The following is a 72,089-nucleotide window of genomic DNA, read 5'->3' as shown; positions in this document are numbered from 1 at the left end:
TATAATCACCCAAGTGTTCAAGCATATTTGAATTGTATTTCAATTGTCTACCAAAATAAGCATTAAAATCTTCTTGCTTAGCCATAAATTTATCAAACTCGTCTAAGCATGGGCTAGCAAACTTAGTAAATGGGATTTCAGCTTTATCATATCTATAGAGAGAATTCACCTTTACTACCTGTGTCGGGTTATCAAGACCATGAGTTTCTTCAATAGGTAAAGGATTAAGATCATATGTTTCTTCAACAGGCGGTAAATTAAGACCATGTATTTCTTCAATAGGAGGTAAATTCTTAACATCTTCAGCTTTAATACCTTTTTCTTTCATAGATTTCTTTGCCTCTTGCATATCTTCAGGACTGAGAAATAGAATACCCCTCTTCTTCGGAGTTGGTTTAGGAATAGGCTCAGGAACTGGCTCAGGAGGTGTCCAATTATTTTCATTTGTCAGCAGATTATTCAATAGAATTTTAGCTTCATCCGGTGTTCTTTCCCTGAAAACAGAACCAGCACAACTATCCAGGTAATCTCTGGAGGCATCTGTTAGTCCATTATAAAAGATATCAAGTATTTCATTTTTCTTAAGAGGATGATCAGGCAAAGCATTAAGTAACTTGAGAAGCCTCCCCCAAGCTTGTGGGAGACTCTCTTCTTTAATTTGCACAAAATTATATATGTCCCTGAAAGCAGCTTGTTTCTTATGAGCAGAGAAATATTTAGCAGAGAAGTAATAACTCATATCCTGGGGACTACACACACAACCAAGATCAAGAGAATTAAACCATAACTTAGCATCACCCTTTAATGAGAATGAAAATATTTTAAGGATATAAAAGTAACGAGTTCTCTCATCAGTAGTAAATAGGTTGGCTATATCATTTAATTTAGTAAGATGTGCCACAACAGTTTCAGATTCATAGCCATGAAAAGGATCAGATTCAACCAAAGTAATTATATCAGGATCAACAGAGAATTCATAATCCTTATCAGTAACATAGATAGGTGAAGTAGCAAAAGTAGGGTCAGGTTTCATTCTAGCATTTAGAGGGTGTTTATTCCATTTAGCTAATAACCTCTTAAGTTCGTATCTATCTTTGCAAGCTAAAATAGCTAAAGAAGCTTCATTATCAAAAACATAACCCTTAGGAATAACAAGTGATTCTTCATCATCACTTTCATCAGTATTATCAGATTCAATACTTTCATTCTCTCTGGCCCTAGCAAGTTGTTCATCAAGAAATTCGCCAAGTGGCACAGTAGTATCAAGCATAGAAGTAGTTTCATCATAAGTATAATGCATAGCAGAAGTGGCATCATCAATAACATGCGACATATCAGAACGAATAGCAGAAGCAGGTTTAGGTGTCGCAAGCTTACTCAAAAAAGAAGGTGAATCAAGTGCAGAGCTAGATGGCAGTTCCTTACCTTCCCTCGTAGTTGAGGGATAAATCTTGGTTTTTGGATCTCTCAAGTTTTTCATAATGATAAGCAGATATATATATCCCAAGTGACCCAAAGAATAGAGCTATGGTCCCAGGCAACGGCGCCAGACAATAGTCTTGATAACCCGCAAATATTGGGGATCGCAACCGTTTTCGAGAGTAGAGTATTCAACCCAAATTTATTAATTCGACACAAGGGGAGCCAAAGAATATTCTCAAGTATTAGCAGTTGGGTTGTCAATTCAACCACACCTGGAAACTTAATATCTGTAGCAAAGTATTTAGTAGCAAAGTAATATGATAGTAGTGGTAACAGTTGGGGATCGTAGCAGAAATTTAAAATTTTCTACGCATCACCAAGATCAATCTATGGAGTAATCTAGCAACGAGGGGGAGGGGAGTGCATCTACATACCCTTGTAGATCGCTAAGCGAAAGCGTTGCAAGAACGCGGATGAAGGAGTCGTACTCGCAGCGATTTAGATCGCGGTTGATTCCGATCTAAGCGCCGAACAACGGCGCCTCCGCGTTCAACACACGTACAGCCTGGTGACGTCTCCCATGCCTTGATCCAGCAAGGGGAGAAGGAGAGGTTGGGGAAGACTCCGTCCAGCAGCAGCATGACGGCGTGGTGGTGAAGGAGGAGCGTGGAACTCCAGCAGGGCTTCGCCAAGCACTACGAGAGACGAGGAGGGAGAGAGGTAGAGCTGCGCCAAGAGGGAGATAATCTCGTGTGTCTTGCAGCCCCAATACCTCAAATATATATAGGGGAAGGGGAGGGGCTACGCCCCCATCTAGGGTTCCCTCCCTAGGGGTGGCGGCAGCCCCAAAACCCATCTAGGGTGGCGGCCAAGGGGGGAGAGAGGAGGGCGCACCTAGGGTGGGCCTTAAGGCCCATCTGGACCTAGGGTTTGCCCCCTCCCACTCTCCCTTGCGCCTTGGGCCTTGGTGGGGGGTGCACCAGCCCACCTGGGGCTGGTACCCTCCCACACTTGGCCCACGCAGCCTTCTAGGGCTGGTGGCCCCACCTGGTGGACCCCCGGGACCCTCCCGGTGGTCCCGGTACGTTACCGATAGCACCCGAAACTTTTCTGGTGACCAAAATGGGACTTCCCATATATAAATCTTTACCTCCAGACCATTCCGGAACTCCTCATGACGTCCGGGATCTCATCCGGGACTCCGAACAACATTCAGTAACCACGCACATACTTTCCCTATAACTCTAGCGTCATCGAACCTTAAGTGTGTAGACCCTACGGGCTCGGGAGTCATGCAGACATGGCCGAGACAACTCTCCGGTCAATAACCAACAGCGGGATCTAGATACCCATGTTGGCTCCCACATGCTCCACGATGATCTCATCGGATGAACCACGATGTCAAGGATTCAATCAATCCCGTATACAATTCCCTTTGTCTATCGGTACGATACTGGCCCGAGATTCGATCGTCGGTATCCCGATACCTTGTTCAATATCGTTACCGGCAAGTCTCTTTACTCGTTCCATAACACATAATCCCGTGATCAACTCCTTGGTCACATTGTGCACATTATGATGATGTCCTACCGAGTGGGCCCAGAGATACCTCTCCGTTACACTGAGTGACAAATCCCAGTCTCGATTCGTGCCAACCCAACAGACACTTTCGGAGATACCTGTAGTGCACCTTTATAGCCACCCAGTTACGTTGTGACATTTGGCACACCCAAAGCACTCCTACGGTATCCGGGAGTTGCACAATCTCATGGTCTAAGGAAATGATACTTGACATTAGAAAAGCTTTAGCATACGAACTACACAGTCTTGTGCTAGGCTTAGGATTGGGTCTTGTCCATCACATCATTCTCCTAATGATGTGATCCCGTTATCAACAACATCCAATGTCCATGGTCAAGAAACCGTAACCATCTATTGATCAACGAGCTTAGTCAACTAGAGGCTTACTAGGGACATGGTGTTGTCTATGTATCCACACATGTATCTGAGTTTCCTATCAATACAATTCTAGCATGGATAATAAATGATTATCATGAACAATGAAATATAATAATAACCAATTTATTATTGCCTCTAGGGCATATTTCCAACAGTCTCCCACTTGCACTAGAGTCAATAATCTAGTTCACATCGCCATGTGATTAACACTCACAGGTCACATCGCCATGTGACCAACATCCAAAGAGTTTACTAGACTCAATAATCTAGTTCACATCACTATGTGATTAACACTCAATGAGTTCTGGGTTTGACAATGTTATGCTTGTGAGAGAGGTTGTAGTCAACGGGTCTGCAATATTCAGATCCCTATGTATTTCGCAAAACTTTATTTCATATCATAGATGCTGCTACCATGTTCCACTTGGAGCTATTCCAAATTATTGCTCCATTATGCGTATCCGGTATCTCTACTTAGAGCTATCCGGATAGGTGTTAAGCTTGCATCGACGTAACTCTTTACGTCGAACTCTTTATCACCTCCATAACCGAGAAACATTTCCTTATTCCTCTAAGGATAATTTTGACCGCTATCTGGTGATCCACTCCTAGATCACCTTTGTACCCTCTTGCCAGACATGTGGCAAGGCACACATCAGGTGCGGTACTCAGCATGGCATACCGTATAGAGCCTATGACAAAAGCATAGGGGACGACCTTCGTCCTTACTCTTTCTTCTACCGTGGTCAAGCTTTGAGTCTTACTCAACTTCACACCTTACAACTCAGGTAAAAATCCCTTCTTTGACTGATCTATTTTGAACTCCTTCAAAATCATGTCAAGGTGTGCATTCTTTGAAAGTATCATCAGGCGTCTTGATTTATCTCTATAGATCTTGATGCCCAATATGTAAGCAGCTTTATCCAGGTCTTCCATTGAAAATCACTCTTCAAACAACCGTTTATGCTTTCTAGAAATTCTACATTATTTCGGATCAACAATATGTCATCCACATATACTTATCAGAAATGTTGTAGTGCTCCCACTCACTTTCTTGTAAATACAAGTTTCTAGCAAACATTGTATAAACCTAAAAGCTTTGATCACTCCATCAAAGCATATATTCTGACTCCGAGATGCTTGCTCTAGTCCATAGAAGGATCGCTGGAGCTAGCATACCTTTTAGCATCCTTAGGATCGACAAAACTTTGATTGTATGACATACAACTCTTTCTTACGAAAACTGGTAAGAAAACTTGTTTTTGACATCCATCTGTCAGATTTCATAATCGAAAAATACAGCTAATGCTAACATGATTCTGACGGACTTAAGCATCACTACGGGTGAGAAATTCTCATCGTAGTCAACTCCTTGAACTTGTGAAAAGACCCTTTCCCACAAGTTGAGCTTCATAGACGGTAACATTACCGCCCACGTCCGTCTTCTTCTTAAAGATCCATTTATCTCAATGGCTTGCCGATCATCCGGCAAGTCCACCAAAGTCCATACTTTGTTCTGATACATGGATCCTATCTCGGATTTCATGGCTTCTAACCATTTGTCGGAATACGGGCCCACCATCGCTTCTCCATAGCTCGTAGGTTCATTGTTGTCTAACCTCATGATATCTAAGGCAGGATTACCATACCACTCAGGAGTAGTACATATCCTTGTCGACCTATGAGGTTCGATAGCAACTTGATCCGAAGCTTCATGATCACTATCATTAACTTCCTCTTCAACAGACGTAGGCGACATAGAAAGCATCTTTTTGTGTTGCATCACTCTCTGGTTGAAATAAAGGTTCGACAACCTCATCAAGTTCTATCTTCCTCCCACTCAATTCTTTCGAGAGAAACTCCTTCCCGAGAAAGGACCCATTCTTAGCGACACACAATTTGCACTCGGATCTGAGATAGAAGGTGTACCCAACTGTCACCTTTGGGTATCCTATGAAGATGTGTTTGTCCGCTTTGGATTCGAGCTTCTCCGGCTAAAGCCTTAAGCATCGCAGCCCCAAACATTAAGAAATGACAACTTTGGTTTCTTGCCAAAGCAATGTTCACACGATGTTGTCTCAACGGACTTAGATGGTGTCCTATCTAAAGTGAATGCAGCCGTCTCTAACGCATAACCTCAAAATGAAAACGGTAGATCGGTAAGAGACATCATAGATCGCACCATATCTCATAAGGTTCGATTACGACGTCCGGACACACCATTACCCTGTGGTGTTCCAGGTGGCTTCAACTGTGAAACAATTCCACAATGTCTTAAGTGATTGCCAAACTCATAACTCAGAAATTCTCATCGATCAGATCGTAGGAATTTGATCTTCTTGTTATGATGGTTCTTAACTTCACTCTGAAATCGCTTGAACTTTTCAAACGTTTCAGACTTGTGCTTCATTAAGTAAGTATACCTATATCTACTCAAATCGTCAGTGAAGATGAGAAAATAGCGATATCCACCGCACGCTTCAATTCTCATTGGATCACACGCATCAGCATGTATGATTTCCAACAAGTCACTTGCCCGTTTCATTGTACCTGAAAATGGGGTCTTAGTCATCCTGCCCATGAGGCATGGCTCGCATGCGTCAAGCGATTCAAAATCAAGTGACTCCAAACATCCATCGACATGGAGTTTCTTCATGCATCTTATGCCAATATGACCTAAGCGGTAGTGCCATAAGAAAGTGGTACTATCTACATCTTTTGGCGTGAACAGGTGTATTACCACGACCGAGATTTACTGAACCATTCACATAGGGTGCATGACCATGAAAGGTATTATTCATGTAAACAGAATAACCATTATTCTCTAACTTAAATGAATAACCGTATTGCAATGAACATGATCTAATCATATTCATGCTCAACGTAGACACCTGATAACATTTATCTAGGTTCAATACTAATCCCGAAGGCAGATGGAGCGTGCGATGGTGATCTCATCAATTTTGGAAACACTTCCAACACACATCGTCACGTCGCCCTTAGCCAGTCTCCGTTTAGTCCGTAGCTTTTGCTTCAAGTCACCAATAATAGCAACTGAACCGGTATCCAATACCCAGGTGCTACCAGGAGTACTAGTGAGGTACACATTAATAACATGTATATACTTTGTTGAAGTTGCCAGCCTTCTTATCTACCATGTATTTGGGGTAGTTCCGCTACCGGCGATCGTTCCCCTTACAATAGAAGCACTTAGTCTCGGGTTTGGGTTCAACCTTGGGTTCCTTCACTTGATTGGTAACTGGTTTGCCATTCATGAAGTTTCCCTTCTAGCCCTTGCCCTTCTTGGAACTAGTGGTCTTGTTAAACCATCAACACTTGATGCTCCTTCTTGATTTCTACCTTTTGCGGTCTTAAGTATCGCGAACAGCTCCGGGATCAACTCCATCCCTTGCATGTCATAGTTCATCACCAAGATCTAGTAGCTTAGTGATAGTGGCTAGAGAACTCTATCAATCACTATCTTATCTGGAAGTTTAACTCCCACTTGATTCAAGTGATTGTAGCACCCAGACATTCTGAGCACATGCTCACTAGCTGAGCTATCCTCCTCCATCTTGTAGGCAAAGAACTTGTCAGAGGTCTCATACCTCTCAATACGGGCATGAGCCTGAAATCTCAATTTCAGCTCTTGGAACATCTCATATGTTCTATGGCGTTCAAAACGTCATTGGAATCCCGATTCTAAGCCGTAAAGTATGGTGCACTTAACTATCAAGTAGTCATCAGGACGTATCTGTCAGATGTTCATAACATCCACAGACGATGCTGGAGGGGTTGGCACACCGAGCGGTGCATCAAAGACATAAGCCTTCTGTGTAGCAGTGAGGACACTCCTCAGGCAACGGACCTAGTCTGCGTCAATGCTTACAATATCTTTCAACTTAGTCTTTTCTCTAGGAACGTATTAAAACAGGGAGCTAAAGCGTGAGCTATTTATCCACAACATATTTGCAAAGACAATTTAGACTATGTTCATGATAATTAAGTTCATCTAATCAAATTATTTAATGAACTCCCACTCAGATAGACATCCCTCTAGTCATCTAAGTGAAACATGATCTGAGTCAACTAGGCCGTGTCTGATCATCACGTGAGACAGACTAGTCAACATCGGTGAACATCTTCATGTTGATCGTATCTTCTATACGACTCATGCTCGACCTTTCGGTCTTCCGTGTTCCGAGGCCATGTCTGTACATGCTAGGCTCGTCAAGTCAACCTAAGTGTATTGCGTGTGTAAATCTGGCTTACACCCGTTGTATTCGAACGTTAGAATCTATCACACCCGATCATCACGTGGTGCTTCGAAATAACGAACCTTCGCAATGGTGCACAGTTAGGGGGAACACTTTCTTGAAATTATTGCGAGGGATCATCTTATTTAAGCTACCGTCGTTCTAAGCAAATAAGATGTAAAACATGATAAACATCACATGCAATCAAATAGTGACATGATATGGCCAATATCATTTTGCTCCTTATGATCTCCATCTTTGGGGCTCCATGATCATCATTGTCACCGGCATGACACCATGATCTCCATCATCATGATCTCCATCATCGTGTCTTCTTGAAGTTGTCTCGTCATCTATTACTTCTACTACTATGGATAACGCTTTAGCAATAAAGTAAAGTAATTACATGACATTTATGTTGACACGCATGTCATAAATAAATTAAGACAACTCCTATGGCTCCTGCCGGTTGTCATACTCATCGACATGCAAGTCGTGATTCCTATTACAAGAACATGATTAATCTCATACATCACATATATCATTCATCACATCCTTTTGGCCATATCACATCACACGACACATGCTGCAAAAACAAGTTAGACGTCCTCTAATTGTTGTTGCAAGATTTTACGTGGCTGCTATAGGTTTCTAGCAAGAACGTTTCTTACCTACGCCAAAACCACAACGTGATATGCCAATTTCTATTTACCCTTCATAAGGACCATTTTCATCGAATCCGATCCGACTAAAGTGGGAGAGACAGACACCCGCTAGCCACCTTATGCAACTAGTGCATGTCAGTCGGTGGAGCCAGTCTCACGTAAGCGTACGTGTAAGGTCGGTCCGGGCCGCTTCATCCCACGATGCCGCCGAATCAAGATAAGACTAGTAACGGCAAGTAAATTGACAATATCAATGCCCACAACTGCTTTGTGTTCTACTCGTGCATAGAAACTACGCATAGACCTAGCTCATGATGCCACTGTTGGGATCGTAGCAGAAATTTAAAATTTTCTACACATCACCAAGATCAATCTATGGAGTAATCTAGTAATGAGGGGAAGGGGAGTGCATCTACATACCCTTGTAGATTGCTAAGCGGAGGCGTTGCAAGAACGCGGATGAAGGAGTCGTGCTCGCAGCGATTCAGATCATGGTTGATTCCGATCTAAGCGCCGAGCAACGGTGCCTCCGCGTTCAACACACGTATAGCCCGGTGACGTCTCCCACGCCTTGACCCAGCAAGGGGAGAAGGAGAGGTTGTGGAAGACTCCATCCAGCAGCAGCACGACGGCGTGGTGGTGAAGGAGGAGCGCGAAACTCCAGCAGGGCTTCGCCAAGCACTACGAGAGACGAGGAGGAAGAGAGGTAGAGCTGCGCCAAGAGGGAGATAATCTTGTGTGTCTTGCAGCCCCAATACCTCAAATATATATAGGGGAAGGGGAAGGGCTGCGCCCCCATCTAGGGTTCCCTCCCTAGGGGTGGCGGCAGCCCCAAAATCCATCTAGGGTGGCGGCCAAGGAGGGAGAGAGGGGGCGCACCTAGGGTGGGCCTTAAGGCCCATCTGGACCTAGGGTTTGCCCCCTCCCACTCTTCCTTGCGCCTTGGGCCTTGGTGTGGGGGGGGGGGGCGCACCAGCCCACCTGGGGCTGGTCCCCTCCCACACTTGGCCCATGCAGCCTTCTAGGGCTGGTGGCCCCACCTGGTGGACCCCCGGGACCCTCCCGGTGGTCCCGGTACGTTACCGATAGCACCCAAAACTTTTCCGCTGACCAAAACGGGACTTATCATATATAAATCTTTACCTCCGGACCATTCCGGAACTCCTCATGATGTCCGGGATCTCATCCGGGACTCCGAACAACATTCGGTAACCGCATACATACTTTCCCTATAACCCTAGCGTCCTCGAACCTTAAGTGTGTAGACCCTACGGGCTCGGGAGTCATGCAGACATGGCCGAGACAACTCTCCGATCAATAACCAACAACGGGATCTGGATATCCATGTTGGCTCCCACATGCTCCATGATGATCTCATTGGATGAACCACGATGTCAAGGATTCAATCAATCCCGTATACAATTCCCTTTGTCTATCGGTGCGATACTTGCCCGAGATTCGATCGTCGGTATCCCGATACCTTGTTCAATCTCGTTACCGGCAAGTCTCTTTACTTGTTGCGTAACACATCATCCCGTGATCAACTCCTTGATCACATTGTGCACATTATGATGATGTCCTACCGAGTGGGCCCAGAGATACCTCTCTGTTACACGGAGTGACAAATCCCAGTCTTGATTCGTGCCAACCCAACGGACACTTTCGGAGATACCCGTAGTGCACCTTTATAGCCACCTAGTTACTTTGTGACGTTTGGCACACCCAAAGCACTCCTACGGTATCCGGGAGTTGCACAATCTCATGGTCTAAGGAAATGATACTTGACATTAGAAAAGCTTTAGCATACGAACTACACGATCTTGTGCTAGGCTTAGGATTGGGTCTTGTCCATCACATCATTCTCCTAATGATGTGATCTCATTATCAACGACATCCAATGTCCATGGTCAGGAAACCGTAACCATCTATTGATCAACGAGCTTAGTCAACTAGAGGCTTACTAGGGACATGGTGTTGTCTATGTATCCACACATGTATCTGAGTTTCCTATCAATACAATTCTAGCATGGATAATAAACGATTATCATGAACAATTAAATATAATAATAACCAATTTATTATTGCCTCTAGGGCATATTTCCAACAGTAACGGTAGCAAAAGGTAAGAGTAGTAAAAGTAGTGTTTTTGGTATTTTGTAGTGATGATAGCAATAGCAATGGAAAAGTAAATAAGCGAAGAACAATATATGGAAAGCTCGTAGGCAATGGATCGGTGATGGATAATTATGCCGGATGCGGTTCATCATGTAACAGTCATAACCTAGGGTGACACAGAACTAGCTCCAGTTCATCAATGTAATGTAGGCATGTATTCCGAATATAGTCATACGTGCTTATGGAAAAGAACTTGCATGCCATCTTTTGTCCTACCCTCCCGTGGTAGCGGGGTCCTAATGGAAACTAAGGAATATTAAGGCCTCCTTTTAATAGAGTACCGGAACAAAGCATTAGCACATAGTGAATACATGAACTCCTCAAACTATGGTCATCACCGGTAAGTATCCCGATTATTGTCACTTCGGGGTTAACGGATCATAACACAGAGTAGGTGACTATAGACTTGCAAGATAGGATCAAGAACTCTCATATATTGATGAAAACATAATAGGTTCAGATCTGAAATCATGGCACTCGGGCCCTAGTGACAAGCATTAAGCATAGCAAAGTCATAGCAACATCAATCTCAGAACATAGTGGATACTAGGGATCAAACCCTAACAAAACTAACTCGATTACATGATAAATCTCATCCAACCCATCACTGTCCAGTAAGCCTATGATGGAATTACTCACGCACGGCGGTGAGCATCATGAAATTGGTGATGGAGGATGGTTGATGATGACGATGGCGATGGATTCCCCTCTCCGGAGCCCCGAACGGACTCCAGATCAGCCCTCCCGAGAGGTTTTAGGGCTTGGCGGTGGCTCCATATCGTAAAACGCGATGAATCCTTCTCTCTGATTTTTTCTCCCTGAAACCAAATATATAAAGTTGGAATTGAGGTCGGAGGAGCTCCAGGGGGCCCACGAGGTAGGGGGCGCGCCCTAGGGGGGCAGGCGCTCCCCCACCCTTGTGGACAGGTGGTGGGCCCCCCGGCCTTCATCTTTTGCGAGGATTTTTTATTATTTCTGAAAAGTTGCTCCATGAAGTTTCAGGTCATTTCGAGAACGTTTGTTTCTGCACATAAATAACACCATAGCAATTTTGCTGAAAACAACGTCAGTCCGGGTTAGTTCCATTCAAATCATGCAAGTTAGAGTCCAAAACAAGGGCAAAAGTGTTTGGAAAAGTAGATACGACAGAGACGTATCAGCAGGGAGCTTTTGCTGTTACAGGAAAACTCTGAAAGGAAATAATGGACCTCAAGCAGCAAGTCAATAAGCTCGAGGAGGAGAATCGTATCTTGAGGGGAATCATCGCCAAGAACATCACATCACCATCCCCGAAAAGAGAGACATAATCACATGGGTATGTGCACTCCCCTTGGCAACTACCAAGCTTGGGGGAGTGCCCCGGTATCATATCACCATCACCTTTATCTTTACTGATTTTCTTAGTTCGATCCTTTTGGTAATATCTTGATCTAGTAGTTTATGGCATAATCTAGTTTTGAGTTTTGCTTTATGATCCTTCTATGTAATCGAGTCCGTGAGCTATATATAATAAATATTAGTGTTGAGTCAAGGGCCTGATTATTTTGCCATGATCCTAAGTGAATAAAAGAAAAGAGAAAGAATAAAAAGAAATAAAAGAGATCATATGGATCACATGGAGAGTAATGAGCTCACATAGAAAATGTATGATGAATAAAAGTTGTTGAGAGTTGACAAACATAGTTTTGGTCATCCTCCAAATTCATCGCACCAAGTAGAGATACTATTTGTGCTTCCAAATACCCTTAAACCAGTTTTGTCATGAGAGTCCACCATACCTACCTATGGATCGAGTAAGATCCTCCAAGTAAGTTGTCATCGGTGCAAGCAATAAAAATTGCTCTCTAAATATGTATGACTTATTAGTGTGGGAGAAAATAAGCTTTATACGATCGTGTAATATGGAAGAAATAAAAGCGACAGACTGCATAATAAAAGTTCATATCACAAGTGGCAATATAAAGTGACGTTCTTCCGCATTAAGATTTTGTGCATCCAACCATAAAAGCGCATGACAACCTTTGCTTCCCTCTGCGAAGGGTCTATCGTTTATTTTTGTCTCGTACCTTGCATAAGAGTCATGGTAATCTTCACCCTTCCTTTTTACATTTTATTCTTTGGCAAACACAGTATGTTGGAAAGATCCTGATTAAAACTCTATACCCATAAGTATTGCGTGAGTGTCAGTAATTGTGAAAGACTATATGATAGTTGAGTATGTGGACTTGCTGAAAAACTCTTATATTGACTCTTTTCTATGTTATGATAAATTGCAATTGCTTCAACGACTGAGATTATAATTTGTTGGTTTTCAATGAAGTTTACGATTCATACTTGAAATTGTGATTGAATTATTACTCTAGCATAAGAGATCATATGACAAGAATTATATAAGTTTCTGTTCTAAGAATGATCATAATGTCCTCATGTCCGTATTTTATTTTTATCGACACCTCTATCTCTAAACATGTGGACATATTTTTCGATTTCGCCTTTCGCTTGAGGACAAGCAAGGTCTAACCTCGAGACTCCTCGTCTGCGCTTGTCTCTTTAGCACCAAAAAAGAAACGAGTACACTGCGCGCGCTGGCGTCCGCCTAGCCTTGGTCGTCATGGCTTGCGTCATAGGGACCTCGCGAGGTGCCCTTCGCCTTGATCTCTTCGCCCCTCACGAGCCAGCCTGGTGAGGCCGTCCCCGAGGAGATCTTGCGTCATCCGCCTCGCGAAGGTCTTGAGTGTTTGCTGATGAAGATAAGCCGTACAGGGTCGCTGGTGGAGCTACGCCGTGGGCCGCAGACAGTCAAGTCTGGGGACCCCGTTCCCAGAACGCTGACATACTCCCTTCGTTTCTTTTTAGTCTGCATATAAGATTTGGTCAAAGTCAAACTTTGTTAATTTTGACTAAGTTTATAAAAAAAATATATCAAGATTCACAATATGAAATCAATATCGTAGATGCATCATGAAATTAATTTTCATACCATATAGCTTTAGTATTGTAGATGTTGATATTTTTTTTCTATAAAGTTAGTCAAACTTTAGAAAGTTTGACTTTGACTAGATCTTATATGCAGACTAAAAAACGGAAGGAATATCTACTCTCACAAACTTTTCACTACAATCGAAGAGACTTTATTTCAAAATCCAACACGCCATCGTTGTCGCCACCTCACCGATGCCACTAGAAAATACTCCCTCCGTTCCTAAATATTTGTCTTTCTAAACGTTTTAAATGACTATCACATACGGATATATGTAGACATATTTTAAAGTATAGATTCACTAATTTTGTTCGGTATGTAGTCACTTGTTGAAATGCCTAAAAAGACAAATATTTAGAAACGGAGGAAGTAGAACGTAAAAAAGAAACCTATTAAGACTGAAATTAAGGAAGGATTCCTTTAGCCAGCGAATGTTTGCTGGGGACGGCATTTGCACAAGTTTTTTATGGCAATTTCTTTGAGGGCAAGTCTAGCGAGCGGCCGGCTGCTCGGTAGCCGTCCCGAGCGGCCGGCCTAAATTCTAAAGGACGTGTCTAGGGAGCGGCTGTTGGTTGGTTAGTCTTCCGAGCGGCCGACGAAAAAGGAAACTTTTGGTCCCTCCACTCCAGAAAAGGAAACACCAGCTCACCCACGCCAGAAAAGGCATCCCGACTTCCAGCCGATCCCCACCCACTTCCAGCACGTGAGCCCCGACCACGTGCACAGCAAAAGACACGCCCAAGGCCCTCCCAGTCCATCAAATGTACCATGTAAACAAGTGTGAACGTATTTAATTTGGGTTTTGGAATTTTTAAAAAGTCATAACTTTTGAACCAAACATCAAAATTAAGATCCGTTTTCATCGTGAAAATCCTCGCGACGTGCTCTTCGAAACTAGATCCCACATGAGTATGTTTTGACAAAAAAAATTATGTGCAACTTATGCCCCATTTTGTGCAACTGTCTAGCAGTCGATGTGCAACTAAATGATAGTCGATTTACTCACAGACGTGTAGTTTTCACTTCGACAGTAATCTGATGTCTGTGTAATTAAACACCACTCTGTGCAACTAGACCTAGTAGCAAAAACCAACTTCGATCTGGATGTGCGCAAATGGACACAAGAGAGTAGTCCTGCAAAAAAGTGTGCAACAAACATCCCATACTAGAAACATGTGATGGATGTATTGTTTGTGCAAAAGGAGTACATATTTGTGCAACTAAATCATGGATCCAAGCCAAAGGTGATTAGTTAACACTGCATACAAAATATTTGTCGTTCTTCAGAAAAACTAGATAAAAAAGGACGATGCCAACTTGATATTATGTTAGTTGTCCAGCTACAAAATGCAGAGGATGCCAACTAAAATAGTTACTCTTGTGCAACTAGAAAAACTGAGGATGTCAACTAGTTAGATATTATTGTGTAACTAGAAAATGCTCAGGATGCCAACTAATTAAATACTCCTGTGCAACTAGAAAGGCTGAGGGTGCCAATCATTAGATACTCTTGGGCAACCCTCAAAAATTTGAAGATGGGACTAAAAAATAGTTACTCTTGTGCCTGAGGATGTCAATTAGTTGGATACTGTTTGTGCAAGTAGAAATGCTGAAGATGCCAACTAATTGAATACTCGTGTGCAACTATAAATCTTGAGGATGCCAATTAATTAGATACTCTTGGGAAAAGAAAATATTCAGCACTTGCATGACCAATCAAAAAATTGCACATTCAGGTTTCAGGCTTCTAGAAGAAAATGCTGAGGGTGTCAACGCAGCTACCAAAATACTGAGGATGTCAACTGGTTGGATGGTATTGTGCAACTAGAAATGCTGAGGATGCCAACTAATCAGATACTCTTGTGCAATTAGAAAAGCCTGAGGATGCCAGCTCATTTATATACTCTCTAGGATACATCATCATTCTCTCCATCCCCGTCATTATCAGCGCCACGTGGTTGCCGCTTAGCCGTCCGTTTTGAGTTCCGCCGAGAGGTCCTATTTGGAGAACCCTACAATGAACAAAAAATATTGAACTACACAGAGGGTAAAAGAAAAGAGCATAAATAAATGGCCATATATGATAAAAGAAAAAGAAAATATGAACCTCTGCTTCACTACCAGGCACATTTCCTCTGGTTGCACAGTAATGTATCCCTAGTTGCACAGAACTAAAAAAATTATTTGCCTAGTTTGCTTACAAATTTGGCTAGAAGATATGATAGATTGCACAAGAAGGCTCCCCAGGTTGCACAAAACCGACACCAAAAACTGATATACAAAGAACGAAAATTATTTGCCTAGTTTGCTTACAAATTGGGATACAAAGATTTGATAGATTGCTAAGGAACCCCTAGTTGCACAGAACTAACACCAAAAAACTGATATACAGAGAACAAAATTTATGTTGCCTAGTTTGCTTATAAAATTTGGCTATCAGATGTAATAGATTGCATAGGAAAGCACCCTAGTTGCACAGGGAGGCGTCCCTACTTGCACAGAACTAACATCAAAAACTGACTTACAAATTTGGCTAGTGGCTATGATAAATTGCACAGGAACGGGGCCTAGTTGCACAAAAAAATAGACTGACTACACATAGCAATTCCCCCTCTCAAAATCAGTAAAAATCATGTGAAAAGCCATTGGGGCTAGTGCCCTACCTTCCCCTAACAGATCAACTACAGATCCATAGATGTTAATTCATGGAAGGATATAGCCGACTCCTTCATGACCAATCCGCCACCATAGCGAAGCCTGCACGCTGCATCCCTGTAGTCCGACCCTAGCCACCATGGATCCGACCACCACGCCCTTCTACTACAACAAGGCCGGCAGCGGAAACCCCTGCTACTGACTTCTCCATCCCGTCCACGCTCCTTTTCCCCATCCATGACCACGATGCTTGCACGCCACCGCCCCGTCATCCACGCGTGACCACGACGGATCCTGTCACCGCGCTCTTTCCCCCATCCCAACCTTTTGGATCGATGGATCCAGAGAGAGGTGATGTCCTACCTGTATGTCCCCTCCCAAGAGCTCTGACGGCGCCCCTTAGGAAAGTGGAGGAGGAGACGTCGGCGATGCTTCTCCGGCTCCACGGCCTCGATCTGCTCGGCCTGCACCGCCGGATCCGCCGCATCTTCCTTGACCTCCGGGGGCGTCGATGCCGGGAGGAGGATCGGGACGGTAGCCACATCGCCGGGAGGAGGAGCTCGGCGGAGGGGCACGTGGCCTGGAGAAGGAGCGGGAGGCGGTCGCGTCGGAGGAAGGTGAGCAGCAGTGCGAGGCGGCAGGTAGTGGGAGGTGGGACAAATGGATAAGATGCAAAAAGTGGACGAGCGCGTATGCTGATATGTCGATAGCGAGGCCGCTCGGGGCAACGAAACAGTCTCCCGACAAAATAGCACCTGACTCTCCTGGGCCACACGATCCACACGGAACGGAACGAGCGGTCGAGGCGCGGCCGCTCAGTTTGACGGAATAGTGCGCGTGCACTTTTAAGATTTCAGGTTTCTTCGAAAACATATGACATATCCTGGCAAACAATGGATTTACTATGAAAATTGGCGTATTCGCTTGAAGGAATTGCTATACTCCCAACACATAAATCGCCGCAAAGAACGTTCGTTTTAATATGCCCCCCAGCGAAGGTTCGCTGAATAACATTGTCGTTAACGAAAAGGATGGATCCCACTCATCTGTCTGCTGACGCAGAGAGAGGGGGAGAGAAGGAGGCGGCGGTGTGGAGGAGACACTGGGTGGCGGCTAGAGCTGGGGAAGGAAACGCTCATCCGAACCGAAGTTGGTCGCAAGGTCTCGCCGCCTCTGCGCTGACTGGATCGAGATAACAGTCTGGACCCCGGTCACGACGCACGCAGCCCCTTCCACTCCATTCCACGTCAAAACCTCCTCCCGGACTCGAGTCAGAGAAACCCCAGCACACAGATCCCCTCCCTCACCCGGAACATCCAATCCGATCATCCCCGTCTCCCCACGGGACCAAATCGCCGCCGCCGCACCCCCTCTGGTCCGGCGCTGCCTCCGACGCGGCCGCGCGCGCTCCGCTCCGATGGGGCATAGCGCGAGGAAGAAGAAGAAGAAGGGCGGCGCCGGGCGCAAGGCGGCCAAGGACCACGCCGCGCAGCTCGAGGGCGACCAGACCGCGCTCACGGACGAGCTCACGGCGCTGTAAGGCCCCATTGCACCAGCCCCAACCCCACCGATTTCGTGCTGCGCCCCTGTTCGGTTTTTCAAGTTCTCAGCAATCTGCGAACCCAGTGTTGTTCAGCTGTCTCTGCTTGAATACTAGTTCGATAGCATTTGTTACACATATCGAGTTAACCCCCGGTTGTATCCCCTAAGAGATGTTGGAGGTAGCATCACCTTTTGGTTTTGGAACTGGATTGCTGTACTGACAGTCACAGATGGTTTTTACTCTCTGATGATGTTACACTGTCTAATATGTCAGTGTTTTGGAGACTACAAAGCTTGGGTTCCTGTAGAATATTTGCTCGTTGTATATGTTTATCTTCCAAGTAGATTGTAAAGTATGGTTTTATTGCTCTGTTCCTGATAACTCCATGGTGGGTGGTCCTGAGTCTGTAGCTGCCTAATATTTTGTCTATTGCCAGCTATGTTTGTTATGGCGTACTTTTGGTACTTGTTCTAGCCTTTTTGTTCTCTGGTTGCTTTGTGATCGTTAAGTTTGAATTATGGAATGTGGAGTACATATTATCCAACTGTTCGATACAGAATTTCAGGGTGGACTGAATACTGACAAGTTATAATTGACTCACTCTGCAAACTGTCAACCAGGGCACTAAAATAATTTAGTCTCCCTGATTCTTATGTGTTTTGGTTATCTGATCTTAATGCCACCTTTTGGTATATCAATCAGGGCTGCAATTTTTCTCGAGGACTTCAAAATAACTTCACAATCACCTCACACCCGATTTAGCATATGTATCAGGTATTGTCTTATGTGAACCCAAACATACTTCTAAATGTATCACTAATTCACTATGTATTTGACCATCTAAAGTTTCTACATCAATGAATAACATACAGGCCTTACTCTGATGGCATGGGCTTTGGAGATTTAAATGTTTCGGCTATTCTTGACGTAATGTAAGTCTTTTTGTTTAAGAGATGTTTCGTTTGTTTTGCACTTGATGACATCCATCTTTTGATTACAATACAGTTGCTTTGCTGGTTACCCCCACAAGTGCCCAAAGTTGCGAATCATACCTGAGAAAAACTTGTGTAAAGAAGATGCTGATCGGCTACTTTCCCTTCTTTCTGACCAGGTATTTTGACTTCATCTGACTTTATTACCTATCACTTTTGGTTGAATCCTTTGACAGAGGACTGTTGAGTGCCCACGCATTGCAACAGATCAAAATATATCATGACCAATTTAAAAGTCGGAATTAGTTTTACAGCGAGGACCAGCTCAGGAGATAAGGTCTCATTAAAAGAAAGATGGATAGGGTATGCTTATAGTTTGCTTAGGATTTTTGGTGGAGGTGATTTATGTGGTGTGCTCATTCCTTGTGTGGTTTCTTAGCTGAAGGTGGACAAACAGACCACTCATCACCAATTGTCCCTTTAACTTCTGGGGGCGACAACTTAACTTGATGCGGTACAATTGACACATGACTCAACGGCAACTAAATAACACAGCTAATCGAGCACACACTTACTAGCGGTATGAGCTGTGACAGTAAAAAAATAGAGACCGTAACAGCGCCATGACCCTTAACAGTAATTAAGTATAAGAAGCCTCATTCAAGTTTTGTAGCTTTATGGGCTTAAGCTTGTATGGTTATTCGGTTTGCCTCTAAATATCATTTTCATTGAACCATTGATAGTCCTGGAACTTCGGTACTGCAAAATAATAAGAGAGCGCAGGCTTTGCATGAGCATCCTGTTGTTAGATGCTTGTGTTCAAACGGTAAAGCAGTTTATGTGCGTTCCTGGCAAGTACTAGAGTAGCATCCGAAAGCTGAGTACCTTAGTAAGTTAGTAGTATCCCAGTCAAGAAAACCACTTTAATCTAGTTGCAAAGATAAAATTTCTGTTTCACTATTTTCTTATTAAGCCCAAGTTTTTCTAATCAGACAACGATGCGAAATGTGATAATTGCTTTTCGTTGGTATGTGCATATACTAAGCATCTTCGACTCGTCTGTTGGTGTTTGTTTTCAGGCAAACATTTATTCCCGAGAAGGGCGTGTTATGATTTTTGATTTGGTAGAGGCTGCTCAAGAATTCCTGTCAGCAATTGCTCCAGCTACTGATTCAACGACTACTGTAAGTCGGTTTCATGGCATTCATTATAATACATAACATTGAGTTTGACATCCTTTTCATTGTTCTTGTATGCGGTGCATTGTCTATTTTTCATTATGACATTAATTTGCTTTCATATAAGATGATCAAGATTGCCCCTTAAAAAAAGATAATCAAGATTCATCCGTTTCCTGACCATTTGTGTTGACCTAAATTTCCATTGATATCTTCTCTTCTCATGCTCCTTGCGTGCTTGAGAAAGTAGACCAGTTGGCTTTTCTTGTTTAGTTCGGTCAGGTTTGCTGAAGTTGCATTTAGCTTGGGATTATAGGTTATCTATCACCTTCACTGGTTGATGCTATACTACAAATTTTTGATATGCTACCCTTCTGCTTTTGACTCATTTGGTCAGCTAATTTCATCATGGTTACTTCACATGTTACTTGGTAATCAGCGCGCCATGTTTTATGATATATATTGTGAGAACTTGTGGAAATGCTCTATTTCACATTTTGCGTAATCTTGAACTCATGCAAATAGTCTTTTTTTAGAACATGCAAACCACTGCATGTGTGTATAGTAGATAGAAATAAATGAGGTCTTAGAGACTGTTCAAGCCATAGCAGAAAAAGGACCACCAGACATACTCATGCAATAATTACTCTGTTAAGGTACTTGATTAGTACAGTTTAAATATATAATCTATTGCCTCTGCTACACATTGCTATCTGGAATAACTGATCCTAGGATTTCATGTATGGGATTACTTGTTTTTCCACTTCATCAGTGGATAACTTTATTTTGTTTATTTATCGAGCTTTAGGATAAGAAACATATCTTAGGAGGCTTATTATCCTATATTGCAGGCTCCTCACTTAGGTTCAAATACAATACAGGAAGCAACTGACGCAGATGTGAAAGCTAGCCTTGATGGCGGTCCTTACCCTGGAATCTTTTACATCTATAACTCATTCGATTTGTATAATCAACTATATGATGATAATAGTTGGCAAAGGCAAGGTTTCGATCCTACAACTGATAATGCCAAGAAAAATATTGGATCTCAAGTCAATTCAAATGTTAGAAGCAAGAGGAAAACAGTCAATGAGAAATCCCGTTTTTCAGCCGATAAGGTCAACGCTGCAAAAAATTCATCTCAGGATAATGGTGAACAGCAGCATGCCATGAAGCATGGTGTTGTACGAGAGGTAGTTCCAAGTTTACCTGTTGTTGCAGAGGAAACTGATAATGACAGCAAAACTTTGTCCACAAGCAACAGAGGAGGTATGGCAGATACTCCAGAGAGGAGTTTCAGCAGTGTACATGAATCCGAGGTGATAAAACAGAACTTCTATAGGTTCTCGGTGCTTCACAGTTTTCCTTTTAATACATTATGACATATGGTTCACATATTCACAAAGAAAAGGAGTTGTTTATTTGAAGGACAGTCTGATTCGTGGAATGCTGTTCTGGAGAAAGAAAACTGTATAATAATGCGAGATTTTTAGGGAACTCTTTATGATCTAAGCTGTACATGAACATTCAAATTTTCTTTCATCCTACTTCTTTTCATGGCTTTGAATTATGTGTTATAATGTTTTGTTCTACTTATTTATGCTTTTCTGTTTGGTAAATTGATAGCACTAGCTTACATTTTCCATCAGGTGTCAATTTTTATTCCTAAAAAACAAATGTTTATTTAATGGTTTGCCTTTTTGGGGTGAAAACTAGATGGTTTGCTAGAAACTTCTGCAGTGCTGCTCCTACTTTATTACCTGTACTACCTTTCTGCTTACTTTTGAATGATCACATCTACACTGATATACTGAAATGAGTCATCCAGCATGCTGAATCTGACGACATATTTGTTAATCCTCGTAGGACTCTGACCTTGCAGATGAAGGTTGGAATGATGAAGATTCTGCCCCAGACTCTGGCTCTTCAAATGCACCATCTCATGTTTCAGACATGTATGATGATGCTTCGCAAAATAAGAGAAGGGATTTAATTCTGGTATTAGTTTCGCATACATATTTGTTCCAGTGTGATTTTCTCACCCCGTTTTGAGCAGGATTTTCTCCTTGAGTAATGACCATGTTTGGTACCCTCATTAGGTACACTTGCTTCGGTTAGCCTGTGCATCAAAGGATTCTCTTTCAGCTGCTTTGCCAGTAATATCATCGGAGTTATGCAACATAGGGGTGTGTCAATCTAGTATAATAATTTATGTTTCCTTGTCGATTCCTCTTGATCACATTTCCCAGTTAGATGATTTACATGTTATTTTTCTGTTAACCAGGTTCTTTCTGAATGGGCTAAGCAATTAATTTCTGAATCTCCTGCTGTTTTTGGGGAAACTTTTGATCATGTTTTTGGGCAACAAATGGTATGCCACGCCTGATACTGTTCTGCTAACTCATGATTTACTTCTACCAATACTGCTGTGGTGTTGAGCGTTTCTAATTGCTATTTGGCTTTCTGATGACATCAAACAGATATCTTCAGAGTGCTCTCTATTTTGGAGGGCTGACAATTCATCGTCTAGGCCAAACTCCCGTTATTTGAATGATTTCGAAGAGCTCCGTTCACTTGGTGAGTGCCTTGCTTCCGCTTGATACTGTTCTGCGTACTATGAATGGACCAATCATTTACCACACTCTTGGATAATTTGGATGTTGGATACGCACCAATTACTGTGTTCTGTACTATGCAATAAGGTTCTACTACATAATACTTCTTAAAATGTTTTAAACATGATTTAGACCAAAAGGTAAGGAATTCATTGGAAGTTCTGACACTTACCGAGCTTGCTTATTATAGGCCTTAGGTCTTGGTTTCAGGTGCTTAATCTGCTCAACGTTTCACACTAAATGACTAACATGAGTGGTGCTGGCTTGTTCTGTATTCACTTTTTCATTTGGTATGGTAAGTAAGACAGTTATGCTAAGATAGTTGATAGTTGTATAAGTTATGGATTGATGCTGTCTTATGTCCCCAAATGTTACTCACTATAGAGTAGATTAGTATGTATTAAATGTATGCACCTTATCATTCATTTTGTTGGGACGCGCTAACAAAATGAATGTATTTTCATGGATTGGCATAACTCCTAAGAAATCATTTGTGACAGGTCAGGGGGGCTTTGGCCGTGTGGCATTGTGTAAAAACAAGCTCGATGGACGCCAATATGCTGTAAAGAAGATACGCCTCAAGGATAGAAGTCCTCAAGTGAATGAAAAGATTCTGAGGTTTGAATGCCCCTGATCTTGTTCTTTTAGTTGAGATGTGCTGTCTCTCTATCCTTTTCATGTACACATTTGCAAATTTACTTGCTAAATGGTGCATCTTTATTGCACCCAAGCACACCTGCTCCTGGAAAGAATAGTGACCATTTGCACTAAAAGGCATCAAATGTTGGTTTGTATTCTTGCACAAAAAATAGACAAGGGATGAAGGGAGGGGTTAATTGTTATCAATTATATGTGTATCCAATTTGACTATTTTTGTGCAGGGCAAACGTACATTTGTCATTTTTTCTATGCAAAAGTTTGCAAGTGCACATAATATTCCCACATGTACATATATGATTTTTTGTGGGTTATTTCGAAATGCATTTCTTTTCTTGCCTGAGAGCAATTATCGGTTGTTAACCAATGTTGATGAGTTAGGCAAAAAAACTTGACAATTTCACTGTTTCCTTGAGATAAACTATTGGAAGGATGACACCGAGTAGAAACATGCTCTAAAACTTGTTTGGTAATAGTATATACTATATAGCCCTACACTCCCAAGTCCATATAGCTCTATATGTTTTCATTTCACTTATGTTGATAATTGGTCACTAGCAAAGTAACCGTTATGTTTAAGGTACTAATCTAACTCCAGCATTGTCATTCCCTATCTATGAGTTGCTATAACTGTGTGAATTTAATAAATACCCTACTTCACTTGTTACTCCCTTTGATCCCAAATGTAAGTTGTTTTTGGACATGACATGATCATGGCCTCTAAGGTGACACTTTGACCATCAGTTTCTATGAAATTTGTTGCTTCATATAATAAAATAACTGTGCATTGTGAGAATATGTTTGAGGATGGATTTGGTAATTTCATCTTGGCAACGTTTCTATTTATTTTTATATTCACGGTCGAAGTAATAAATGTTGGCACAGATTAGAATGACCTGTGTTTCGATTTTCAAGAGGGATTTATACTTGATCCTCTTAGGCCTCCTTTGGTTTGTAGGATTTTTGTAGGAATTCTATAGGATAGGATTTGCAAAGGAAAAATTCCTTTGAAGCCCTTTGGTTTGTAGGAATGGATTCCTATTCCTATGTAGGATAGGAATCAATCCTTCACGTTTTGGAGGGAAAAGAACATTAGTGTTGAACCGGTATGGGCCCTAGCCCATCAAGATCTGTCTCTTGGGCCCAAGCCCATGAGAGGTGCTGACCTAGAAGAGGAGCCCCTCTTCCCTTGTCCCGTGTGAGCCGCCACATCTGAGACACACTCACGCAGGAAACAAGACAGGAAGCGAGGCTGCTGTCTGAAGGTACCCATCTCCTGATTCAACATGGCATCGAGCCAGGCGACGACGGTGGCGGCGTAGTCCCTCGCCGGAGAGGCGGCGGTGGGGCCCAGCGGGGTCAGGCGAGAAAGGAGGCTGCGTGCGTGCGCGAGGCAGCGGGTCTGCTGTGGTGCGTGCGGCGGCGACGCAGCTGGGCTTGAGGAGCTGCGACGCGGCCGGGAAGGTGCTGCTTCCTCTTGTCCTGCTTCGCGTCCTTGGGGTGGCTAGCTGCGAAGGGGGCGGCCGAGGAGGGCTGCTGCGGGCTGTGCAGGCGGCTGCGGCAAGAAGAGGAGGAGGAAGAAGGCGGCGGCGGATTTGGGCTGTGTGCGAGTCAGGCTGCGGCGGGGAGCTGCTGCTGTTGGTGCTGCGGCAGAGGAAGAAAGAGGTGCAGCCTGCTGGACTGCTCGTTCTGGAACAGGAAGAGCCTGGGCTGGACCGCTTGTGTGCTTTACAGAGATTTTTTTTTTCTCTGTGGACTTGTTGTTGTGGTGGTGGTGGTGGTGCTGCTTGGGAAAGAAGACTCTCTGAGGCTGAGTTTTGCTGTTGCTGCTTATCCCGTCAAACGATGGCTGAACCAACTGGTCTTGCCGAGGCTTTGGAGAAGCTCGCTAAGATCCTCGCGGAATCCAACTCTGGGGCCATCGTTCCTCGACAGGAAGTGGCTCAAAAGCTTGAAATGTCGCCCCTGGACATGAAGCTAGAGGGGGCAACAAATTATTTGAGCTGGTCCAGGAGGGCTTTGTGGGCTGTGGAGCAGAAGGAGCTTGATGGATATTTGTTGGGCACCGTTGTAGAACCAGGGGACAAGAGTAGTGCAGAAGGCAAGAGGTGGAAGGTCATCCACTCTGTACTTATGGTGTGGTTGTTGAACTCTGTGGTGCCCTCCATTGGACGCTCTGTGGAGGGGCTATCCTCATCTGCTGAGATATGGAAGATTCTGTCCACTCAATACTCTGGCAAGGGCAATGTCATGCTCATTGCTCAGATTGAGGACAAGATTAGGTTGCTGCGCTAAGATGATGGCATGTCAGTGATGACATACGTGGCAGAACTGCAGGCTCTGTGGGCTGACCAGGATAACTGTGATCCCCTGGAACTCTATGACGCGGCTTCAATCGAGTCAGGGCATAAGTGGATGGCACGCAGGCGTGTGCTGAAATTTTTGGCTGGCCTCAAAGGTTGCTTTGATGGCAGGAAGGCTTCCCTGTTGCACCAACCTAGTCCGCCTACCATTCCCGAGGCTATTGCAGCGATGACTCAAGAGGAGGCGCGCCTATCCCTTGAGCATGCAGACGTGAAAGGTTGTGCCAGCTTTGACATTTGCAGTCACTGAGCGCATGGAGTGGGGAGATCCCACCAAATGTCATATCTGTGGGGAGGTAGGTCACTGGAAGAGAGAATGTCCAACTCGTGGCAGAGGCAGGGGATATAACATGGCAGAGGCAGGGGATATAACAGAGGGGGAACAAGCAGAGGTAGAAGTGCTAGAGGCAGAGGTGGATACTCAGAGACCTCATGGGGCCAGGCTTCTAGAGGCAGAGGTGGCTACTCAGGACACTCAGGGGGTCAGAGGGCTCACATGGCCGTTGCAGGAGACACTGGGACGTCCAAAGGCAAAGATGTAGATGATGTTGTCTATGGAGACTTTGCTCACTGGGCCTCCACTGATGAAGGTAATCCGGAAAGAGCATCTCTTGCTATTAATGAAAGTGCTCCAGAGCGGGTTCTTGACTCTGGAGCATCTAAGCATGTTGCTAGTAACTCCTGTGTGTTCGAGTCTTACACTAAGCATCCTCCCTCTCACACGGGCACTATACAAACGGCTGATGGCACAAAACAACCAGTCATAGGGGTTGGTACAGTAAAGTGTACTCCGACCATTTCCCTATCGTCAGTTTTACATGTGCCAGCCTTTCCTGTCAATTTGGCCTCTTTCAGTGCACTCATTGATCAAATGGACTGTCGTGTGATCCTTGACAAGTTCGGTTGCTTGATTTAGGTGCGACAGACGAGCTAGACGGTTGGGACTGGCACCAGGCGTAGGGGGCTCTGGTACATGAACCAGGAGGTGCAGCCGGACTTGGTGTGTGCTGCGACCATGGAGGATAAGGAGAAGCAGGCGATGATCCATCACTGTAGGATGGGGCATGTATCTTTTCATAAGATGGGTAGAATATTTCCGGATGTTATGTGTGGAATAGGCAAAGGCAAGCTGACATGTGATGCTTGTGAATATGCAAAACACACACGGGCCTCATATGTGAGTAAGGGGCTCAGGAGCATATCTCTTTTTATGCTTATTCATTCGGATGTATGGACTAGCCCAGTGGTGTCAATGAATGGGAAGAAGTATTTTGCTACCTTTATTGACTGCTATTCTCGCATGACTTGGATTTACTTGATGCGTCACAAGGATGAGGTGTTTAGCTGTTTTCAGAACTTCCGTGCTCTTGTAAAGAACCAGTTTCAGGTACAGGTCAAGGTGCTCAGCACGGACAATGGAACGGAGTATGTGAACAACATTTTTGGGGCTTTCATGGCTGACCATGGGATTCTTCATCAAACTTCATGTCCGGACACCCCCCTCAGAATGGAGTGGCCGAACGGAAGAATCGTCATGTTCTTGAGGTTGCTCGGTCATTGATGTTTACCATGAATGTGCCTAAGTTCTTGTGGGATGATGCAGTTATGACAGCCACATACTTGATCAACCGGACACCTTCCAGGATACTTGGCATGAAATCTCCGTCTGAGTTGCTCGTTAGAGATAATAAGTTTGTTGTTCCGCCAAAGTTGTTTGGCAGTACCTACTTTGTTCGTGATCACCGACCATCTGTTGGCAAGCTTGATCCTCGGGCAGTGAAGTGTGTCTTTCTGGGATACTTGTCTAGTCAGCAGGGGTATAAATGTTGGTGTCCCTTTGAAAAACGCAGGTTTGTAAGTATGGACGTTACGTTCAGGGAGTCTGAGCCATTCTATGGTGAGCCGACTGATCTCAGTCTGCTGTTTGCAGAGCTTGACCACCTACACCCTGTGCATGATGGTCAAGAGGGGGAGAAGGATGTGTCTCATACTCACGGAGATTCTGTGGACATTAACGCTGATAATGATGTGCAGGCTCAGGTTCAAATAGTGGGTACAATTCCGGTTAGTACCATCACTGATGATGATGTGCAGGCTCATGTCGAGCCAACTGTCGATACACTTAAGATTGGTGCTCTCCAGGTTCCTATTCGGGATCGATGGCAGACGAATACCCTGGTGTACTCGCGACGGCAACCACAAGTGCAGGGGGAGCAGCAAGGCAGGGAGGCAAGAGTGCAGGGGGAGCAGCAAGGCAGTGAGGCAAGAGTGCAGGGGGAGCAGCAAGGTAGTGAGGCAAGAGTGCAGGGGGAGCAGCAAGGCAGTGAGGCAAGCTCATCTGACACAGTGGAGCTGCCCATTGCGTTGCGAAAACTTACACGTGAAGCGGCAAGGAAGGGTGAGGTAGCAAGGAAGGCTCTGCCAAAGGATGATGCTTGTGATGACCTTGATATTGGCAATTTTGTGTCTTACAAGGCTTTGTCACCTTCATATAAGGCGTTTGTTGCCTCTCTGCAAACTGTGTCTATCCCTAAGGATTGGAAGGCTGCAAAGCAAGATCCGAAGTGGCGTGAATCGATGATAGAGGAGTTAGAAGCATTGAAAAAAACAAGACATGGGTGCTAACCACATTGCCGGCAGGAAAGAAAGCAGTGAGTTGTAAGTGGATTTTTACTGTGAAGCAGAATCCTGAGGGCAAGGTGGAACGGTATAAGGCTAGATTGGTCGCTAGAGGATATAGTCAAACTTATGGAATTGACTATGATGAGACATTTGCTCCAGTTGCAAAGATGAACACAGTACATGTATTGGTCTCGTGTGCTGCAAACTTTGGGTGGAAATTGCACGAGTTAGATGTCAAGAATGCCTTCTTACATGGTGACTTGAAAGAAGAGGTATACATGGAGATACCGCCAGGTTTTGGCACAGAACAAACTACGGGGAAGGTATGCAGGCTGAAGAAATCCTTGTATGGCCTGAAGCAATCGCCGAGGGCATGTTTTGATAGGTTCAGACGAGCTGTTTGGAATATGGGGTATGGCCAATGTAATGGTGATCACACGGTGTTTTATAGACACACTGATAAGAAGATCACCATTGTTGCAGTGTATGTTGATGATATCATCATCACCGGAGATGATGAGGAAATAAAGAGAGTGAAGGGGTGTCTGAGCAAGGAGTTTGAGGTAAAAGACTTGGGAAATCTGAAGTACTTCCTTGGCATAGAAGTGGCTCGGACAGAGAAGGGAATATCTTTGTGCCAACGAAAATACACCTTGGATCTTTTGAGTGACATGGGCATGATGGGATGTCATGCAGCCCCTACTCTGATTGAACAAAATCATCAAGTAACAGCACAATCAGGTGAGCTAGTGAATAAGGAAGATTATCAGAAGCTGGTTGGGAGGTTATTATACTTGTGTCATACCAGGCCTGACATTACGTATGCCGTGGGGGTGGTGAGCAGATACATGCATGAACCAAGGAGTGGGCATCTTAATATTGTTCACAGAATCCTGAGATACTTGAAGGGGACTCCGGGTAAAGGGTTGTGGTTTGCGAAGAGTGGACATCTTGAGGTGGATGGCTATAGTGACTCTGATTGGGCTAGCTGTCAAGATGATAGACGATCAACTTCAGGCTACTGTGTGTTTGTGGGAGGAAATTTGGTGTCATGGAGAGCAAGAAACAAACTGTTGTGTCTAGATCAACAACAGAAGCTGAATATGGAGCATTATCTCAAGGGTTGTGTGATATGCTCTGGGTGAAGCACCTACTATGCGAGTTGAAACTTTTGAGGAAGGGACCCTTAAGGGTGTTGTGGTGTGACAATCAATCAGCTATAGCCATTGCTAATAACCCAGTTCAACATGATAGGACGAAGCATGTGGAAATTGATCGCTTCTTCATTAAAGAGAAACTTGATGCTGGGATCATCAGCCTTACTCATGTCAGCTCTGGGCAGCAGTTTGCAGATTGCTTGACAAAGGGGCTGGGAACAAAGGACTGTAACTTGGCGTATGACAAGATGGGGATGATAGATATCTACCACCCATCTTGAGGGGGAGCGTTGAACCGGTATGGGCCCTAGCCCATCAAGATCTGTCTCTTGGGCCGAAGCCCATGAGAGGTGCTGACCTAGAAGAGGAGCCCCTCTTCCCTTGTCCTGTGTGAGCCGCCACATCTGAGACACACACTCACGCAGGAAACAAGACAGGAAGCGAGGCTGCTGTCTGAAGGTACCCATCTCCCGATTCAATAATTAGCCTAGACTCAATGGAAAAAAATCCTATCCTATGCACCAAATGGCATCTCTTTCTCTATAGGAATTGACATGCATGTCATCTCACTTCCTATGATTTTCCTATTCCTATAAAATTCCTATCCTATGAACCAAAGAAGGCCTTAGGTAGCTGGAACGTAGGGTCCCTGAAGGTAAGTTACAGGAGTTAGTTGATACAGCAGTGAGGAGAGGTGTTGATATCCTATGCGTCCAAGAAACCAAAAGGAAGGGACAAAAGGCGAAGGAGGTGGAGGATACCGGCTTCAAGCTGTGGCACACGGGAACAAGTACAAACAAAAATGGAGTAGGCATCTTGATAAAAAAAGCCTCAAGTATGGAGTGTTGGACGTCGAGAGGCAAGGGGACCGGATTATCCTAGTCAAGCTGGTCGTTGGGGACTTAGTTCTCAGTCCTATCAGGGTGTATGCCCCACAAGTAGGCCACAATGAGAGCACCAAGAGAGAGTTCTGGGAAGGCTGGAGGAGATGGTTAGAATGTAACTATTGGCGAGAAGCTCTTCATAAGAGACCTCAATCGCCACGTGGTTACATCTAACACAGGTTTTGAAAGGGTGCATGGGGGCTTTGGTTATGTTAGTAGGAATCAAGGAGAGGATGTCTTAAGCTTTGCTTCAGCCTACGACATGATCGTAGCTAATACCAGGGACAGAGCTGCCTTGTAAAGCACTGGGGTCAATTGACCCCAATGAAAGTAGCAAATCCTTCACTAACTTAGTACTAATCACTATACATTTATAGAAGATGATCCCACTGTAATAAACATGACCCCATTAAACTTTTTTTCTAGCTTCATCCTTGGCTAATACCCTCTTTAGAAGAGAGTCCCATCTAGTGGCTTTTAGTAGTGGTCAACACTCTAGCTCGATTGATTTAGTCCTCAAGAAGAGAAGACAAGCGTGCTTGCCTAGATTGAAGGTCATACCTGAGAGAGTGTTGTCCCTCAACATAAGCTTGTGGTGGCTGACTTCCGTTTTGGGCTCGTGTCCATCGGGATAAGGGCACCAAAATGCTAGAACGAAGTGGCGGAAGCTCAAGGGGGAGGCAACTCAGGCTATCAAGGAGGACCCTGGGGAGGAAGGAGGTGATGCAAACAATATGTGGATGAAGATGGCAACTTGCATTTGGGAGGTGGCTTCAGTGGGCTTTGGGGTGACTAGAAGTAGAAGCAAACCTAAAGATACCCAGTGGTGGACCGATGATGTCCAAAAGGCTATTAAGGAGAAGAAAGATTGTTGCAGACGCCTAGTGCAGACATCATAGAGAAGTACAAGGTGGCAAAGAAGAGCGCAAAGCGAGCTGTGAGTGGAGCAAGGGGTCGGGTGTATGAGGACCTCTACTAGCGTTTAAACACGAAGGAAGGCGAAAGGGACATCTATAAGATGGCCAAGATCCGACAGAGGAAGGCGAGGGATGCCAACCAAGTCAAATGCATCAAGAACGGAGCAGATCGGCTTTTGGTGAAGGACGAGGAGATCAAGCATAGATGGCAAGAGTACTTCGACAAATTGTTCAATGGAGAGAAGAGCTCTACCATTGAGTTGTATGACCCCTTTGATGGTACCAACAGACGTTTTGTGCGATAAATCTAGGAGTTTGAGGTCAGGGAAGTTTTAAAAAGGATGAATGGAAGCAAGCTATGGGCCTTGATTGTACCCCCATTGAGGTGTGGAAAGGCCTTGGAGGCATAGCGATAGTATGGTTAACCAAGCTTTTCAACCTCATTTTTGGGTCAAACAAGATGCCCTAAGAATGGAGGCGGAGTATATTAGTACCAATCTTCAAGAACAAGGGGATGTTCAAAGTTGTACTAATTACCGTGGATTTAAGCTGATGAGCCATACAAAAGCTATGGGAGAGAGTCATTGAGCACCGCTTAAGAAGAATGACAAGCGGGACAAAAAATCAGTTTGGTTTCATGCGTGGGAGGTCGACCATGGAAGTCATTTTACTAGTACGACAACTTACGAAGAGATACATGAAGCAAAAGAAGAACCTGCATGTGGTGTTCATTGACTTGGAGAAGGCCTACGCTAAGATACCATGACATGTCATGTGGTGGCCTTGGAGAAACACAAAGTACATTACCTTCATCATGGACATGTACGATAATGTTGTGACAAGTGTTCGAACAAGTGATGGCGAGACTGATTACTTTCCAATTAATGTAGGACTTCACAAAGGGTCAACTTTGAGCCCTTATCCTTTTACTTTGGTGATGGATGAGGTCACAAGGGATATACAAGGAGATATTCTGTGGTGTATGCTATTTGCTGACGATGTGGTGGTGCTAGTCGACGATACTCAGATGGGGGTTAATAGAAAGTTAGAGTTGTGGAGATGTACTTTGGAATCAAATGGTTTTAGGCTTAGTAGAACTAAAACTGAGTACATGAGGCGTGGCTTCAGTAGTACTCGGCATGAGAAGGAGGCTAGCCTTGATGGGCTGGTGGTACCTCACAAGGACAACTTTTGATATTTGGGGTCAATGATGCAGAAGGATGGTGATATCGATGAAGGAGGTGGCATCAAATCAAAGCTTGATGGATGAAGTGACGCCAAACTTCTGGCATGCTCTGTGATGTTCTATAGGACGACATTCAACCTGCGATGTTGTATGGCTGTATGGCGCAGACTGCCGGCCAACTAAAAGGCGACATGTCCCAATTGTGCATGTTGAGATGGATATGTGTCCAGACAAGAAAATATCGGGTTCAGAATGATGATATACGTGATAGAGTTGGGGTAACACCGATTGAAGAGAAGCTTGTCCAACATTGTCTGAGATGGTTTGGGCATATACAACGCAGGCCTCCAGAAGCGCCAGTCCATAGTAGACGGGATGAACGTGTTGATAATATCAAGAGAGGTTGGGTAGACCAAACTTGACATGGGAGGAGTCCGTTAAGAGAGATTTGAAGGATTGGAATATCACCAAAGAACAAGCCATGGACAGGGGTGCGTGGGACTTGCCTTTTGAGATCTTATGGGTTTCAGTTCTAGCCAACCCCACCTTGTTTGCGACTAAAAGATGTTTCGATTTTCAGAGGGATTTATACTTGGTATACTTGTAGTTCAATAAGTCTTCTTTGCTTATTTATTGACAGTTTTTTCCGCATTTCTGCTCTCTCTTGTTTGATGTATGTAATTGATATTTTGACGAGGTATTCAGAGAAGTTGCCACACTTTCACGATTGCAGCATCAGCATGTTGTTCGTTACTACCAGGTGAATATTTTATACATAAGTTTTTTTTTCCATTGAAGTTATTATTATGTTCAAGTTTAGGAGATCATACAATTATATCTCACCTGTCTTTGTGATACTAGGCATGGGTTGAAACTGAATATGGTCAACATAATGTTGTGAACACTGGGGGGTCACGCACTGCTGAGAGCTCTATGTACAGTTTCGACGAGATCAGCTTGTCAGATTCAGGTGCTGGAAATAAGCAGGAATGCACATACTTGTACATCCAAATGGAGTATTGTCCTAGGTATGTTCATTACGCAGTTAGTGCACTAGGGAAGTTTTATTGGAACACAGGGTCTAGAGCTGGTCTTGCTTTATTATGGTGAAACTACGTTAGTGTACAACAATTGAAAGAAACCAGAGAAACATCGGAGGAGTAACAATGCTGCATCTCTCGACTCTCAGTACCTGGAACTTCAAATAACTTTCACTACGTAAAGCTATGCTACTGTTATCTCTAAAGAAATGAGTGACATTTATACGAGGAGTCGATGTCCTATATGCACCAGACCTAGTCATAGTCTGAATTTTGTTTGAGGAGCTCAGGCAGGCAGTCTTTTCATGGTTGGGCAGTGCTAAAGTTCACCTGTAAGCTTGATTGCTGACCAGACAGTTTTTGGTGTAGTTGTTTTACCTTACACATCCACTTTACGAATAATAGAAGCTAATTATTTCAGAATAAACAGAGTAGACTTACAATAATAAAAGGGCTAATTGTAAACTTCTAAGCTGGGTCATGGGCACGATCTTTGGCCTGAGAATTCAGATGTGGGACTGTGACTACCCAATCATTCTATTTCTTATTTTGGTCATTTAGTGACACATAATGTTACCTATGCTATTGATAATGGTTTCTCTTTACCTAACTTTGTTTTGTGTGTTGTTTTCAGAACCCTGCGACAGGACTTTGAGACATATAGTTCATCTTTCAATGTCGACCATGCATGGCACCTATTTCGACAAATCGTGGAAGGCCTAGCACATGTTCATAGTCAAGGCATCATACACCGGGACTTGACACCTAGCAACATATTTTTTGATGTGCGCAACGACATCAAAATTGGAGATTTTGGTCTTGGTAGGTGAACTTTCCTAGTTATATCCGGAACTGACATTTCTTTGCAGTCGGTTGGATTTATATTTTCATTCTAAATGGTATGTACTGGTTAAGCAACAAATCATGTGGTTTCATAGATATAGTTATTGGCAATATTTTATTTCTTCCCGGAGTTGTGATGTTGATTGGTTGGATACTGTCATCTTGACATGAAGTGTTAACATGACGTACAAAGTTACCACTTCAGTTTTTTCTCTTCAATATATTGACATTTGAATGTTAAATGAACCCACAAAATAGTTCAGATGTAAATTGTCATGAATATCTTGGCAGAATTTTGGGGGTTTGACATCCTGAATTGCAGATATTTTCTATTTAGTTAATTACCCTGTTTTATGTGAAGTGTAACTCTAGGTGATTGAGGAAAGTTTGAACTGACACCATTTTAATCATTTTTTCAGCCAAATTTCTAAAGCTGGAGCAGCTGGATCATGACCAATATATTCCTACTGAAGGAATGGGTGTTTCAATGGATGGAACAGGTCAAGTAGGCACCTATTTTTATACTGCACCAGAGGTAGAACAGAAGTGGCCACAGATAAACGAAAAGGTCAGAATAGAGTTCTATTTTTTCATTTAAAAAAAAGAACAAATAGATATATCTTTGTTGAGAATTAGTTAGAGTATTTCTTATGATAATAGCAACTTAATACCAGTTGTAGTATTTTCTAAACTTCTTGGGTTTTTATCTTGGTTATTTTCAGGTTGACATGTACAGTGCGGGTGTTATATTCTTTGAGCTTTGGCATCCATTTTCAACAGCAATGGAAAGACATCTTGTTCTCACTGATCTTAAACAGAAAGGCGAGTCTCCAGTATCATGGTCAACACAATATCCTGGTCAATCAAATCTATTAAGACGCTTACTATGCCCAAGCCCGTCCGAACGTCCATCTGCGATTGAGCTTTTGCAAAATGACTTGCCTCCTCGGATGGAGGACGAGTGGTTAAATGGTAAGTTTTGACTTTTCTGCATTAACATCAGGTCGTACCATTTGAAGAACAGATCATGAGGCGATGTTTAATTGATGACTGCTAATTCTTTTAATTGATGAATTTTAAGTTTCTTCTATTTTGTGTGGCCCCTCTGCACAAAAACAAGGGGGGGGGGGGTCATTTCTCTGTTTTATGCCTTTATGTGCTCATGTCTGTGCTTTATACTTTGTTTTCTCGAACACGTACTGGACTGCTTTTGTATTAAGAAGAGCACCAAAGCGGTGCTAAATTTATAATTGGTGACAACAACAAAAAACAAAATAAAACTTTACATGGGCAATTGTGCTGCACAAATATAGACTGTGCTTTGTACTTTGTTGATTTTTGACTGCAATTGTGCTCCTCCAACAATAGACTGTTTGTCTGCTCTATGGTGCTCGCTTTGTGTGCTCTGTAATTTAATAAATTGGTGGATATTATTATCATCATGGGCCTTTCAGGCAACTTGTTTCAGCCTTTTCCTTGTATATGGATATTGAATATATTTGAAGTGGCAGTTCAATCTTTTTTACTTATTATGTCTGCCTTTGTCCACTTGATGCAGATGTACTTAGAATGATACAGACACCTGAAGACACTTACGTTTATGATCGAGTTATATCTACAATATTTAATGAAGATCGACTGGTCGCCAAAATGCAATGTCAGCATGAAAGCAGTAAAAAAACCACTTATAAAAATGATAACAGTGAACTCTTGGATTCCATTATTGAGGTTAGCAAAGAGGTTTTTAAGCGACATTGTGCTAAAAGGTTCCAGATATCACCCTTGCATACATTGGATGGAAAATTTACTGAAAATAGGTGTGTTTGAATTCTAGTCTGCTTACCTTATGAATATTTAATGTGTGAAGAAGACAAACTAGTGATTGTTCCATCACAACTACTCTTTGCTGACATTTATATTATTATTTTTATTATTTGCAAATTTGTAGTGGAAAGACAGTGAAGATCCTAACACAAGGAGGAGAGATGCTAGAACTTTGCTATGAGCTGCGAACACCATTTGTTATGAACGTTGCTGCTAACCAGGTCTATAACAAGTGTCACACTTGTTTTTTTGTGGCCCTTATCTAATTGTGTGACTGTATGCCTTGATTGTCTTTACATCTTATTTGCTCCCAACTTTCAGATCTATTTCTTCTATTTCCTATTTCCTTTAGAAATAGGGCGATTGCTGTGTAGGGGAATTGATCTGGAAATCGGGGTTGGGATGCAGTGATCAGGGAACTTGGGCACAAACTTGATCATGGTAACTGTTGTCATGAGAATCGATCAGAAATAGAAATCGAGATGATACCGAGAAAAGATAAAAAACAATCTGTCTGAGTTAGAGAGCAGGAGTTGTGTGCGGTGGGAAGAAAACCTAGGGCTCTGATACCATGTGAGGAAGTATGCAAATGTGCAACTTATATTTCCATAAGGCCATAGGCCGATAGCAGCTTTATTTCCATAAGGCCATTTTTTTTGCGGGGGATTTCCATAAGGCCATTGGCTGATAGCAAATTGTATTTCCATAAGGCCATAGGCAGAAAACCCCGTGTACAGTGGAGATACTACACAGCTAATTCATGGAAAGCATATACAACTCTTAACAGATTCTAGAATGGAAATGTTTCTAATGAATGGTAGTAAACCATTTGTTCCAGACTAGTGTAGTAAATTTGAATGTGCGTCTTTTGTAATGATTTCACTCATTCATTTTAAGAGTTGTAAGAGATTGCCAGTGAGTACAATGATGTATAGCTAACAGCGAATACTTTTACACAATTCACTTGCAGTTATCATCATGTAAGCGTTATGAAATATCATGGGTTCACAGAAGAGCAGTTGGCCATTCAACTCCTTATCGTTTTCTTCAGGTAATGTTCTATTTATATAATTATTATTTACTGTCAAGCTGGATTATAGCCATATCTTTCTTTGTCTACTGTTTCACTGTCATGAAATCATTTCCAGATTCCTTCTCTAAGATTATGTTCATGCCTTTTTAGGGTGATTTTGACATCATTGGAGGTTCTTCACCAATAACACATGCCGAAGTTATCAAGGTAATACATTTTCATGTGGTATCATTTGCCTTGTTTCTGTGACTGCATTTTGCGGTGATCTTATATTCTTTAGATTATGTTTCATTTGCAACAATGCATTTCGAAGTAGGCATTTATCTTAGAATTTTTTTTTAATGTTGAAGATGTACTTTTGTATCGTGACATAAACAATTACTCCATGCAACCATAGGTAGCTTTGGACCTTGTGAGACGTTTTTACAATTCGAAGGCAATAGTTATTCGGCTGAATCATAGCAAACTCGCTGAAGCAGTTTGTTCCTGGGCAGGAGTTCCTCAGGAACGAAGACAGAATGTTGCTGAGGTATGCTATTTTGCCTTAACAGTTTCTGTAATTTGCGGAATCATTTTAGCTGATACTTATCCTTTCCTGTTGTTCAGTTTCTATCTTCTACTCTTGTTCAATATTGCCCAAATAAGGCGGATCGTAAGTCACAGTGGAGTTTGATTCGAGGGCAACTATTACAGGTATAACCTGCTTCCACGAGTAGGAAGTGTGAAGTTTGTTTATAATTCACACGCTTCATTAAATGTGTCACAAGTTATCTTATGTGTTTCATTGTGTTTTGTGAATTGAATATACTGGTTATTTCTGTGAGTCTTGTAGTTACACACCTGAACATCATAAAAGAGACATTTTGTGGCAAATAATTTTCAGTGTTTAGGCTAATTTATTGAATCAACCAGGATCTTCGTCTTTCTGAAGAAGTTGTTGAGAAGCTGCATAAAGCAGATCAGCGGTTTTGTGGATCTGCAGATCTAGTACTTGCTAGATTAAGAGGGACCCTTTTCTATGGTACTGGCTATTACATTTCTTAACATAGCTCCTTACACTAGGAATTTCTATGATGGCATCATTGTGTGTTTCCTGTTGTAGATAAATCTGCTTGCAAGGCTCTTGATGATCTCTCCACTTTCCTCAAATGTTTGAGGGTATGGTCAGTTGAAGAACATATTGCTATTGATGTACTTATGCCTCCTTCAGACTATTACTACACGGATCTGTTTTTTCAGGTGATGAACTGTATCTTTATATCTTCTCTTTTCTGGAATTCTAAAGCATTGGTGAACAGTCCGATTGTATCTTTGGAGAGAATTATTTTTCAGTTCTCATGATATGCAGTAGTATCACCAAAGAGCTAGCTATGGACAGGGGTACGTGGAAGCTTGCTATCCATGTGCCAGAGCCATGAGTTGGTTGCAAGATCTTATGGGTTTCACCTCTAGCCTACCCCAACTTGTTTGGGACTAAAGGCTTTGTTGTTGTTGTTGTTGTTGTTGTTGTTGCATGATATGCAGTATAGGCTGTACATCATTCTCGTCTTATATTTACCATAATGTAATGAGAATATGGTAATGGGAATAAATAGTACTGTATTTTTCTTCTCAATCTCAACTTGTGTTAAGTTCAGTCACATAGTTTAAAACATGATTTGTTAATATGCGCAAAGCATACGTTACTGCTTGATGACTTATTAGTCATCAATATGGCAATAAAAAGTACTGTATTATTCTTAATCCCAACATTTGTTAAGTTCAAAGTCACATGGTTTAAAAGATGATATGTTATATGTGCACTTAATGTTTGATGATATAATATCTCAGTTAACCATGCTTTATCACAGATCTACTCAAAAGAAGGTAGTCCTGCGTCGAGTTCCCATGAAAAGCTGCTTGCTGTTGGCGGGCGATATGATATGTTGATGGAAAATGCTTGGGATAAGACACATGTAAGTTGTTCTTGATGCTACTGTATGCTTGAGGGGAACTTAAAAGAATTAATGGAACTGTTTGCAGTAACAAGTAACTACATATAGATGGCACGGAATCCTTAGAGCAACTCCAAAGGGCCGACCCATTTCGTCCGCATGCGTCCGTTTGGGTCGGCGCGGACAAAAGTGGCGGCCCAACGCGCCGACCTAAACCCAAATCATGTCCGCGTCGCTTCCGCGCCAACGCATTTGCGGCCCAAATTTGCGCCCCAAATGCATCGGCGCGGACGCCGAACGGACGCTTCGCGCGCCTTCCCGCTGTCCGCCGCGTCCCCACATGGCGGCCGTCCAACTACCCACTGCCCACGCGGTCCTTTTTTAAGCCGACCGTGCGGCGGGGCCGTCCTCATCCAAACTCGCCGTCCACATCTGCCATCCTTTGCTCCCTCGTCGCCGGCAAGCCCTAGCCACCACAACCACAGCGAGATGGGCCTCTTCTCCGGCGCCAGCGGCAGCAAGGCCAAGGGCAAGTCCCGCCCACCCCTTTCCACCCGCCTCCGCTGGCGCCGGCGCCTCGCCGGTAGAGGCAGCGCGTGAATGTGCCAGTGCACCAGGCGGAGTGGCACTGGCAGCACCGGCAGCCTCTGCCGTATCCCGACGTGACGCTGCCGCACGACTGGCATCTGGATCCAGATAGGATCCCAGTGCCGGCGGCGCCGCGGTCGGCTCGAGCTCACGCGGAGGAGGTGCGGCGCCGGCGGGCGCTGCTGACGCCGGAGCAGTGCCGCGACCCCGCCTACGCAACCGACTCGCCCAACTGGGCGAGGTGGTTCGCCTTCGAGCACGAGGAGGCGAGGCGACGGGGCGTGTGCGAGGTTGACCGGAGGTCGCCGCCACCGGCGCTCGTCGTCCGCGAGGAGAACCAGGCGGCGGAGGACGCCTACCAGGCGGCCCTTGCGGCCGTCTGCCGGGAGAGCGAGGAGGACGAGCGGCGCAGGGCGGAGGCGGCGAAGGCGGAAGAGGAGGCTCGGTACGAGGCGTTAATGGCGCATGCCCTTGCCCTCTCCGCGGCGGGCGACAGTGTGGTGCCGCCGGTGGCCCCGCCGTCCCCCATCAAGCCGGAGCCGGAGCGGGAGCCGTCCCCCATCGAGCGCTACTCCTGGATGGGAGTAGTGCGCGAGTGGGTACGCGCGCCGCTGGTCTGGATGGGAGCGACGCCGGCGCAGGAGCAGGCGTACCTCGAGCACTGGCGCAAGATCAGGGTGGCCGAGGAGTGCCGCGACGGCGAGTATCTTGAGATGCTCGAGCGCGACCTCGAGGAGGAGCAGCGCGAGGCCGAGGAGGCGCGCCAGGCCGCGGCTGCACAGGCGGCCGCACACCCCCCGCGCCGGCACTGCCCGACATGACGGCGCTCTGGAACACGGCGTTCGCCTGGGCCGGGCCGGCGCCAATGCTCATCGACCTCACGGACCCCGAGGACGACGACGCCGCCGCCTAGGGCAGCGCGTCGCCTCGTAGTTTAGGCTGTTTTTATTTTTTTAAATGCAAATGTGGACGCGTGGACTCTCGCCGGCCTTCGTGGCTGGCTTTAATGTTTAATTAATGCTGTTTCTCTTTTTTAATATGCATGCGTTCATTTTTTTTGCGCCGTCAAAATGGGTTCAGGCCAGCGTTGGGCGCACGCGCCGACCCAAATGCGGAAGCGGACATCATGTCCGTCTGGCCGACCCAAACGGACAAAAAGCGGACGAGATCGCCGTCCGTATGGGTCGGCCCGTTGGAGTTGCTCTTAAGGACATCTTAAATCTTCCAAACCCCTTTTATTCAATACTCGCCCATCGAAGTGGATTTGCTAGGGAATGGATGTACATAACAGAAGGGTGCTTTACCACTGCACCGGCTGTTCTATTGTGCAGCTCTTTCACCAGCAATGTGATGGGAGGTGTACATAACTCTATTTCTTCCTTTAGCACTGATGTCCTGATAAGGAGAAATAGATAATACTCCCTCTGTCCGGAAATACTTGTCCAAGGAATGGATGTATCTAGATGTATTTTAGTTCTAGATACATCCGTATCCATTTCTACGACAAGTATTTCCGGACGGAGGGAGTATATACCTTGACAGGGAGGCTTCTGGCCTGTGCTTCAGAAAGATGCAAAGGAGATGAGTCATGAGATGGAACTTTTGTGGCATTAGAACTGAAGGAGTGACTAGGGGGGTATAGAAACTTTTCACTGGCACCAGATGGGAAATGGGGAGAAGTGCAAAATGTGGAAGGAAAAGTAGGTCTAGAAACTTTTCTCAAGTTTTCTGTACCGTAGCCATCCCCTAGATACGCCGTTTGTTTTGATAGGAAGCTGCTCAAGCCGTATGATAAATGACATTTTGATCTCATCTGCTTAGAAACTCACTCTGCATTCTTCGATCATGACCTTTAGACATTCAAGTGCTGGTGATTCCTCGGAACGAGAAAACAAAGGAGTTATATAATTGTTGTTACCACAATATTTTCCCCTGTGAATGCTTATCATGCGATCAAAATGAAAGACTGCCAAGTGATTAACTTGTATTTGATAACCTGCACAGAAAACCAAACCCCCGGGTGCTGTTGGTGTGAGCATTGCACTTGAGAAATTCCTTCCTAATAATCCTTCATCTGACGTTGGGTTGCCAAGGTTACACAACTGATCATCTATCTTTTCTGCATTTCACATCCCCCTTTAATGGGTCACTGAGATTTCTTTAGACGCACTAATATTTTTTGGACATCAGGATTGAAAATAGCATCAGTGTACTTGTATGTTCAAAGGGTGGCGGCGGACTCTTAAACGAGCGCATGGAACTTGTTGCAGAACTTTGGGAAGCTAACATAAAGGTGAATTCTACACAAGCCTTGCAGATTATATATATTATATTTTCAGCCAGTGCTGATAGATTTACTATTATTAGGCCCAGTTTGTTCCTCAGGAAGACCCAAGTCTTCAAGAACAATATGAGTACGCCAGTGATCATGACATCAAATGCCTTGTGTTTATCACTGAAGCAGGTCTTTCGCAAACAGATCTTGTGAAGGTAAATATGTTGAGGTTATATTACCTTATTGTGTTTTTACACTGTTAAGAAGTGGTATTTTATCATTGTCACAAAATAAAAAGAGCCTGTGACATGAATACCAGAATGATGTGCACTGATTTGCATTTGGACCATCTGCTTCTATTGTGAGTACAAATCTTAAGTTTTACGGGTTTTTTTAACCTAGTTTTACAGGTTCTTGACAGTACCTTCTTGCTGGGAAGACTTCTTGAGTGTCTTGTACGAATAATTTCAACATATTTTAAAAACATTGGATTTTGTTTCTTTATTTTGGATAATCATTGAGTAACTAGTTCCATCTGGAAATCTAGTACTCCCTCCGTCCGAAAAAGCTTGTCTCTCAAATGGATGTATCTAGCATTCAGATTGAACCAGTGACTCAATGATTATCCAAAATAAAGAAACAAAATCCAATGTTTTTTAAAAGATGTTCTTTTATTCTAATGTAGTACGGAGGCACACTAAAAACATCATGCAAAATACTCCCTCTGTTCCTAAACTACATACGGAGCAAAATGAGTGAATCTACACTCTAAAATATGTCTATATACATCCGTATGTAGTTTGTAGTGGAATCTCTAAAAAGACCTATATTTAGGAACGGGGGGAGTAGTGAACAATTTAGGATAGATGGAAACTTGACAGTTGATATGTCTATTTCGACGAGGAAAATTAGCAACAAGGAAAACCACAGATTGTTCTATCTGCACTTAGTGAATCACTAATGCACTTAGGATTTTTGAGATTACTAATGTTGCTATGTTTTTATTATCTTCGGTTCAGGTTAGACATCTCGATGCAAGAAAGGAGAAAGATGTTGAAAAGGAAGAAATTGTGAAGTTCCTGTCTGAAGCAATATCTTTACAGTTCAAAAATCCTACAATCTGGAGTTGATTGGCAATCTGCTCGTTAGTGAATTTTGTTCAGGTTTGCTATTCCAAAGGATCAATCGATATCAGACTTTTTATCTACCTGTCCTGGATATAATCTTTCCTATGGTCAGGTTAGTTTCCATTATTTTCTCAAGTTCCATCTTTTTCTGCGGCTGAGCCAGTTTGTGGTTACTGATATTTTTCTCTTTGAACTTCCAGGTGAAAGCAGTGTTGCCTTTCCAAACATTTTGACCGACACCAAACGCATTCATGATGCTACAGTACAAGATTGCAAGGTGACTGGTGGCTTTGTGCAATCTTGGTTGTCCCTGCATGGGCCAAGATTATTCGGTGTGTCCCCAGTTCGAGAAAAGTGATTTGATTTGATGGCCTGGTGTAATCCTGATTGTCCTAGAGCAGTATCGCAGTCGATGCAAGCTGACGGGTAGCTGTTGTACGGCAATATTGGCTGCCACCATTCTGTGGATAGCTAGATGGGGAGAGTTGCTTCTGCGATGTGACTATGGAGCTGCAATCCTGCACAACGTTCTTGTTGATAGCGGAACGGCTGTGCAACAGGCTCACCTAGTTACGCCCTTTGCAATTTTTTGGCTTCAAATTCTTACAGAAGGCAGTCTTGTGCATAGTTCAAATTGTTTACAATCATGTACAGGCCAATTTAACTTCTTTGATGCTCATAGGGAATGCCCAGTTTGCCAGTGCAGTTTTGCTACATATCAGTCAGAGTAGAGTGTATGTAACCTGTGCACGGTGCTAGAGAGCATCACTTGATTCAACTCAAGTGTTTCCGTCACTGTGCCAAGTACCAACCCGGCATGAGAGGCCGGTGTCGTGACGTTGATCTTTGCAGTTGTCACCTCCCGTTTGAGCCCTTTGTCAAACTGAACACCACATGATTAGGTAAAGCGAGCTGCTGTCCGTCCGTGCCCGTCACTGCCAGGACCATTCTATCAGTTCCTGTTCTTTATTCGCACTAGGCGAGCACTGCTCGGCTGCCCGTCGGAAACTCACGCCTTGTACTGCGCGGTGCACATGGAATGCCACCATTCGAGAAGGAATCTATCGCCCTCCTATCTCCCAAGTCTCCTCCTACACTATTAAGCTAACCCGGCATGTCCAAACGATTCTTAGCACGGGGATTAATCTACCAAATCCATGCACGCGCTTCGCGAACCACAGGTCAGTTCCGGTCGACTGCCACCCTTTTCAATTCAGGCTACATTATACAGCGCCAAGGATGAGCTGCAATCCAGTGAAGCCAGCTGCAATATGTGCATGTACCCGCGGAATGAGAGGGCGCCGGCCTGTCGGCGGTTCGGCACGTGCGGCCCGCACGGGCCCCCACGTGCGGCAGCGTGCACATCTGTCGCTCCGTGCGCCGTCGATGTCCGATCGGACGGCGAGATCGCGGTCGACGGTCGACGACCGAGATCCGCATCCGACGGTACAGTGGGGACTGCTTGCTCCACGCGTTTTTTTTTTGGATGCCTCACGCGGTTTCGGTTGACCTGTAGTTTTCTTGGCCTTTCTTTTCTCTCCGGTGCCTCTGCGGCTCCATAACTTGAATATGAAGAGGAGTGCAGACCAACTACCTGCCAAAACGCGTTTGCATGCTACTTGATGACAAGGGCCGGCCACCGTTTTCGTCGGTATATACTTTGGGAGCTCTCGCTCCTCACCTGGCATGGCCACAGGTGTCTCCAGCCCCCAAACGTAGGAGGTACTATCGGCGGCAGCATATCCCGTTCTCTTGTTTAGGAGGAACGGGCGTTCAGACAATCAGACGTGACAAGATGTTCGCTTTATATTAACACAAATGGTTCTGTATGCCAGTGCACTTAACGAGCAATATGGAAAGTGGTTTGTCCATATGTTTGCAGCATTTCTCTTCGTTTATTGGGGTATATGTATGTATATTGAGTGGGTAGTACGTGCGAGCAAGTCTTTTAGTATGAAAACAGGTAGATATATGTATATTGAGTGGGTCACCGGTATTGTACCGGGACCACCGGAAGGGATCCGGAGTCCATCGGGTGGGGCCACCTGTCACGGAGGGCCCCATGGGCTGAAGTGACGTGGGAACCAGTCCCTGGTGGGCTGGTGCGCCACCCTTGGGCCTCCCTTGCGCCTAGGGTTGGAAACCCTAAAGGGGTGGGGGCACCTCCACCTGGCTTGGGGGCCAAGCCACCCCTAGGCCGCCGTCCCTCCCATTAGATGGGATCTCTAGGGACCGGCGCCCTCCCAGGGCCCCTATATATAGTGGAGGGGAGGGAGGGTAGGAGAACCCACGCCCTGGCGCCTGATACGTCTTCAACGTATCTATAATTTTTGATTGCTCCATACTATATTATCTACTGTTTTGGACTATATTGGGCTTTATTTTCCACTTTTATATTATTTTTGGGACTAACCTATTAACCGGAGGCCCAGCCCAGAATTGCTGTTTTTTGCCTATTTTAGTGTTTCGAAAAAACGGAATATCAAACGGAGTCCAAACGGAATAAAATCTTCGGGAACATGATTTTCACCGAACGTGATCCAGGAGACTTGGACCCTGCTCCAAGGAACAAAAGAGGCGGTCACGAGGGTGGGGGGCGCCCCCCCTAGGACGCGCCCCCTGCCTCGTGGGCCCCTCGTTGCTCCTCCGGCGTACTTCTTCCTCCTATATATACACACGTACCCCCAAACGATCAGAACAAGAGCCAAAAACCTAATTCCACCGCCGCAACTTTCTGTATCCACGAGATCCCATCTTGGGGCCTGTTCCGGAGCTCCGTCGGAAGAGGGCCGTCATCACGGAGGGCTTCTACATCATCATAGCCTCTCCGATGAAGTGTGAGTAGTTTACCTCAGACCTTCGGGTCCATAGTTAGTAGCTAGATGGCTTCTTCTCTCTCTCTTTGAATCTCAATACAAAGTTCTCCCCCTCTCTTGTGGAGATCTATTCGATGTAATCTTGTTTTTGCGGTGTGTTTGTTGAGACCGATGAATTGTGGATTTATGATCAAGTCTATCTATGAATAATATTTGAATCTTCTCTGAATTCTTTTATGTATGATTGGTTATCTTTGCAAGTCTCTTCGAATTATCCGTTTGGTTTGGCCAACTAGATTGGTAGTTCTTGCCATGAGAGAAGTGCTTAGCTTTGGGTTCGATCTTGCGGTGTCCTTACCCAGTGACAGAAGGGGCAGTAAGGCACGTATTGCATCATTGCCATCGAGGATAACAAGATGGGGTTTATTTCATATTGCATGAATTTATCTCTCTACATCATGTCATCTTGCTTAAGGCGTTACTTTGTTTTTAACTTAATACTCTAGATGCATGCTGGATAGCGGTCGATGAGTGGAGTAATAGTAGTAGATGCAGAATCGTTTCGATCTACTTGTCACGGACGTGCTGCCTCTATACATGATCATGCCTAGATATTCTCATAACTATGCTCAATTCTGTCAATTGCTCAACAGTAATTTGTTCACCCACCGTAGAATACTTATGCTCTTGAGAAAAGCCACTAGTGAAACCTATGGCCCCCGGGTCTATTCTCATCATATCAATCTCCATCACTTTAATCTTGCTTTGCCTTTTACTTTGCTTTTACTTTTTACTTTGCATCTTTATATCAAAAATACCAAAAATATTATATCTATCAGATCTCACTCTCGTAAGTGACCGTGAAGAGATTGACAACCCCTAATCGCGTTGGTTGCGAGTAGCTATCGCTTTGTGCAGGTACGAGGGACTTGAGTGTGGCCTTCTACTGGATTGATACCTTGGTTCTTAAAAACTGAGGGAAATACTTACGCTACTCTGCTGCATCATCCCTTCCTCTTCAGGGAAAACCAACGCAAGCTCAAGATGTAGCAAGAAGGATTTCTGGCGCCGTTGCCGGGGAGTCTACGCAAAAAGTCAACATACCAAGTACCCATCACAATCCCTATCTCTCGCATTACATTATTTGCCATTTGCCTCTCATTTTCCTCTCCCCCAATTCACCCTTACCGTTTTATTCGCCCTCTCTCTCTATCCTCCCTCTTTATTTGCCTCTTTTTGCCCGTTTGCTTTTTGTTTGCTCGTGTGTTAGATTGCTTGTTTGTCGCAATGGCTCAAGATACTACCAAATTGTGTGACTTCACCAATACCAATAATAATGATTTCCTTAGCACTCCGATTGCTCCTCTTAGCGATGCTGAATCTTGTGAAATTAATACTGCTTTGTTGAATCTTGTTATGAAAGATCAATTCGCCGGCCTTCCTAGTGAAGATGCCGCTACTCATCTGAATAGCTTCGTTGATTTATGTGATATGCAAAAGAAAAAAGATGTCAATAATGATGTCGTTAAATTGAAGCTATTTCCTTTTTCGCTTAGAGATCGTGCTAAAGCTTGGTTTTCGTCTTTGCCTAAGAATAGTATTGATTCATGAAACAAGTGCAAAGATGCTTTTATCTCTAAGTATTTTCCTCCCGCTAAGATCGTCTCTCTTAGAAACGATATTATGAACTTTAAACAACTTGATCATGAACATGTTGCACAAGCTTGGGAGAGAATGAAATTAATGATACTTAATTGCCCTACTCATGGTTTGAATTTGTGGATGATCATACAAAAAATTTATGCCGGATTGAATTTTGCTTCTAGAAATCTTTTAGATTCGGCCGCGGGAGGCACTTTTATGGAAATCACTTTAGGAGATGCTACTAAACTCCTAGATAATATTATGGTTAATTATTCTCAATGGCATACTGAAAGATCTTCTAATAAAAAAGTGCATGCGATAGAAGAAATCAATGTGTTGAGTAGAAAGATGGATGAACTTATGAAATTATTTGCTACTAAGAGTGTTTCTTCTGATCCTAATGATATGCCTTTGTCCACTTTGATTGAGAATAACAATGAATCTATGGATGTGAATTTTGTTGGTAGGAATAATTTTGGTAACAACACTTATAGAGGGAATTTTAATCCTAGGCCATATCCTAGTAATCCTTCTAATAATTATGGGAATTCCTACAACAACTCTTATGGAAATTATAATAAGATGCCCTCTGAATTTGAGAATAGTGTTAAAGAATTTATGAATTCACAAAAGAATTTTAATGCTTTGCTTGAAGAGAAATTGCTTAAAGTTGATGATTTGGCTAGGAACGTTGATAGAATTTCTCTTGAGGTTGATTCTTTAAAGCTTAGATCTATTCCTCCTAAGCATGATATCAATGAGTCTCTCAAAGCCATGAGAATTTCCATTGATGAGTGCAAGTAAAGAACCGCTAGGATGCGTGCTTCCAAAGATGCCTTTATTAAAGCGTGTTCCCCCAATTCCTATGAAAATCAAGATGAAGATCTAAAAGTTATTGATGTGTCCCCTATTAAATCTTTGTTTTGCAATATGAATCTTGATGAAACTGAATATGATCTTCCTTTACCTAGAAGGCGTTCTAAAAATTCGGAGTATTTAGATCTTAATGATGAAATTGATGAAAGTGGGATTGAAAGAAATAAAAATCTAGATGTTGCTAAACCCACTATATTGGATTTCAAGGAATTTAATTATGAAAGTTACTCTTTAATTGATTGTATTTCCTTGTTGCAATCCGTGCTAAATTCTCCACATGCTTATAGTCAAAATAAAGCCTTCACCGAACATATTGTTGATGCCTTGATGCAATCTTATGAAAAAAACTTGAGTTGAAAGTTTCTATCCCTAGAAAACTCTAGGATGAGTGGGAACCAACTATTAAAATTAAAATTAAAGACCATGAGTTTTATGCTTTGTGTGATTTGGGTGCTAGTGTCTCCACCATCCCCAAAACTTTGTGTGATTTACTAGATTTCCATGATTTTGATGATTGCTCTCTAAACTTGCATCTTGCGGATTCTACCGTTAAGAAACCTATGGGAAGGATTAATGATGTTCTTATTGTTGTAAATAGGAATTATGTGCCCGTAGATTTCATTGTTCTTGATATAGATTGCAATCCTTCTTGCCCTATTATTCTTGGTAGACCTTTCCTTAGAACAGTTGGTGCGATTATTGATATGAAGGAAGGGAATATTAGATTTCAATTTTCATTAAAAAAGGGCATGGAACACTTTCCAAGAAAGAAAATAAAATTACCATATGAAACTATCATGAGAGCCACTTATGGATTGCCTACCAAAGATGGCAATACCTAGATCTATCCTCGCTTTTATGCCTAGCTAGGGGCGTTAAACGATAGCGCTTGTTGGGAGGCAACCCAATTTTATTTTTATTCCTTGCTTTTTGCTCCTGCTTAGTAATAAATAAAATATTTAGCCTCTCTTTTGCTTGTGTTTTTTGTGTTTATTAGTGTTTGTGCCAAGTAGAACCGTTGGGAAGACTTGGGGAAAGTCTTGTTGAACTTGCTATAAAAAACAGAAACTTTAGCGCTCACGAGAACTACTGTAATTTTTATTTGAAGAGTGATATTTAGTTAATTATTTTTGCATATGATTAATAGATAAATTCCTCACGTCCATAAATTTAGTTTAGAATTTTTGGGGTTCCATATCGTGCGCTAGCTACAGATTACTACAGACTGTTCTGTTTTTGACAGATTCTGTTTTTTCATGTGTTGTTTGCTTATTTTGATGAATTTATGGTTAGTAAAATAGTTTATAATCCATAGAGAAGTTGGAATACAGTAGGTTTAACACCAATATAAATAAATAATGAGTTAATTACAGTACCTTGAAGTGGTCTTTTATTTTCTTTCGCTAACGGAGCTCATGAGTTTTCTATTTTGAGTTTTGTTTTGTGAAGTTTTCAAGTTTTGGGTGAATTCTTTTGATGGATCATGAAACAAGGAGTGGAAAGAGCCTAAGCTTGGGGATGTCCATGGCACCCCCAAGATAATCCAAGGATACCAAAAAGTCAAAGCTTGGGGATGCCCCGGAAAGCATCCCCTCTTTCGTCCACTTCCATCGGTAATTTACTTGGAGCTATATTTTTATTCACCAATATGATATGTGTTTTGCTTGGAGCGTCTTGTATTATTTGTGTCTTTGTGTCTTAGTATGCCACAATCATTCTTGCTTTACACACCTTTTGAGAGAGCCACACATGAATTAAAATTTGATAGAATACTCTATGTGCTTCACTTATATCTTTTGAGCCAAGTAGTTTTGCTCTCTGTGCTTTACTTATATCTTTTGAGCGTTATAATTTTGCTCTATGTGCTTCACTTAGATCTTTTAGAGCACGGTGGTGGATTTTTTTTAAGAAACTATTGATCTCTAATGCTTCACTTAAATTATTTTGAGAGTCTCTTAATAGCATGGTAATTTGCTTAATAATAATATGCTTGGTATTCAAGATTTGTGAAACTTTCTTTTGAGTGTGTTGAATACTAAGAATACTTGTTAGTTGTGAATTGTTTTGAGATATGGAGGTGATAATATTAAAGTCATGCTAGTTGAGTAGTTGTGTATTTAAAGAATACTTGTGTTAAAGTTTGTGATTCCCGTAGCATGCACGTATGGTGAACTGTTATGTGATGAAGTCGGAGCATGATTTATTTATTGATTGTCTTCCTTATGAGTGGCGGTCGGGGACGAGCGATGGTCTTTTCCTACCAATCTATCCTCCTAGGAGCATGCGCGTAATACTTTGCTTTGATAACTTCTAGATTTTTGCAATAAGTATATGAGTTCTTTATGACTAATGTTGAGTCCATGTATCATACGCACTCTCACCCTTCCACCTTTGCTAGCCTCTCTAATACCACGCACCTTTCGCCGGTATCATACACCTACCATATACCTTCCTCAAAACAGCCACCATACATACCTATTATGGCATTTCCAAAGCCATTCCGAGATATATTGCCATGCAACTTTCCACCATCTAGTTCATCATGACACACTCCATCATTGTCATATTGCATATCCCGGTACACCGCCGGATGCATTCATATAGAGTCATATTTTTTTTCTAAGTATCGAGTTGTAATTGTTGAGTTATAAGAAACATAAAAGTGTGATGATCATCATTATTAGAGCATTATCCCAAGTGAGGAAAGAATGATGGAGACTATGATTCCCCCATAAGTCGGGATGAGACTCCGGACGAAAAATAAATAAAAGAGGCCAAAGAAGCCCAAATAAAAAAAGGCCATAAAAAAGAGAAAATGCCCAAATAAATAAAAAAATGAGAGAAAAAAAGAGAAGGGACAATGTTACTATCCTTTTACCACACTTGTGCTTCAAAGTAGCACCATGATCTTCATAGTAGAGAGTGTCTCGTGTTATCACTTTCATATACTAGTGAGAATTTTACATTATAGAACTTGGCTTGTATATTTCAATGATGGGCTTCCTCAAATTGCGCTAGGTCTTCATGAGCAAGCAAGTTGGATGCACACCCACTTAGTTTCTTTTTGAGCTTTCATATACTTATAGCTTTAGTGCATCCGTTGCATGGCAATCCCTACTCACTCACATTGATATCTATTGATGGGCATCTCCATAGCCCGTTGATACGCCTAGTTGATGTGAGACTATCTTCTCCTTTTTGTCTTCTCCACAACCACCATTCTATTCCACCTATAGTGCTATATCCATGGCTCACGCTCATGTATTGCGTGAAGATTGAAAAAGTTTTAAAAAAGTTAGAGTATGAAACAATTGCTTGGCTTGTTATCGGGGTTGTGCATGATTTAAATATTTTATGTGGTGAAGATAGAGCATAGCCAGACTATATGATTTTATAGGGATAACTTTCTTTGGCCATGTTATTTTGAGAAGACATAATTGCTTTGTTATTATGTTTGAAGTATTATTATTTTTATGTCAATATAAACTTTTGTCTTGAATCTTTCTAATCTCAATATTCATACCATAATTAAGAAGATTTGCATTGAAATTATGCCAAGTAGCACTCGCATCAAAAAATCTCTTTTTATCGTTTACCTACTCGAGGACGAGCAGGAATTAAGCTTGGGGATGCCTGATATGTCTCCAGCGTATCTATAATTTTTGATTGCTCCATGCTATATTATCTATTATTTTGGACTATATTGGGCTTTATTTTCCACTTTTATATTATTTTTGGGACTAACCTATTAACCGAAGTCCCAGCCCAGAATTGTTGTTTTTGCCTATTTCAGTATTTCGAAGAAACGGAATATCAAATGGAGTCCAAACGGAATAAAATCTTCGGAAACATGATTTTCTCACCGAACGTGATCCTGGAGACTTGGACCCTGCTCCAAGGAACAAAAGAGGCGGTCACAAGGGTGGGGGCGCGCCCCCTGCCTCGTGGGCCCCTCATTGCTCCTCCGACGTACTTCTTCCTCCTATATATACACACGTACCCCCAAACGATCAGAACAGGAGCAAAAAACCTAATTCGACCGCTGCAACTTTCTGTATCCACGAGATCCCATCTTGGGGCCTATTCCGGAGCTCCGCTGGAAGAGGGCCGTCATCACGGAGGGCTTCTACATCATCATAATAGATCCTGTTCCAACAGAGATCTATTCTATGTAATCTTGTTTTTGCGGTGTGTTTGTTGAGACCGATGAATTGTGGGTTTATGATCAAGTCTATCTATGAATAATATTTGAATCTTCTATGAATTATTTTATGTATGGTTGGTTATCTTTGCAAGTCTCTTCGAATTATCTGTTTGGTTTGGCCAACTAGATTGGTAGTTCTTGCCATGGGAGAAGTGCTTAGCTTTGGATTCAATCTTGCGGTGTCCTTACCCAGTGACAAAAGGGGCAGCAAGGCACGTATTGCATCGTTGCCATCGAGGATAACAAGATTGGGTTTATTTCATATTGCATGAATTTATCTCTCTACATCATGTCATCTTGCTTACGACGTTACTCTGTTTTTAACTTAATACTCTAGATGCATGCTGGATAGCGGTCGATGAGTGGAGTAATAGTAGTAGATGCAGAATCGTTTCGATCTACTTGTCACGGACGTGATGCCTATATACATGATCATGCCTAGATATTCTTATAACTATGCTCAATTATGTCAATTGCTCAACAGTAATTTGTTTACCCACCATAGAATACTTATGCTCTTGAGAGAAGCCACTAGTGAAACATATGGCCCCCGGGTCTATTCTCATCATATCAATCTCCATCACTTTAATCTTGCTTTGCCTTTTACTTTGCATTTACTTTTTTACTTTGCATCTTTATACCAAAAATATTATATCTATCAGATCTCACTCTCGTAAGTGACCGTGAAGGGATTGACAACCCCTAATCGCGTTGGTTGCGAGTAGCTAACGCTTTGTGCAGGTACGAGGGACTTGAGCGTGGCCTCCTACTGGATTGATACCTTGGTTCTCAAAAATTGAGGGAAATACTTACGCTACTCTGCTGCATCATCCCTTCCTCTTCGGGAAAAATCAACGCAAGCTCAAGACATAGCAGCGCCTCCCTCCCTCCCGTGACACCTCTTCCTCCCTGCTTGCGCTTGGCGAAGCCCTGCCGGGATCTCGCTACTTCGACCACCACGCCGTCGTGCTGCTGGATCTCCTTCAACTTCTCCTCCTCCTTGCTGGATCAAGAAGGAGGAGACGTCTCCGCTCCGTACGTGTGTTGAACGCGGAGGTGCCGTCCGTTCGACGCTAGGATCATCGGTGATTTGGATCACGACGAGTACGACTCCATCAACCCCGTTCTCTTGAACGCTTCCGCTTAGCGATCTACAAGGGTATGTAGATGCACTCCTCTCCCTCTCGTTGCTAGATGACTCCATAGATTGATCTTGGTGATGCGTAGAAAATTTTAAATTTCTGCTATGATCCCCAACACAAACACCATGACCACCGCAGTAGCAAATCTCACCATGGCGTCTCCGTATGTGCTCTTAGATATTCGGAGGTACTCGCCCCATGAATCTGCAGTCGTGCCATATGCAAGCATTCGCTATGCAGCCATGCCCTTGTGCTAACTAGAGCAATCTAATTCTTCCTACAACATCCTTGTTCAAGATGAAGTAGTCATCGTAGGACCGCATGCCATTGGAGATGCGACCAAACACATTTTTTCGCACTCGAAAGCATCGAAGAAAATTGTCAGCGAATAGGGCGTCGGGGGTGAAGTAGTCGTCCATCAACATCAAATGCCCACGTGCACTGTTCCAATCCAACACGCGATGACCATTGATCGATCCCTTGAAATTGAGAACATGCTCTTCCGCACGCTCCACGTCTAGAAGGACCGCTTGCGTCATCGTTATTGTATCCGCATACCTCCTCATCAGACGAGTCGTTGGACGACTCAACGTAGTGCTCGTACATGGACTCCATGTTTAAATCCATTGCTTCAAAGAAGGGAGAAAAGGTCAAAAATTTAACACGGGCATTTCACCAAACAATTGCCGGACGTGGTGACCCACGGACAGCATCCACATGGGCGGATGGTACCTGCATGGTGGAGGGACGAGTGGTGACGAACGACGGTGTAGGCAAAGCACGTGGCAACTGGATGGAGCGGTGGAGGCAGCGGAGGTCCGACAAGGGCTTGACGGACGGCCAAGATGGTACAACGGCGATGACCAGGGAGCAAGCAGATGCAGAGAAAGGGAAAAGGGATGAAGACCGGGTCTGGGTGTGGTTTTGGGTGGGCTGTGGGTGTCGGAGTCTGACGTAGTAGCTGTCCGGACTCCGGCAAAGCCTCCCTAGTTTGCTTTCGGTTTATGGGAAAATGAACATGCAAACTGGTCTGCAGACTGGTGCGGGATAATGTTGGATGTCAACGCATCCGGTCAGCGCCGTTCTGGACGTTTACCGGCCATTCGAGGGTCCGCTTTTAGAGATGCCGTAACCTGGCCAGATTTTATTCTCAAAACTGAAGTCAAATGTATTTTATGCTGCTTCCTGTATTAGTTTTCAGCTTCTAGTTCCATCGTGGTAACAAGTCTGGGACAAAGCATAGCACACCGAAATAAAGAATAAAATGCTGCATTTTTTAGTTATGCGGAAACCATATGCCTCATAACAATTCAAAAGTTAAATTTAATAATTCAGAAATACCAAAGAATTTCCCCTCCCCTCACCGTCTTGCTCTTCTCTTATCTTCCACATATATACTCCCTCCGTTCGAAAAAACTTGTCCCTCAAATGAATGTATCTAGCACTAAGTTAGTGTTAAATACATCCATTTGAGAAACAAGATTGAGACAAGATTTTCCGAACGGAGGGAGTACACCATATTTCAGAATTTTTTTTCAATAGCACCAAATTAAAGGGGAGTAGCTCTCCTCTTCTCTTATTTTCCACACACACACACACACACACACACACACACACACACACACACACATATATATATACACATCAATACCAACGTTGATCAACTCTAGCAAGCTCCATATTTCTACACAGACATTAAATAAAGTGCCATTTAAATTTTGTCTCTGCTGTTATTTCAGCATGATCATATGTGAGTTGTGCAATAATAGTATATTTGACGAAAGATGTAACTTTCTTCATCAAGAGCTGGTTTGCCCGAGTGGTTAAGGGGGAAGACTTAAGATCTTCTGCACATAAGTGCGCGTGGGTTCGAACCCCACAGCCAGCAATTTTTTTTGTCTACTTTTGACACGCAAAAAAAAAACATATGTATTTTTCCCAAAACATATAAATGTGATTTTTTTTTCAAATTTCGTGAAATGGGTTCATACGTAGACATGTCCAGAGTAGCATGTTCCTATACTTGGAACACATACTTCCCGCAAACGTATTTGTACCGCTGTTCGTCCTTTATTTTTTGCGAGTCATACCGTTTTTCGATGGGATATTATGCATACCAGTACAATGCTTCTAGGCAAGGGGAAAAACCCGAGTAAATTAAGTAAGACAAAATGACACTTTATTTGGAAGTCAAATCAAGACACGGGGAAATGGAGTCCGTCCCAAATTCTTCATCGACTGAACTCCATTTTTTAAAGCAATAGAGTTCATCGACTGAACTCTTGACATATAAGGACACGGAAGCACTTTATCCCTTTTACAAGAAAAAAAGAAAGAGAGCAATACGCGAGAAAGGAGTAGTATAAATACAACCCTGGTCCACGGCAAAAGCTTTGCGCCAACACCACCACCACCAAACTCTCTCCCACCCAACTCAACTCGAGCGATCTTCCTTCAAAGCCTCCACAGCGAGCAAAGCAACACCACCCTCCATGCCACCCTCCGGCCTCCTCTCCTACATCCCGACCAGCTTCTCCTCCATCCTCCCTGTCCGCGGCTGCGCCGCGCCCCCCTCGCCGTCTCCGTCTCCGTCGCCGGCGCCTCCACCGGCAGCGTCTCCGGCCCCGAGCAAGATGTCGCCCTCGGTGAAGGCGGCGGACCGCGCGGAGCTGGCGCGCGTGTTCGAGCTGTTCGACCGGAACGGCGACGGGCGCATCACGCGGGAGGAGCTGGAGGACTCGCTGGGCAAGCTGGGCATCCCCGTGCCGGGCGACGAGCTGGCCGCCATGATCGCGCGCATCGACGCCGACGGCGACGGGTGCGTGGACGTGGAGGAGTTCGGCGAGCTCTACCGCACCATCATGTCGACGAGCAGCGGCGGGGACCAGAAGGATTCGTCGGACGAGGAAGAGGACGAGGACATGCGGGAGGCGTTCCGCGTGTTCGACGCCAACGGCGACGGGTTCATCACGGTGGACGAGCTGAGCGCCGTGCTGGCGTCGCTGGGGCTGAAGCAGGGCCGGTCGGCCGAGGAGTGCCGCCGCATGATCGGGCAGGTCGACCGCGACGGCGACGGCCGCGTCGACTTCCACGAGTTCCGCCAGATGATGCGCGGCGGCGGGCTCGCCGCGCTCGCCTGATCGACTTCGACTGATGCTGATGAATGTGCGCTTTGTATGCTTGGTTGGTAGCAGGTGTATGTAGATATCTGGCTCGGGCCGGGGCGAATCCGTGTAACCGCTCCCGAAATTCATCTCGTTTTTTCCGGTTTGTTTGTTCCTTCGTACGCTTAATCTAAGATGTACTGTAAGATTGATGGGCTTGCAGATTAATGGTTTGTACGCTTGCTGCTCGCAAGAGTTACTTGGAAGAATTACCACAAGGTTTTGTTCGTCGTGTGCACGTAAACACTGTAGCGCATCTCTTGGCGCCAGATTCTGTCGTTGAGTTGAGTTGAATCCGGCGTCTCTGCTTGGCTATTTGCGAACATTCCGGCAGAGTCTCGCTGCTGGTCTGCGTGCTTCGTGGCACTGGCTGGATCTGAAATGTGCAATTGTGCACCCAAGAGTTGAGTTGACCCGCCCCCATTGCACTTCACGATGCATGTGACGATGGGCTCACCGGCTAGCTCGGACGAATTAGATATTTGTGTCCTCTCTCCCCTAGAGACTAGAGTAGGAGCATGAGCTAGCGGCACAGCGATCTGCCAGTCGGCCGATCGACGCGCTTCCTGCGCGGCCCACCCAAGTAAGGCCATCTTCAATGCGGACCCGCAAACTTTTCGTAACTGTTCAGCACACATGTTTCATTGTGTGAGCCGGATGCGATTTCTCTTACAAATCAAAGACAAAAGTGAAGGAGGTTTATTAGAGCCCGGACCGATTCTAAGTCCGCTTTTGACCATCCTGACCCACCAAAAACCTCTACCCTTTCCCGCGCGTTTTCAGTTTGCGCCCGCATTCATGCCCAGCTAGAGCGGACGCGGCCGCTCACCGGCGCCGGCATGGAAGCTTTTCGGTGCAGGCGACCGTCGCGCGTTTAAACGACACGACGGCCGCCCGTCCGTCCGTCTGCCGCCCGCATTGATGGCACACGGTTGCCGAGGCTTCTCCTCCGACGCCACACATCCGTCCCTCTGTCCGCCCACCGGTGCTACCACTGCCCCGGTGCCCCAGCCATAGCCACAATCATCACTCTTCGCACCACTCCTCGCCGTGGATCCCTCCGCCGTCAAAACTCTCTGGGACGGGTTGACATCAGAGCAGAAGAAGGCCATGGCCTCCATTGCCGCCGGTAGGCAACCGAAGGGCACCTCCTTCTCCGACGTGCAAATGGAGGGCGCCTCCTCCGACGAGCCAGCGCCACCCTCCTCTTCCTCCACGGCACCATCCTCCTCCGCTCCACCCTCGCCGGTGCATTGCACCATGACCATCGGCAAGGCCCGTGCCCATTTATATGGACATGGTGCAGGAGGAACGAGAGGACCGGTTTCGGGAGGCGCAGGCCGACACCAACTACAACCACAACCTCATGCAGGAGCATCTGCAGGCGGAGGAACAGGTCGCCGACGGCAGGGCGACCGCGCCGGACACGGACCTAGCCGAGCAGAAGGCGTTGCTTGAGTTCTACCTCTCCACCTGCTCCACCCGCCTCGCCCGCTAGCGGTACTGGCAGCGGGTAACGGAGGTGGCGGCCGCCGGCAAGGAGTGCGACGGGGAGGAGGCCACGCCCCGACGCCATGACCACGAAGAAGCCGACACGTCCGTGAGCGCCGTCGACAGCCAAGACGATTAGTGCACGGTAGGTCGTCGACGCTCGTGTCCTAGGAAGGCCACCGCTCCTCCCCTCTCGTCGACACCAAGCTTGGTGGGCTGAGCATCTTCGGCCGATTAGTCGCTTGGCGACGACATGGAGGCGGACAACTTCACTTCCCGGGCCTTCGGAGACAGAGGTTACAAAGGCAGATGTGGAGAGCGTCGAGGCGGAGCTGGACAAGGCGAAACTTCAGTTCTCTTGGTTCATGGCCGAACACGGGGAACTGGCGCCGGCGATTATTTAGATTAGGTATTAATTATACTTTAGAGCCCACCTAGCACAACTTTAATGTATTTGTAATGAAATCCGTTATGTTTATATGAAATCTGGCCATGTTTATATGAAATCCGGACTTGTTTGAACGAATTTCGTCCCGTTGATTCGAGTTGTTGTGAAAATGTATATGGCTACGGTTGGATGGCTATCTCTTGCATCCGTGCCCGCAAAAACGCGGACTAATTCTCTATCCACGGAGGGGTTAAAGAGGGAAATTTTCAGGTTACAGTTGAAGATGCCTTAACAGAACGACGCGTAGGCCACGTCGCCGATCGATCGTGCGCCCACGGCTGCGCACACAGCTGGCGGAGTGACGGGGACGCGTGCCATATTACGACAGGTCAGCCATCCCCCACACGATCGTCCCACGCTGCGTGCGTGCACGGCCGTTGGAGGCGCCGCGGGCGTGGGCGTCGGCGACGGCGTGGGCGCGTGGCCGTGCATGGGCCGTTCGGCGGCCAGCCGTAGAACGCGCGTTGCCTCGGTCGGCCAAACCGGCGAACGTGGCTCGGTCGGTCACAGTCGCACACGACCTTCAACCTGGCCTAAAAATGGCTGACGTCCGTGCGCGTCGCGATTGGCAGAAAACACTTGTGAACGGAATCCGGCGAACGTCAATTCAGGTTCAGGCTGTTTTTTTCTTCTTTTTGACAATCGGATGGCTTTACGTGTTCAAGGTCAAGCCTTCAAACTTCAAAGGAGTATGTTGCACCCGGTCCTGGCCTCATGAGCCGTCAACGCAGCTGCATAACGAATTTACTCCTACGAATTACGACGACAGAGATGCAGATGCAGAGCGACGTGATGTGCTTGGTCGTCCTGCCGGCGGCCGGTTGTCTAATTCAAACGTCGCACACGGCCTGGTAAGAGTGCACGGCAGGTAATGATGCGGCCAGGGTGACCAGCAAGTTAATCCCGCCGCTCTGACTCGTTCGGTTTCAGGATTGGTCACGGCATGTCGAAATCCTCTGCTTTATAGCGCGTCAACAACAGCAGTAATCCCTGACAATGCAGGCTAATAATTACGTCCATAGTCCTGATATATTCCTTTTGTTAGCGGTAAACCACACTTTATTAGCTAGTAGTTCGGTTTACTCGGATAACAAGAAGGTCATGGGGGTACATACCCTACTACAAATGGCGATCAACATCTAAGGAAGTAGACAAATTAACTAAATTGTGTACGTCAACATTCATCTGACGTCCTTAAAAACAAAATCACACCTAGTAAATTCCCGAGCATGAACTGTGATCTCCTTTGATGATAGCGCCGTATCTCCCTTCTGATCTAGGCTCGATCTCTTCTACTACTGTTTTGCAATCACATGCTATAGCCACTTGGTGCAAAGATAGGTCAAGTGCTTAGGGCGAGAGCCTCGCGGCATGCGAGCGCTTCCAACGTCGGCGGGTCAATAATGTCACTGAAAACCATTGTCGAAGAGCCTAAAGATAGTCCTGTGTAATCTCTGCATACCATTGCAAGCTGCTCCCCTTCTGTTGTTCCTTGAGAGCCCACCACTAACTTGGATTTTTTTCCACATCTATTTCCACCCCTGCGAGCCACTGGGTTGAGCAACATGAGATGATGTATCTGGCGTGTCTCCTGCTGGATTTTGGATAGTTGCTAGTTCAGCGATGAAGCTGTTAACGAAAGAATGAGTAGCATGTGGACTTTGCAGTACACCCTCGTGGATTGCCTTTCACCGGGCCGACCAAATGGCCCACATGGTGACTGCCATCTTGACCGAACTGTCATGTGGTAGATGATCTATTGCTTGAAATAAACACACTTTGGCCCTTGGCTTTGTAGATGCTTGTATAAAATTTGCTACATCTTCATCTACTAGCGTCCATACGCATAAGCGAATGGCGCCATGAGTCTTGCATTCCACACAGCTGTCACTTGTCATCGTCTATCATGCCGGATATCCTCGGTAGGGATTGAGTGCTTGGCCAGTCTCCATAAAAAAATGTGTATTTTTCTAAGAACTTGGACATACCACAAAGATGACCATGCCTTTGCTTCAGATTCATAATCACAGGAGCTCGCGTTACCTTCTAGCCATTCTTCATGTCACCTCTTTGTATCTACCAACATGCGATATGCTGATCTGATTGTGAACAATCCATTCCTTTTGAAGTTCCAGGCCCAATTGTCATCTATCTGCCGAGTGCAAATAGATATACTCAGAATAGCTGTCGTGTCCGTCACCACAAATGTCTGATCTAAAACCCCTCTATTCCATGATACATTATGAGTATCAATAAATTCATTTGCCATCGATGGCGGGTTAGCCGACAAGCATGCTGTCAGCCTCATCGTGGCATCCCTTGGAATCCAGTTGTCCATCCAGATTTTTGTTATCGAGCTGTCGCCCATTCTCATAATCAGCCACTGTTTAAGTACATCTCTTCCTTCTACAATGGCACGCCAAACCTGAGATGGCCGGTTGCCTAGTTCAGCATCAAGAATTGTGTTTCAAGGGAAATAAACGACCTTCAACAAGCTCGCACACAATGATTCATGCTACTATAGTAGCCTTCAAGATTGCCTTGCCAAGAGAGCTAAGTTAAAAAGTTCAAAGTCATGAAACCCTAAGCCAACCATGAATTTAGGCCGAGTCATAGATTTCTAAGAAACCTAAGTTGCCTTTTGTTTTCCTTCCTTGCTACGCTACAAAACTGTCTTATAAGTTTGTTTAAATGCTCACAAAGTCCCCTTGGTAGCTTAAAACAAGACATGGAGAACACTCTGACTACTTGTTCTACTAACTTCACCAAAACCTCTTTGCCTACATAGGACAAACATTTTTCTAACCATTCTTTCACTCCACAACCTATCTTTCGAATACTTGAATGCACCAAACTTTGAAGTACATATATCTGATGGCATGCCCAGGTACTTGTCATTCAAAGTCTCATTTGGTGCATTTAGGATTCCTTTTATCTCATCCTTAATAGTAGTGGGACAACCTTTGCTAAAAAAAGTTAGACGACTTGGATGAGTCAATTTTCTGACCCGAAGCCTTACAATATTTCTCCAAAAGGTTTGATACCCCAGTCACCCCTCCACCAGTTGCTTTGAAGAATAGTAGGCTATCATCTGCGAATAATAAGTGATTAAAAGGTGGGGCTGAAGGCGCCACTTGTATCCCACCCAGTTGAGATGACTGACCTAATTTTTTCAATAGGCCTGAAAGGCCCTCCGCTGCCAACAAGAACATGGAGATAGGATCTCCCAACCGGATTACTCTACTAGGTTTAAAATCCTCAAACTTTTTCCCACCGAACAAAACTGAATATCAGGCCGAGGTGACTAGGTTCATAACAATACCCACCCATCTTCGCGAGAATCCCAACTTCATCATAATTGCTCCCAGGACTCAGGTACTCCCACTCTAGCCTATCATGTGCTTTCATCATGTCCAATATGAGAGCACAATGACGGTGCTTGACTACCTTATTGTGCTACATAAAATGCAAACATTCGTATGCCACAATTATATTATTTGTAATAAGGCACCCTGGAACAAAAGCAGACTACTCTGCTAAAATAATCTCAAGAAGTACCATCTTCAGTCGGTTAGCGATAACTTTCACAGCTATTTTGTAGAGCACATTACACAAACTGATTGGACGAAACTATGAGAGTAGAGACAGATTTTTTACCTTCGGAATTAAGACATGGTAAGTTTGGCTAATACCCTCTGCACTCTCTCCCCCCTTCAACAATCTTGAGCACCGCCTTGGTAACCTCTTCTTCACACCCTGAAATGTTTCTGAAAAAATGCGAGGGGAAGCCGTCGAGGCCCGGCGCTTTAGTAGGGATCATTTGGTAAAGTGTTGGTTTCACCTCTTTCTCCATGTAAAACGCATCAAGTAGGGTGCGCATGTCAGTTGTGATCTTTGAAGGGAGCGCGTCCAAAACTTCTTGCATGTTAGCACAACCCTCTAATGTGTACAGGTTCTTATAGAACTCTGCTGTCATCGTCTCTAGCTCGACGACACTCAGTTAGCTGACCGTCTAGCCTGGCCAAAGCCTTAATCCGGTTCTTCCTCCTCCACATGGATGCACGCTGCTGGAAGTACTGTGTGTTTTTGTTTCCATAAGTAAGCCAGTCCACCCTAGCTCATTGACGGCAGAGGATCTCTTCCCTATGGTATAGTTTGACCAACCTATCAGTAACTTTGAGTTCTAAATTGACTCGGGCCGATCCGTCTTGGCACACTTTTCAACACCTCCAGCTGCCTTGTTGTAACGCCCTCGATGCGGCTATATCTCCCACATGTCGAAGCACGACTTAGAGGCATAACCGCATTGAAAGCAATGTCGCAAGTGAGGTAATCTTCACACAACCCATGTAATACATAAGGGAAAGAGATACGTAGTTGGCTTACAATCGCCAATTCACACAAATACATTAAAAACATTACATCAACCAAATACACTCAAGGTCCGACTACGGAACCAAAATAAAAGAAGACTACCCCAAATGCTACACAGATCCCCGATTGACCCCAACTGGGCTCCACTACTGATCAATTAGAACGAAACAACACAAAGGGCAAGATCTTCAACGAGCTCCTCCTTGAGCTTGGTTGCGTCATCTGCACGGACTCATCGGCACCTGCAAGCTAGTTTTGGAAGTATCTGTGAGTCACGGGGACTCAGCAATCTCACACCCTTGCGATCAAGACTATTTAAGCTTATGGGTAAGGTAAAAGGTATGAGGTGAAGCTGCAGCAAGTGACTAGCATATATGGTGGCTAACATACGCAAATGAGAGCGAGAAGAGAAGGCAAAGCACGATCGAGAAACTATGATCAAGAAGTGATCCTAGAACAACCTACGTCAAGCATAACTCTAACACCGTGTTCACTTCCCGGACCCCGCCGAGAAGAGACCATCACGGTAACACACGCGGTTGATGTATTTTAATTAAGGTCAACTTCAGGTTTTCTACAACCGGACATTAACAAATTCCCATCTGCCCATAACCGCGGGCATGGCTTTCGAAAGTTTAAATCCCTGCAGGGGTGTCCCAACTTAGCCCATGACAAGCTCTCACGGTCAACGAAGGATAAACCTTCTCCCGAGACATTCCGATCGGACTTGGTATCCCGGTTCTACAAGGCAACTTCGACAAGTTAAAACAAATCCAGCAACACCGCCCGAATGTGCCAACAAATCCCGATAGGAGCTGCACATATCTCGTTCTGAGGGCACACTCAGATGAGACATCCTACGAGTAAAACCAAACCTCGAGTTGCCCCGAGGTGGCCCCGCAGTCTTCTCGGTCGGACCAACACTCAGAGGGCACTGGCCCAGGGGGGTTAAAATAAAGATGACCCTTGAATCCGCGAAACCCAAGGGAAAAAGAGGCTAGGTGGCGAATGGTAAAACCAATGTTGGGCATTGCTGAAGGAGTTTTATTCAAGGCGAACTGTCAAGGGGTTCCCATTATAACCCAACCGCGTAAGGAACGCAAAATCCGGGAACATAACACCGATATGACGGAAACTAGGGCGGCAAGAGTGGAACAAAACACCAGGCATAAGGCCGAGCCTTCCACCCTTTACCAAGTATATAGATGCATTAATTAAATAAGATATATTGTGATATCCCAACAAGTAAACATGTTCCAACAAGGAACAACATCTCCATGTTCCAACAGGGAACAAACTTCAATCTTCACCTGCAACTAACAATGCTATAAGAGGGGCTGAGCAAAACGGTAACATAGCCAAACAACGGTTTGCTAGGACAAGGTGGGTTAGAGGCTTGGTTTAACAACATGGGAGGCATGATAAGCAAGTGGTAGGTATCGTAGCATAGGCATAGCAAAAGAGCGAGCAACTAGCAAGCAAAGATAGAAGTGATTTCGAGGGTATGATCATCTTGCCTGAGATCCCGCAAGGAAGAAGAACGAGTCCATGAAGAAGACAAACGGGCGTAGTCAAACGGATCCTCACAAACACGACGTTATCAGAACTAACCCGAAGAAGCAACACCGGAAAGAAAGCAAACAACATAGTAAAACAACCATCACATAATCATGGCACGATGCGCAATCAAGTATGATGCATGTCCGGTTTAATGAGGCATGGCATGGCAAAGTGCACAAGCAATTCTACAAATTAAGTGGAGATCAATATGCAACGAGTTGCATATTGACGAAACACCACAAGAAGTTATTTAGTTCGATCTCGTTTAAGTACCCAACAAAATTAAATGTTGATTAACATGGCAAGAGGTGAAGCATAAGTAAACTAAACATTTAGGCAAGTTTAAATGGGGCCGAAACAACAAGCAACAATTTCGGTAAAACCCCATATGCATTAGTAATTTAATGCAAACAACAATTTTTAACCATTTTAAAAGTTGTTATCATGATGCGAATGACATGAGCAAGTTTATGCAATTTTTTATTAAAAGTTTGACAAGAGCATTAAGAAGCATTTGGTCATCATGGCAGAACAAAAAGGTGCCACGGCAACGATAACGAAAACGGTGCCACGACAGCGTTCTGGTTCCGGTAACTCGATTGAGACGTTGGTGCAAAAGAAAGTGTGGCAGGAGCGTGCAAAAGATGGAAGGTGGGGTGCTCCCGGTTACCGGGTTCCCACATGACGGTGACAAGGTAAAAGAGGGCAACGTGCACCAACAAATCGAGCACAGTGCAAGCACGAGCATCTCATACATCGCAAGCATTCGTTGAAGGACGTTGTCTCGGGGTTATACCTTCGAAGCATGCATTATCGGAACGGATCGAGTTCGGCGGTAGGGGTACACATGTCAAAGGGGAAGTAGTTGTTCACGGGGTCGTCGTGGGAAGTAGCGGTTCACGCGACGGTAGTTGAACTTGACGTTTGCGTTACACGGGTCTTCGGCGACGGTCGTCGTACATGGTTCGGAGTGGTACTTGCTTCTTCGGACTTGTCGGTCTCGATTCTTGCGATGATAGCGGTATACGTCTCGTTTTCGGAGAGGTACTTGGGGTCATTTGAACTTGTCGGTCTCGTCATCTCGAAGGGGTGCTTGGCGTTTCTGAGATCTTCGGCCGTAGTGGTACTTGATGATACGGGTAGTCAAACTTGACGAAAAACGGGTCTCCTCGGGGACTTGATGCATCCAAAATCTCTGGGTTTGTAGTAGTACTTGACAAGGGTGGTGCTTGGCGAAAAACCTAGACGGTCTTGACGTTAATAGCCACAAGCAGGGGTGCACGGAGGATGCATCTTGCATTCCTCACGGAGGTGGTCTTGACCATGGCGTTTGACTGAATTCGAGCCCACGGGGACAAGCTGGCGAGCTACTGCCGCTGTTCGAGATGAATCAGGGGCCCGGGTCAGGCGAAGCGGAGGCATCGACTGATGAAGAGGATTCTGGCAAGGACGACGTTCTCCAGCGAGGTAGCGACGGACTTGGGGTGCAGGGGTGCCGAGGCGCTGAGCTGCAGTTGTTCGCTGCAGAGAGAGGCAACCAGGTGACGCGAGGAGGCCAGGAACACGGGGAGGTCGAGGACGGTGGCGCTGCAGCATGGAGGCACGGCGGACGAAGCAGGGAGGCAGATGAATGGGATGGCGCTTGGCGGCGGTCGGCAACGACACCGGTGGCGGGCGGACTTGCGAGTGGAAGGCGAAGTAGCGGTCTCGCGGCACCGGGAATGGGTGCGGGAGGAGGCGTAGGGCTCGCGGGCTCCTGGTGGAGGTTGGCGGTGGCGTCGCAGGCCGGCGGGGCACTTGAGGGCGTGGGGCGGTGCAGAGCTCCTGCGGCAAGAGATGAATGGCTCGGCTCGAGCTTGAAGGGGAACGAGGTAGTGGCTGACGAAGACTCTGCTCCAGCGGGCGTGCGGCTTCCGGCGGAGCTCGGGCTCCCGGTGAGGAAGACGAACGGGGAGGAGGAGAGATGGGGATCGAGGAGATGGGGTTCGGGCGAGAGGACTCTGGCGGCGCGAGGGAAGATGCGAGGGAGTGGGAGATGTGCGCGGGGGAGAGGGCTAAGGCTGCTAGGGTTAGGTCCGGTGCGGGTTGGGCCTGACCGGCTAGAGTGGGGAGGCCCAAGTGGGCTGGCTGATGGGCTTAGAGGTAAATGGCCGGCCTGGCTCCCTCTTCTCACTCTTCTTCTCACCCTTTTCAAAACAGAAAATAAAGAGAAAGAAAAAGGGAAGAAAAGAAAGGTTAGAGAAAGAGTTTGGGCACGGGGATAATTTTCACGGGCTCGTAAAAATGTGCACGGTCCACAAAAAATAGGGGAGACATGATTGAAAGATGTCATTCAAACACATTTGAATTTAATTCAAATGGGTTTGAACTAGGGCTTGGTTATAGAAGTGTCCAAAAATGTTGAGGTTTTTGGTAGAGCTCCGGAAAATGATGAAAGAAATTATGGGCAAAGTTTGGGGCCAAACTTGACGCAGAAAAGACATGTGATTATATGCTAGTGTGTTAAAGGTAATTCCACAATAAAGGAATATTTTATAATATCTCCCTAAATATCGGGAGGGTATGTTTAAAGAGAAACCACCATGTGAGTTCCCTCAATTTAAACGGATCGAAGATCCATACGGTTTACTTAGTTGAGTTGAAAAAAATAAAGATATGATGGCATGATGACATGATGCAATGCACATGATGCAACGAACCAAAACGAAACACCCGACAACACTCGGAAACATGGAAGGCATCTGAAAGCTCCGGTCTTGGGGCGTTACAACACTCCACCACTACGAGAGGAACTCATCCCGAGATCTAGAATGGCACCGGAGGGACAACGGAAAAGAAAGAGAAGAGGTAAAACTAAGTTGCTTCTTTGACAAACGAGTGAAACCAAAGAACCTCGAGAGGTTGACAAATTGAACGAAAGAAAACAATGAAGATGCAGAAAGTTGAAAACACTCTGTTAGACAAGAGGAACAAGGAACATTACTAGAACCTTGTAGGTTGAAGACATAAGAAAAAGGTTGCAATGAACAAGAAGTACATGCAAGTACTCCGGTTGAAACGAGATGTACAAGGGACGATAAGGATCAATTACGATAACACTCCGGTTGGAAATGTAAGGCATAGAATATGAACTTGGCAAAATGAAAGCACTTGGATGCGACTCCGGTTAGAAGAGGAATAACAGACACAACACTCCGGTTAAGTGAATAAGCATGAAAAAACATGATCCTGATATAATAAGAAGATGGGTTGAAGAGAGCAACATCACAATGCCTCCGAAACAAAAGAATAGAAGATAGATAATTGAAATAGAAGAATTGAGAATAAAATGCCAACTTCTGCCACAAAAGAGCTTGAGAAGGCATCCTTAAGAGAAGGGTCGAACGGAGTTGTTGGAAACCCAACAACGAAAAGATAGGCTTAACTGGGCTTATGGAAAACATTACAAATTATGAGGTGACAACCTGCCACTCACGGGAAGAAGAATTGGATTGATATGAACAGGAGACGAGAAAACTATTTCACCGGGAGGAAAAATGAAGAACTTGGATCATTTAAACGCACCATATATAGCAACAATCCTTAGGGAAATCTTTAGGCGAAATATAGATGAAGATAACTCCAATGACGAGATTGATGGATTTAAAATATCTCATTCTTGATAACTTGTGAATCCTAAAACACGAAGGAAAATTATCAAAAATGACATAACACCACCTCAAAAGATAAGCTAGAACGAATTGGACTTCGTATTACAAGATGAAGAAAACTTGAGCTCCTTTGAAAAAATCTCGATGAACACTTCGAGAAGGAATTAAATCCTTGATGAACCATCATGTAGAACCTCCATGAAGAACTCCGTTAAACAAAAGAATGATCAAACGGAAAGAAAGGGTAGTTGAAAACACAAGGTGAATCCTTGTACCGATTTAAATGAATCTCCATGGTGAAATAATTGAAAAAGGTTGGAACTCCGGGAAAAAGAGAAGATGAAACAATTGAAACCGAGAATTTGATGAGCCTCCGGAATAGGGAATTGAGTTCACTCGATGAAACAAGAATAAGAATTACATTATGCCTATCCTTCACCAATTAAATTGATGACAAGCAACGGATTTGACATACTACTTATTCTCGTAGAAAGGATTAAGATAAATATAGCACAAACTTGAGAAGGTCTTCGACGATCCACCGGTAGGATTTGGAAACAACGAATAAATTGATAGAAAAAAACAACGAAATAGAATCCTTGATTGGACCACCGTAAGAATTGATAATGAACTAAGTAAAGGGGTGAATCAAGAAGCAAGATAACGAAGAGATCCCGAACTGATTAAAGAAAACTTGAATGATGCACCGGTAAGATTTGGAGAGCGAGAGCTGAAAGCTGGAATGAATAAATCTAAGATGATGGGCTCCGGAGAAACAAACTGAAAAGAATCTTGAATTGCTCCGGATAGGTGAAAAGAATTCTCACGATCCAAAAACAACTATGAGAGGATGGCAACAAGCTAGAATGACGAATCTTTGAGAGAACGGATAAGATATGGATGAAAAACTCTTCTTCGGTCTTCAAAATCTGAGGATTACGACGAGAAACACCACCATGAATTGTTGAGATACTCCGGAATGACGATTTTAAAGGTTGAACCAACGATGAAAAGAAATGAAAGATCTTGGAGAAATACGTATGAATGATGACAATTCATTCTTACGTCAAACTTTAGAAGATTTGAGAATAACTCCGGAAAGATTAGAAGAGTCAGTTAAGATCTTGGGAAAATGACTTGTGGGTTAGGGCCCACTCAAGAGAAACACCATTGAAACGATATAAGAGAGAGATTGCACCAGTAGAATTAAAATGGCTTGAATGAGATACCCATCTCGAAAGAGCTTGAACGAATGCAGAGTGGAAACACGAATCTTCGAGATATCTTTAGCACTCCAGAATAATTGAATAGCAAGAGGTGAATGATTAAGAATTACACCAGCATGAGAAAGCATTGAAACAAGGAAAGGATATGATCAACAAAGCTTGACTTGAAACCACCGGAGATGAAAAGAATGAAGAATTACGAACTTGAAGCTCCATTAGAATCTTCATGAGAATCACCGGATAAGAACATTGAAGGAAAAGAATGGAGAGGCTTCACATCAATAAGATGGATACTCGATTAAGAAATCTGAGTCCTTAAAGAAAAACAAGGGAGGGAGGGCGGGAAAAACAAAGGAAACTTGGAGATGGATGAAACAAACAACATTGAGAAGAACTGATAATTGATCTTGTGAATGTTGAAGTGATCGGATCCACTTGAGGAGAGACACACCGATAGAACAAGATTGGCATAACAATCTCGATTATCGAGAAGGATTAGTATTCACATCGGAGTATAAGAACACCATTTGGGGAAGGTATGGAATCAACACTTGACATTGAAGCAACTCGAATACCACAACTCCAAACAAAAACAAAGGATTGGCTTGCAGAATAAGCCGGAACAAACATATGATAGAGATTTCGTCCGAAGTTTTCGTGGTGGGGCCTACACGGGCTCGATCGTACATCACCATCATGTACAAGGCAGTGCACATGACATACGAAGCGTCCCCGAGTCGGCATAGCCAAGGACTTTTTAAGACACAACCAGACCACTGTAAAACCAACCGTGAATAGGTGGACCACTAGACGTCGAACCCCAATTTCATATCATACATCTGTCGGAAAGATATCCTAAGAGCTACTTGAATTCCCACTTATAAACTCCCAAAAAATTTCGGTTATGCAATCAGGTGTTGGGGATACAGGGGAAGCATAATATCTCACCCAAATCTAGCAAATCCTACATCCAGCTGTATCCATCCTTCAACACATAACCAAGAAACCTTTCGGAAATCGTCTACCTCAACCTTCGAAAAGCATCCGTTATACGAGTTATGGCAATACTCCCGAACTCCCGCCCCAGTACTGGGTGGCGTCGAGGTTATCTCACCAACAACTGCATAAAAGAGATTTTCGATGTCGGCGAAACTAAACTCAGGTATTCCAGAACTGCAACGATAAAATTGTGACGACAACACCTCGGAGCTCAACTCCCTGGGACACTGCCACAACCCCTAAATGACAAGAGGCACCAAGAACAATGTTCTCGTCACAAATCGATCAGAAAGATTCCAAGATACCCGCGTGATCCTAAAAAAATAGTGAAATTTGAGAAGAGAAGAGTCAAAACTCTACGTCAGGATGCCTTACCAGAGCGATGAAGGGACGGGGGGGGGGGGGGGGGGGGGGGTAAAAAGAATTCCTAACTCTCCGATATATATAATCCTATAAGACTCAAAATATTTTTCTAGACTCAACAACGGCTGCTAAAAACGATCAAGCAGTGGGGGCTCCTAAGGTCGGGGAAAGCTCTGATACCAACTTGTAACGCCCTCGATGCGGCTATATCTTTCACGTGTCGAAGCACGACTTAGAGGCATAACCGCATTGAAAGCAATGTCGCAAGTGAGGTAATCTTCACACAACCCATGTAATACATAAGGGAAAGAGATACATAGTTGGCTTACAATCGCCACTTCACACAAATACATAAAAAACATTACATCAACCAAATACACTCAAGGTCCGACTACGGAACCAAAATAAAAGAAGACTACCCCAAATGCTACACACATCCCCGTTCGACCCCAACTGGGCTCCACTACTGATCAATTAGAACGAAACAACACAAAGGGCAAGATCTTCAACGAGCTCCTCCTTGAGCTTGGTTGCGTCATCTGCACGAACTCATCGGCACCTGCAAGCTGGTTTTGGAAGTATTTGTGAGTCACGGGGACTCAGCAATCTCACACCCTTGCGATCAAGACTATTTAAGCTTATGGGTAAGGTAAAAGGTATGAGGTGGAGCTGCAGCAAGCGACTAGCATATATGGTGGCTAACATATGCAAATGAGAGCGAGAAGAGAAGGCAAAGCACGATCGAGAAACTATGATCAAGAAGTGATCCTAGAACAACCTACGTCAAGCATAACTCCAACACTGTGTTCACTTCCCGGACCCCGCCGAGAAGAGACCATCACGGTAACACACGCGGTTGATGTATTTTAATTAAGGTCAACTTAAGGTTTTCTACAATCGGACATTAACAAATTCCCATCTGCCCATAACCGCGGGCACGGCTTTCGAAAGTTCAAATCCCTGCAGGGGTGTCCCAACTTAGCCCATGAAAAGCTCTCACGGTCAACGAAGGATAAACCTTCTCTCGAGACATTCCGATCAGACTCGGTATCCCAGTTCTACAAGACAACTTCGACAAGTTAAAACAAATCCAGCAACACCGCCCGAATGTGCCGACATCCTGATAGGAGCTGCACATATCTTGTTCTCAGGGCACACTCAGATGAGACATCCTACGAGTAAAACCAAACCTCAAGTTGCCCCGAGGTGGCCCCGCAGTCTGCTCGGTCGGACCAACACTCAGAGGAGCACTGGCCCAGGGGGGTTAAAATAAAGATGACCCTTGAATCCGCGAAACCCAAG

The 72,089-nt window shown here is 44.4% G+C and overlaps 2 protein-coding genes, 1 non-coding gene and 1 pseudogene across 4 annotated transcripts; all 4 read left to right on the top strand.

Moving 5' to 3' along the window:
- Window positions 1-17,206: 17,206 nt before the first annotated feature.
- Window positions 17,207-43,546, top strand: LOC123189619 (eIF-2-alpha kinase GCN2). Of its 2 annotated transcripts, none has more exons than XM_044602077.1 (30): window positions 17,207-17,648; window positions 18,358-18,429; window positions 18,528-18,587; window positions 18,661-18,766; window positions 19,667-19,771; window positions 20,647-21,084; window positions 21,632-21,763; window positions 21,865-21,951; window positions 22,050-22,136; window positions 22,246-22,342; window positions 22,881-22,998; window positions 32,872-32,926; window positions 33,028-33,194; window positions 33,841-34,028; window positions 34,469-34,617; window positions 34,772-35,021; window positions 35,608-35,866; window positions 35,998-36,094; window positions 36,844-36,924; window positions 37,057-37,113; window positions 37,304-37,435; window positions 37,513-37,599; window positions 37,819-37,927; window positions 38,009-38,145; window positions 38,757-38,861; window positions 41,433-41,521; window positions 41,619-41,721; window positions 41,796-41,918; window positions 42,723-42,942; window positions 43,031-43,546. In XM_044602077.1, the coding sequence occupies exons 1-29, from the start codon at window positions 17,530-17,532 to the stop codon at window positions 42,831-42,833; spliced, it is 3,720 nt and encodes a 1,239-aa protein (XP_044458012.1). In that variant the 5' UTR covers window positions 17,207-17,529; the 3' UTR covers window positions 42,834-42,942; window positions 43,031-43,546. The 2 variants fall into 2 exon arrangements, with proteins under 2 accessions (XP_044458012.1, XP_044458011.1); XM_044602076.1 differs by having other exon boundaries at window positions 17,208-17,648; window positions 20,617-21,084.
- On the top strand, window positions 29,197-32,864 carry LOC123189620 (uncharacterized; annotated as a pseudogene).
- Window positions 43,547-55,317: 11,771 nt separating the features above from the next.
- On the top strand, window positions 55,318-55,400 carry TRNAL-UAA (transfer RNA leucine (anticodon UAA)). Its single transcript has one exon. It is a non-coding gene; the product is annotated as a tRNA-Leu (tRNA).
- A 513-nt stretch (window positions 55,401-55,913) lies between these two features.
- On the top strand, window positions 55,914-56,903 carry LOC123185647 (probable calcium-binding protein CML22). Its single transcript, XM_044597495.1, has one exon. The coding sequence runs from the start codon at window positions 56,005-56,007 to the stop codon at window positions 56,650-56,652; it is 648 nt and encodes a 215-aa protein (XP_044453430.1). The 5' UTR covers window positions 55,914-56,004; the 3' UTR covers window positions 56,653-56,903.
- Window positions 56,904-72,089: the final 15,186 nt, after the last annotated feature.

This window comes from Triticum aestivum, chromosome 2A (genome assembly GCF_018294505.1).
Source record: "Triticum aestivum cultivar Chinese Spring chromosome 2A, IWGSC CS RefSeq v2.1, whole genome shotgun sequence".
In the NCBI taxonomy this organism is placed as follows: Eukaryota; Viridiplantae; Streptophyta; class Magnoliopsida; order Poales; family Poaceae; genus Triticum; species Triticum aestivum.
The sequence above is the reverse complement of the archived record's forward strand: the minus strand, read 5'-3'. Positions and strand labels throughout refer to the sequence as shown.

Bases quoted from the DNA above. Each gene is read 5' to 3' on its own strand.
- LOC123185647 (XM_044597495.1), top strand. From the start codon at position 56,005: ATGCCACCCTCCGGCCTCCTCTCCTACATCCCGACCAGCTTCTCCTCC.
- LOC123189619 (XM_044602076.1), top strand. From the start codon at position 17,530: ATGGGGCATAGCGCGAGGAAGAAGAAGAAGAAGGGCGGCGCCGGGCGC. The intron at 22,343-22,880 runs GTGAGTGCCTTG...CATTTGTGACAG, and splicing joins CGAAGAGCTCCGTTCACTTG to GTCAGGGGGGCTTTGGCCGT. The intron at 22,999-32,871 runs GTTTGAATGCCC...CGAGGTATTCAG, and splicing joins GTGAATGAAAAGATTCTGAG to AGAAGTTGCCACACTTTCAC.